The 72,089-nt window shown below is 44.7% G+C and overlaps 2 protein-coding genes across 2 annotated transcripts; one reads left to right on the top strand and one right to left on the bottom strand.

Moving 5' to 3' along the window:
- Positions 1-27,848: 27,848 nt before the first annotated feature.
- Positions 27,849-56,718, bottom strand: LOC142791749 (solute carrier family 41 member 1-like). Its single transcript, XM_075885543.1, has 7 exons — positions 56,695-56,718; positions 51,454-51,525; positions 37,394-37,538; positions 35,558-35,704; positions 33,345-33,480; positions 32,419-32,492; positions 27,849-28,214 (listed from the first exon to the last, which is right to left on the bottom strand). Exons 1-7 carry the CDS (start codon positions 56,716-56,718, stop codon positions 27,853-27,855), a joined length of 960 nt encoding a protein of 319 aa, XP_075741658.1. The 3' UTR covers positions 27,849-27,852.
- On the top strand, positions 53,284-60,392 carry LOC142791750 (zinc finger MYM-type protein 1-like). Its single transcript, XM_075885544.1, has one exon. It carries the CDS (start codon positions 57,571-57,573, stop codon positions 60,304-60,306), a length of 2,736 nt encoding a protein of 911 aa, XP_075741659.1. The 5' UTR covers positions 53,284-57,570; the 3' UTR covers positions 60,307-60,392.
- Positions 60,393-72,089: the final 11,697 nt, after the last annotated feature.

Here is a 72,089-nt window from a genome sequence, read left to right as displayed (position 1 = left end):
TACTAGAAAAGGCATACATAGGTCATTATAAAGACCGTAACGCTTACCAAGCTGCGCTGACGATGCAACGTTTGCATCGGCTTTGCTAAGACCACACGGTGTGGCACCTACTCGTCGCCTTGCTTTCTACACCTTATCGCCTGCGAGACAGCCGTGCGCTTCGTTTTCAAAGGTAACTGCCAGATAGCGCTCATGTCTCACGTGTGACGTGACTTGACGCAGTCGTTCGCCTCCTCTGCACGCTCGAGGCACTCTAACGCAGCGCCTCCGGAATACCATTCGCCAATTTTATAGCGCAGAACATCGAGTAAACATTTTGTTCTCACTCTCCAAACGCAAGTCTATTGTCTGTCGATGACGTTTGCAGTGTAACATGTATATACGGGACCATTTCTTTTTTTAGAGTTCACACGCAGCTTAAGCAGTCAGTCGTGTATTGGACAATTTAATTATACCTCGGGAACAGCCCTACAGTGGGCATAGCAAACACAAACACGAGATGAAGCACGGCACACAAATTAAGTTTTGTTTTGCTGCAATAGATTGTATATTCGCTGAAAAAGGATGACAAGCAGTGGTCTCTTAGCATGATATCAGTAGCGCTACTGAAGAAAGAACATGATTATATGGAGTGTTGAATGAAGTCTTCACGTATCTGCTAGCCATCATATTTTCTTCTTTCTTCCATGAATCCATATTTTGTTGTGGTGAAATAAGACTCGTTGTTGTCTGTCAGCCCTTGCTCTTGTTTTTTCTTTCGATGCCCCTTGGTAGTTTTCTTTATCCGATGTCTCGCTTATGTTAACAAGTTTACGTTAACACTCCATGTTGAATTTAGCACCTTTATTCATGGAACGTCTGCTCCTATTGATAGAGAGATATGCTGACGAAACTAAAATAGGTATGCTGTATGCATGCGGATATTAGAAGAAAAAAAGAAAAGCTGTAACGGTTGCAAAGAGAATTTAAATATAAAAATACACTTGGTAGAATGCATCTACAGCGAGAAAGGTACAGGAAAGACACAGACGTTAATCAGAGTGTAGGTGCTAGTTCGACTTGCTGGAAATATGTTGTACACTGGTACGAAGAGGCGCACGAAAAGACTACGTTTTCACCTTTCTCCTTGCTTCAGCTAGTTGGTTGGGCTACAGTAAGTACCCCAACGTACTAGCTACACAAATTTAACTACACGCTTTCGTTTTCAACATAACGCAGGACTAAACACCGCCTTACTTAACGATGTAATGTTCAAAGCTCACAAGCGCAGTGAGTTGGGCCCATACTTGTATATTAGGGGGGCTAAAAGAGCGATAACAAAGCAGGCATAAATTATGGACGTAAAGCACACACGAAAATAACGTGTACGTCATGTGCCCACGTTCATGTGTGTGTGTGTGCGTGCGTGTGTGTGTGTGTGCGTGCGTGTGTGTGTGTGTGCGTGTGTGTGTGCGTGTGTGCGCGCGTGCGTGTGTGCGTGTGCGTGCGTGTGTGCGTGCGTGCGTGTGTGTGTGTGTGTGTGGGTGGGTGGGTGGGCACGTGTGCACGCGTGTGTGTGTGTGTGTATGTGTGCGTGTGTGCATACGCGCACACTGTATTCCACAGTTTGTGTATGTGTCTTCTTAACTCTTCTCTAGATAGTCTTGCCTCATCTGCTGGTGTAAAATAGGTCGTGTCCGAATAGCATCTTTTTCAACGCGATCCATTCATACCTAGAACACTCTTTTTAACAAATTATGAAGATATATTAAACACATTGTGCTATGCCTCAATTTGCATTCCTTATAGTCCACGAAAGCGCAATGAATAATGCTTGTATCCACGAGAGATTGAAGAAATGGTTAGACTTGTTAATAATGCAGTGGCACTTTCTCTGTCCTGCCACCGTCTAATATAAACCAACTGGAGCGAAAACTTTATGCAATGAGACTTTATGCACGGTGAATAAATTTGTTAACAAAGGAAGTATATGAACATTATTTGCAAAATTATAAACTTCACTGCACAAACCGAATACAGACAAAGTGGAGAATGAATTCTGCTCCAATATACCATAAAAAGTGCGTATAGGGGAACCTTGGGACTTTTGTGTGTTTCGCCTTAGGGCCCAATCTTCGAGCGCACCATGTTTATACCTCGGTACGACTGTGCAGTGCACCTAATTAAAAAAAGAAACCATACTTGCGTAAAGAGAAGGAAGTAAAAGGGGATATGCGGGTCGTTTTACGAAATCTCGAAATATGAGACGGAAAGATTTCTTGTGACAAGGGACACAATTTAGCCGTGGCCTAAAACCTTTCATCATGCATCCCGTTCAAACTTCTTCAAGCACATATTTGATAGAATGCTGGCATTGCGCATGTTGCTTGTTGCAGCCGCAGCCCGTACGATGAAATGCGTGTGACGAAGATTCAGTTCCTACAACGCTTCTGATTGTTACTCGTGCATATACCTTCTTATTTTCATCGGTGTCGTTCTGTTCGTCTCATGAGCCCTTTCACATTTCGCCCTATGGGCCTTCAATTCCTCCAAACGAGCTGCCAGACCAGTTTCGAAATAACGTACTTGCGGTACCGTTCGTGCTTTTTGTATTGTCTTTGAGTTTATATCAGGTTGACGTAAGAAAAAAAGTTTGAAACCTTCAAACGGATTTGTCTCCTGAGTTTATTTTTGTGATTCATGAACAGCTGTCATCTCAGGTTTTTTGCAAGGAACGGTTATGTGCCCGTTAGAACCTGCAGTCTTTATTTTATTATCTTCTGCAACGAAGCATATTTTTCTGGTTCTATTAGCTAAAAAACATGGCCTGAAAAATTTATTTCAAGCCTTCTTTCATCTATGCTTTTTTGAAAAACGACAACCTCTTCGCTTAAGCTATTATCGCTTTTTTTCGATTTTCAGGCCTAACGTCAGAGTCTCTACTCACTAACATACATATTTTTACTCTGTTCACTTAAAGTTATCTCATAGCGTCTTCAATGTTTCAGACGTAGCATTGTCGTATTTCGTCGCTTTTCAAACGAAATTACTCCACGCTGGCGACAAACGCCGAACTGATGTGTTGCTTGTTGCATTCGGGAATGCGTATGCACACGAGTACTAGTCATTCCTCAGGTGGTAGCTTATATCTACCCAAGGATGACAGGAGCTAAGATTGATAATTTAATCATGCAATGTCCGCTGTATAATATTTGGTACAGGGAATATATTACCTGGACAAAGCTACTATTGGTGGGGGGAGAGAAACACTTCTATGGTAGGAACGCTTTGTACGCTTTTGCGAGTGTGAGAAACAACTCTCTCTGTGTTTGTCATGTCGCACGGATGCGACCTGGTAAACTCTTAGTTTTAACCAACCCGGAGGTCATCCACGTGGAGACCACGTCAAGAACCACCTTTGCAGGCTAGGTTTGCTTTCAAAACTGGGCTTTCGCCCCGAAGGGCTTAGCGGGGTTTGCGAGGCTTCCCCAGAGCGCAACACCCTGAACAAAGCCGGGTGCCTGGCCGGGCGTACGCTTGTACCCAATTTTACCGGTGGGTATCCGGCGGTGGGTTTCGAACGTGCCACCTCCCGCAGCCAAGTCGGACGCCCTAACCGTTAGACCACAGCTGCGTTAGACCACAGCTATTGCTGACTTAACATGGTATAAAAAGTTGGTGACTTGCATAATATGCAATCGAAAATAGTTATTTACAATTATTACTAATTAGGTTATGTGCCCAACAATATTTGATTCATATTTTGCATAAAATGAACTGTACAAGAAGAGTAAAAGCAAAGTTTTTTTCGCAGGTTTTCTCAAGGAATAACTGTTTGTGCGCTTGTTAGAGTTAAATGCAAGATTGTGGGCAATTTAAATTTGAGATTGTTAGGATGAACTGACATTGGCAGTGTGGGCCCAACAAACACAATCGGAAACTATTTGGGTGTCAGTATGAATCGAACACAGCTATCCTGTATGAAAATTAGATATTCTACTGCGCACTAACGACAGGTCTCGGAAATGCTACAGCAATGAGCGTAAGAAGGCGTAATGTTGCTGAAAGGTCAATTGGTGTTGCAGTGTTGCATGCCTAACTCTATGGACATTTTATATGTTCTCGTATAAAACAGTCGTTACGTTTGGTTAGCGTCTGTGCCATTTTTATTGTGTTGAAACGGAGATGAACGAGCCTACGGGGCGCGGAAGGAGAAGAAGAGTAGTGGAGTGGCGCCTGGACTGTGTGGTTGGGTGGAAGTGTTCTAGGCCTGTCTCAGAAGTACGCTGCTATTTCACAACACCATTTCACCTCATCTTCAAATAAACACAGTCACTCGTAACAGTTTGGTGGATGTGCGGGGTACATCGATCTGGACGACCCAGCTCTACCAATTTTGCGACGGAGCAGACGCTTGGCAGGCTTGCCACCGCAGCTACCAGACATGGAGGACGCGGGAGCAGGCCATAACAACCTTGTTGCTGATGAGCAACACGCTCACCCGCCAGGACAAGATCGCTTCGGAATGCCGGAACGTCAGCCGAGGACCTTTTCGGGGCAGCCGGACGACGATGTTGACGACTGGCTCAAGCACTACCAAAGAGTGAGTCGCAGCAACCGCTGGAGCACTGCTAAGCAGCTAGAGAACGTGGTGTTTTTTCTCGTCGGCACCACGTCTCTTTCGTTCGACAACCATGAGAGTGCATTGACCACATGGAACATTTTCGTGGACGAGCTGAAGAGGTGTTTTGGTGACTCAACAGCTAAGGTCAAGCAGGCGGAGCAAACGCTTTCACGCAGGGCTCAGTTACCTGGCGAAACATGCACCACCTACATCGAGGCCATCTTGAAGCTTTGCGGAATCGTGAGTGCGACCATGAGTGACGAAGATAAGGTAGGTCATTTGCTCAGGGGAATCGCGGAAGATGTGTACAATTTCCTTATCACTAAGGAAGACTTACACACACCTTCCGACCTAAGGAGACACTGCCGAGCGTTTGAAGCGCTAAAGAGGAGGAGAGTCCTACCGAAATTTGGACGTCTTGAGAATGTGCCCACGATTGCAAGTGTCAACCTTCCATCGCAGGACGACATCTATTCTCTTATAAGACGAGTGGTTAAGGAAGAACTTGCTCAACTGCAAGCTGTGGACACAGCTGGTGTCTGCCATCAGTGTGCATTCGACCAACGGCCCCGTGAACCACTGGTACCTCGGATGCGACAGAGCTACTTTGAGCCTCGCCAGAATTACACCGATTGGTTTGAACGGAGGAGTGAACGACCACTCGAAAACCAGGAACGCAGGCAAGCTGCGTCAAAGCAATTTACTCCTCGACCACCATCGCCCGGCTTTCATCAACCGACGAGGCTTACTTCGCCGGGGACGACTAGGTGCGACACCCGTACTTGCTACAACTGCGGGCTACCTGGACACATCGCTAGGTACTGCTACCGTCGCCAGAAGCGAGCTCCACGATTCAACGTGTACACGCCCTATGTACCTGCTGGCGAGTCTTGACCAATTCAGGGCTCTTTCCAAAAGCAACACGCAGCACGTGCTGACTCGCCTTGCTCCGACCGCAGCGTTACCCCACCACCCGCACGCCAACAGCAATCCCCGTCTCAGCGTCGCCGCTCGGGGATGCCACCACCACTGGGAAACTAACTGGTGCGACCAATGGTGGCGAGGCCGCAAATCATCTTCCGCAAGACCCCCTTGTGTTGTAATGGTTGAGAACAAAGTGAATGTTTTTGTAGACAATGTGAGTACTGTTGCACTAGTTGATACCGGTACTGCCGTTTCCATAATGAGCATGTCTTTTAAAAATAGCCTTGGGACGAAAGTAATGTTTGCTTGGAATCGGAGTGCTACGTTCCGCGGCGTAGGGGGAGAAACGTTGAGCCCGGTTGGAGTTTATTCTGTTTTACTTTCTGTAGGAAATCGAACGTTTCGAGCTGAACTAACGGTGCTTACACGAGTGACCCATGACGGCATTCTAGATATAGATTTTTTGCGGGAATGCGGTGCAACTCTAGATTGTGGTAGTGGTGGGATTATTTTTTGTCCCGTGTTGCCGTCGCCATTGACGAAAGATACCGTTGATGACAGCTTGGAAGTATTTTCCGTGTCTGAAGACGTCTGCTTGGCCCCACATACCACAATGTTTGTGCGTGTAAACTCTTCGCGTTCTTGTGCGGGTTCTTACTACGGTTTAGCCGAGCCGAACTTCCGTAACGCATTTAAGAAAAACGTTATTGTGCCTCGTTGCCTCGTGCTCACCGTCGATGGGTGTGCCGATTTGCGGACTGTGAACGTTTCCGCGCAGCCCATATATCTGCCTGCAGGACTTAAATTGGCAAGCTTTCAAGAGCAAAGTACTCTTACCATACGGTCACTCCAACTGTCGGTGGATGTAAAGAAACCCCACGCCAACTCGTACCCCGGCTATTCTGCCAGCATTGACCGTATGATTAACAAGTATCTTCCATCAACTGAACGGTCGCTGCTGCAGGAGGTGATCGCACGCTACGCCTCCGTCTTTGACTTTGCCCAAGACGAGACGTCTACCGTTACGCCACCGTATTCACGTACGCAACACCGCATCTATACAGGCCAAGCACCACCAATACGCCAGAAGCCCTATCGTGTATTTCCTTCCGAAAGTAAAGTCATCGCTGAGCAAGTTGAAGACATGCTAAAGAAGGGCGTCATACAAGAATCGTGTAGTCCATGGGCAGCTGCTGTCATTCTAGTGAGGAGAAAGGATAATTCGTGGAGATTCCGCGTTGACTATCGTCGCCTAAATGCCATCACAAAAAAAGACGTCTACCCTTTGCCACGTATAGATGACGCCGTGGACTGCCTGCATTCTGCCTCCTATTTTTCTTCTGTTGACTTGCGTTCTGGGTATTGGAAAATTCCTATGCATCCCTCAGATAAAGAGAAGACGGCCTTCGTAACACCAGACGGTCTCTTTGAGTTCAACGTTATGCACTTTGGTTTGTGCAATGCTCCAGCGACATTCGAGAGATTTACGGATGCAGTACTCCGTGGACTAAAATGGGAAATTTGCATGTGCTATTTAGATGACGTGATTATCTACGGCAAGACTTTTCAAGAGCACAACCACCACTTGTCGCTTGTGTTTGAATGCTTACGCAAAGCTGGCCTTGTTTTAAACTCGAAGAAGTGTCATTTTGGAGAGCGTCAAGCCCTCGTATTAGGCTTTCTCGTGGATAAAGAAGGCGTGCGACCAGACCCACAGAAGACCGCAGTGGTTCGCAACTTTGAACCACCACAAACAGTGAAGGACCTGCGAAGTTTTCTGGGTCTGTGCTCATAATTCTGCCGATTTATTAAGAACTTCGCACAACTTGGCTCACCACTGACGTCCCTTCTTCACAAAGACACACCGTACATGTGGGATGATAAATGTGAGGCTGCATTTCAACAGCTGAAGTTTTTATTGACTTCAGGGCCCATCCTAAAGCATTTTGATTCTGATGCTTTGACTGAACTTCATACTGATGCTAGTGGACTAGGTGTTGGTGCTGTGCTGGTCCAACTCTGCAACAGTTGCCAGCACGTCGTAGCATATGCCAATCGGACACTGACCCGAGCAAAGACAAACTACACCGTCACCGAGCTCGAGTGCTTAGCAGTCGTCTTCGCCATTCAGAAGTTCCGACCGTATCTATATGGCCGCGAGTTCACAATAGTGACCGATCACCACTCACTATGCTGGCTTGTAGGACTTCGTGACCCGTCTGGCCGGCTGGCTCGTTGGGCGTTGCGCCTCCAAGAGTACAACTTTTCTGTTACCTATAAGAGCGGACGATGTCACACAGATGCCAACTGCTTATCACGCTTTCCTTCAGTACACACCAATGCTGACGACAATGACATTGATGACTATTTAGTTTCTGTCTCGTCCGACTTCCCAGATACCAGCAGCTTCAAACGTGAGCAGCAGCGCGACCCTGCTCTGAAAACCTTGCTCGAAGCTGCACATAACTCCGTCGACAAGCACTTTAAAATTTCAAATGGCTTGCTGTATAAAAAAAACTATTCAGCCGATGGCCTCCCATTGCTTCTAGTGGTGCTGGAAAGCCTGCGCAAGGTCGTCCTTCGTTCTGCGCACGATGACATTAAATCCCGTCATCTCGGTTTCACACATACGCTACATCGACTACGTGAGAGGTTCTACTGGCCGAAAATGTGGAAGACCACAAAACAGTACGTCACCAGCTGCACTATATGTCAGCGCCACAAGCAATCCACCTCTGCCCCGGCAGGTTATTTGCAGCCCATCCCTCCACCGATATCCCCTTTTGAAAAAGTCGGCATCGACTTGCTCGGTCCCCTTCCTAAGACCCCATCGGGCAACCGATATGCTATAGTGTGCGTCGAATATTTAACGCGTTATACGGAAACGGACGCACTGACATCGGCCACAGCAGCCGCTGTTTCTTCTTTTCTGTCACAACGGGTCATACTGCGTCACGGTGCTCCACGGGTTGTCATCAGTGACCGTGGACGACAATTTATGGCCGATATGGGTGAAGAAATTTTGCGCCTCTGTGGCTCCTCTTATCGCCACTCCACCCCTTACCATCCGCAAACTAACGGTCTCACTGAGAGAACAAATCGAACTCTCACGAATATGCTATCGATGTACGTTGATGCTGACCACAGGAACTGGGACGCCGTCTTACCGTTTGTTACTTACGCGTATAACACCGCCAAGCATGAAGTGACTGGACATTCGCCCTTCTTTCTGCTTTACGCACGAAATCCACAGAGTTTTCTGGACACTCTATTACCTTTCTCGCATCAGGAAGATCTGTCCATCGCTCAGACGTTGTGTCGCGCTGAAGAAGCACGTCAACTAGTGCGCCTTCGAACATTTTCTTCGCAAGAACACAGCAAGAGTCGCTACGATGCCAAGCATATCCTCGTAGAGTTTTCTCCTGGTGACTACGTGTGGCTGTGAACTCGTGTTCGTAGAAAAGGATTGTACCGGAAGTTTCTAGCAAACTATTCCGGCCCATTCGTGATAGTCACTCGTCTCAGTGACGGGAATTACGTTGTCGCCCGAGTCACAGTCAATAACCGGCGTTCGCGCACTACGCAAATTGTTCACGTAGCCCACCTCAAACCGTACCATCATAGGCCTATTTAACTCTCTCGGCGAGCTTTGTCTGCCGCCGGGGGAAATGAAACGAAGATGCACGAGCCTACGGAGCGCGGAAGGAGAAGAAGAGTAGTGGAGCGGCGCCTGGACTGTGTGGTTGGGTAGAAGCTTTCTAGGCCTGTCTCAGAAGTACGCTGCTATTTCACAACGCCATTTCACCTCATCTGTAAATAAACACAGTCACTCGTAACAGTATACTGAAGGAACGACAACGTTTTCACTTCGTTCCCTGGTCTTGAACTTAGATTTGTTGACTTCGAGCTCAACGGCCATTCACATTTACACTCGCATTTGATGCAGCAGATAATAAATGTGTATTTGTGTTGCGAGTTTTGTTTTGTTTACTGACCTCCAGTGCATCGTATGCTCTGTCCCTCCCTCCCCTAAAAAAACCCTTGAATCGCAACGTAAAATATATTGGACGACATAGTGCGACCAGTTACAGTGTACAATACATTGGACAACGCTTTGCGGCGAGGTGACATCACATGGAGAAAGACAACGTGGCACAGGTGGAGAACGCGACAGTTACCCAGATGGCATCGCTTTTTTTCAGTTTCGTTCTGTTCAAGATTTTAGGTTTAGGCATTCGTCGTGATTTTAGCTGTGAACAAGCGAAGCTTTTACTCATACCAAAATTTCTCCGGCCTGAACTTTTTAACGCTATCACGTTCGAATCTTCACCGATAGCGTAGAGCGAGTTTTTCCATAATGAAAAAGATTGAGCAGTCATGCGGTCTTGGGCTCATTGATAAATACATAACGTTAGATCACGAGTAGCGTCGTCAAAGTTGTTGTATAGTAATATGAAATGATTGAGTTTTACAAAAAATTTATTACGCTTGCTCTTTAGTTATATAGGTAACTGTATCGTACTGTGCGTACTCATTCCCGTAATATTAGCTATCAAAGATATTTTAGAAACTCGTAGAACCAATAAATATGCTTCATTTGGATATGAAGTAAATGTTACCTTGAGCATACTTTTTCTCATGTGAAACTGGCGCTTTTGGTGTCCTTGATATTTTCCTCAATAACTTCAGCTAATTCTGGGGCTGTGCTTTATGACGCTGTAACACTTGTTTGTTTTGCCTTACGCACCACCTATTGATAAAATTGTTACCACATATGCAATTTAGGTATGTGCATCTGTGTAGTGGAGAACAGGGTGGTGCGAGACGATGAGGACGTTCGCCGAACCAATGTTTCCTGCTGAGGCTCAGCTCGCTGAGGCTCGAGCTTTCGAACAGCGACTGACGTTTGCCTGCTCTGAGGGTTTGGCCAAGAATTCAATAGTTGTGATTGATTTTAGTTATTCTTTTTTTTCGTAAGCGTTTCTATAGTGTCCTTATTGATTAGCGAGTGTATTTTCAGATAGTACGACCAGGCAGATGCCGTTTTCCTCACCTGGACCAGGGGCTTTCCTCTGGTCTGCTTCTCTTCCTTCGCAGGAATTACCAGTGGACTTGTTTTTACGCAATGGCATCTCATCCGTTCCTGTGGCATTGGTCCCAAGCAACGATGGTATCATACGGATGAAGAATCCAAAAATGATTCACACAGAGTTGAGAGCCGCTACAACTCACTACCAAAGCATCACAGAGGTCAGGCAGTTCGGCAAGGGTGGCATTCTTTGCTTCTCGTCTGACCAGCTCTGTGTTCGAGACCTACTAAAATGCTCGGTATTTGCTACCAACCCGGTGAGCGCATTCATTCCACCTCACCTAGCTTGCGTCAAAGGCCTCGTTTGGGGTGTCGATGTCAACTTGACCCCAACTGAGATATTAGATATGTTTTCAGAAGCAGGTGTGATAGCTATCTATAGATGTAGTCGAGTTGTGGACAAGAACAAGGTCCCAACGGAGTCCGTGATTGCCACATTTGCCGGGTTGAATCGCCCAACCGAAATCAAAGCGTGGCCTTTAATATACAGAGTGGAGCCACTATCACCTCGTCCCCTACAGTGTATTAAGTGTTGGCGTTATGGGCACACAGTGAAAGGGTGCAGGTCAGTACCTAGATGCAGAATTTGTGGTGAGGCGCACAATTCAAACGACTGTAAAAGTAATGAAGAAAAGTGCTGTCTTTGCCATGAAGCACACTGCGCTGATAATCCAAACTGCTCAGCCAAGGCACGTGAAATACAAATACTTGAAATCGTAGACAGAAGGCGATGCTCCCGAAAGGATGCCATTGCTGAAATCCAAGCCCGAACTCAAGGGTATGCAGGAGCAGCTGCCCGCCATAACATAGCAATGGAAGCATCCTTTTCCCTATCAATTGCGGATATGATCGAGAAGGCTGTGGATAAGGCTATGCAACGCCTTGCTACCACCTTATGTGAGTCGCTGTCGCACATTGTGAATAACCAAATCGCACAAGTCTATGGAGCGCATATAGATATAAGTACGGCTGTAAAAAATGCTGAGTCTGCACACGCGGCAAGTGAGGCAGAATCTGAGATAACTCCACCAGATGCACAGTCTACAGAGCCCTCTGGAGAAGGCGTTCAGAGGCAAAGCGAGGGTGCACAGGAAACTTCTCAGGACACACAAGATATGGACATAGATCTCAAATGCCTAAAGCGTTCTAGATCCCCTGCATCGAAAAAACCTAGCTCGCCGAAACATGTAAAAAGCAAGAAATACCAGAAAGACAACCTTTCAAAAACCGATTTTCTAAAAGAAAGTATTTTAGAAAAGGTGATTGCCGAAACCATTTTAACGAAATCATAGGGTCTCTTAAAATTATACATTGGAATTGCCGATCTCTTCACTCAGCCATAACAGATCTGTTATACCTGTCTTCCAAATTCGATCCGGCTATTATTGCATTACAAAAAACTTGGCTATCCACACATCATGTATTTCACCTACCCAACTTCCAAACCTTTCGTCTAGACCGTCCATCCAAAGGTGGAGGTTTAGCTTTCTTTATAAACAATAAAATTAGTTTAAAAGTAAAAAACTCATACAAATGTATGTCTTCTGAATGCGAAATTTTTGCGTTAGATATTACCTTGCCAGGATACTTGCCTTTCTCGCTAATAAACGTCTACTTTCCTGTAGGCGTTCAAGACACGAGACTGTTAGATATGGCTGCTAATTCAGGCTGTAAAGAAAAAATTATAGTTGGTGACTTCAACTCTCACCATACCTGCTGGGGTTTTAGAACTGATCAGTGTGGACAACGGTTGTGGGACTGGTCGGTAGACAACAACTTATTGTGCCTTAACGCTAGAACTCCCACATTTATTCGAGGTCATTCACGCTCCGCCTTAAATTTAAGCTTTGTAAGCTCGGCCATTGCTAGTACATCGTGGACGGCCCTTGATTGCGCCTCCAACAGTGACCACTATCCAATAATGTTCGAGATCGCTTGCCCCGTCAAATCATCATGCTTCCATGCCCGAACCTATATAAATTATGCAAAATTTCAACACGACCTAAAAACTGCTTTAGACGCTCCTTCTCAGGATGGAGATGACACTAAAGCTATGAAAATAAGCGCAGTAATTAAAAGGGCATACAAAAACGCTGAATTTACTGTTAAATCGGCGAAGAGAATACCGTATAGCCCCTGGTGGAATTCCAACTGTTCACGAGATCACAGACGAAGACAGGCAGCTTGGAAGAAGCTAATGCATAATCAGTCCCCTAAGAACTGGGCAGATTATAAATTTCTTGCCGCTGTATTTAAACACACGGTGGCCGAAGCTAAAGAAGATTATGATAAAAGACATTTCGATTTTCTCTCGAAATCCAAAAATAAGAAAGCTTTATTTCAATATATGCGATCTCGCAAAATCATGCCGTCTACATTAAATACTAATTATGAAAAACTATCATTGGAAGAAACAAAGAACTCTTTAGAGTCAATTGGCAGAGGTCCAGAAATTATATTTTCTTCGATTATGGCTTTCAACTGGCAAAAGTCTAGCATAAGCACTGACTTCGAAAACGTAACGCTGTCTGAAGCATCAAAAGTGATTCGAGATCTACCATCGTCAGCTCCTGGTCGAGATGGAATCACAGTTCCTATGATTAAAATTTTATTCAAGCTATCCCCCGGCGACGTCATTAATCTCATAAACTACTCTTTAAAGAATGCCTGGATACCGTATGACTGGAAAATATCTAAGGTAATTCCATTAATAAAAAAGCAAGAAGTAGGTTTTACCATAGAAAATATCAGACCCATCTCGCTAACTTCGAACATGGTGAAACTCATAGAGAGGGTTCTAAAGGGCCGAATAAACTCCTGGATGACGAATAAGGTCATATTAAAGCCAAATCAAATTGGTTTTTGTTGTGAATGCTCAATTTGGTGCGCCCATGCGGATTTAGAGAGTCGAATACAGCTGGCTCGTAAAAAGAAACAGTACGCCGCATTAGTAACTCTCGACAAAGCTAAAGCGTAAGACAGTGTCGAGCACTCTATTCTACTGACCACCTTGCAGAGTCTAAAGTTTCCTCAGTGTATTACTGAGTGGATAGCGGAATTCCTAAAATCAAGGGAATTGTATTGCGTGAAGGATGGCTGTTGTTCGCATAAATTCAAACAGAAACGTGGTGTTCCACAAGGGTCCGTCCTATCTCCAGCATTATTCAATATACTGATGAGCTGTATTCCAATTGTTCAGGATGTCACTGTCTACATTTATGCAGATGATATCGCGTTCTTCGCTGCAGAGAGCGACATTTACTCACTACATCAAAAACTGCAAAGATATATTAATACACTAGAAATTTGGTTGCAATCCATTTCATTGTCATTGAACATCAGTAAAAGTGCGCTCTTGGTGTTTCCTATAGCAGATACAGTTTCAATTTCTGTATTGTATAATCGGGAACCTATTCCACAAGTAGATTCAGTCAAGTACTTAGGAATGATTTATAATGAAAAACTAAATTGGAGCCCACACATTGAATATATAACAGCAAAGGCACAACGGGCGTTAGGTTTATTACGCAGGTTAAGCAACAGAAAATACGGGCTGCGCAGACACACGATGTTAATGATATATAAAATGTATGTGCGACCAGTATTGGAATTTGGGTGTGTATTATTCTCGGGGGCCGCTGATTATAAAATTAAACCGCTAGTATTGTTAGAGCGAGAAGCCCTGCGAATATGCCTGGGACTTCCCAGGTTCGTGGCGAATAGTGTATTGTATCAAGAAGCGCGATTGCCAACACTCCTCTGTCGATTCCGCATTTTAACGGTTCAAACCTTCTTGAAGTTCTACAGTTTACTGGCGCGAAGATCAGAGTACGCATTTATCAGCGACCCTGACTCTTTCTTTCTTGCACATTGCCTCGATTTCATACCCCTCAGATAATTTTCGCTAAAAAGAAACTGGATTGCATAAATGTAGACATTAGCACAGTAATTGAAACTAATTTTTCTACCATCAACAATAGAATAGAGTACGATGAAATCTTCCCCCCACAAGCCAAGTTGCAATCTCTGAGATTTTTGACCAATACATTAAACGATTACTTGGTACATGCAGAAACAAAAAATGTAATAGCTACAGATGCTTCTGTCAACAATGAAAAGGCAGGTGTAGGAATTGCGTCTGATTCCCTCGGCTGGTATTTTTCAGTAAGGCTTCCAGATTTTACTCCTATATTTGAAGCTGAGCTAGTCGCTATTATTTTAGCCCTTCGTAAAATTCCTACGACAGAGACCAGTGCAATCATCCTAACAGACTCACTTTCGGTGTGTGCAGCTCTGACAAACTCTGAACAATCTCGTGCCCTAGCAGCGTTCCACACATTAGCACCGCCGCATTTAAAACTCCTCAAAATAGTGTGGGTCCCAGGTCACTGCGGATTACAATTAAATGAATTGGCAGATGCTTTGGCACGAGCATCACTCGATGGACCAGTAATTTCAGTACTTCCCGAGTTAGAATACTTATCAGGGGTTAGATATAGGAAATTCGCTATTTTACAGATAGTTTAGAAAATATCACACAATGGACAGATTACCAGCATCTCAAATTTCCATGGAAAGCCCAGTGGAGTCCGTCAAAAAAACTTGAAATTATAATTTCTAGATTCCGGTGCCGTGTCCCCCCATTAAACTTTTATTTACACAGAGCTGGTCTGACACTTTCCCCCCTTTGTTCGTTCTGCAAAGAATCAGAAACTATTGAACATTACTTTGGCTCATGTCGTAACTATGCATTAATTAGGAAACGACTTTTAGATATTCCATTTGCGAAGCTAGGTTTAAATTTAACCGCAGAAAATGTTCTAAGTTTTGGTGCCTCTGTTTTGGGATATTTCCACAGAGATGCATTCGATGCGGTGTGTAATTTTATTCAATACTCTAAACGTTTTTCAACATAAAGCCCTCGTTAACAAATACTAAAAAACACGGGTCGAAAAGTAATTTTCTATTCTGGATAAATCCGTGACATACCAAATTAATCGGGTTGGGCAAAACCAGCTGTCTGGTCGGCTCCCAAAATCAAGTTGTAGCTATTAGTATCTACTTTGTTATTGATTTTTCTCTCACTATCTAAATCTTTAGTTTATTTCTTTTTTTTCCAACATACTGTCTTAACTATACAACTCCCCTCCTTTTTTTTTGTTGTAAGCAATAATGGAGTTATCGTTCATATGAGACTATTTGTTCTCTTGGCCAATCCCCCAGAGTGGGTACGAGCCATGGATTAAAGGTTACAAACAAACAAACAAGGAATGCCGAGACATTGATTTCTTTGCGACAAACAGTAATCTGCAATCACTTTATCAGACATTACAGAATTACCTAAACATGATAGAGGAATGGCTTCAAAAAATTGGAATGTCTCTGAACGTAAACAAAAGCATGCTTCTAGCGTTCTCGTTCAGGGATCCTGTCAACATCTCCTTGATGTATGGCACAGACCAGATTCCCCAGGTGGATTCACTCAAATACTTAGGCATCATATATAACAGCCCGTTAAATTGGAAAAGCCACATTGATCACATTGGGTCCAAAGCAACACGAGCCATGGGGTGGTTACGCAAGCTCAGCAACATAAAAAAGGGGTTGAAGAAATACATTGGTAATGGTCTATAAAATGTACATTCGTCCTATCATGGAATTCGCCTGTTTCCTATATTTGGTTAGTGCGGCATATAAAATAAGACCGCTAATACTATTAGAAAGGGAGGCTTTACGACTGTGCCTTGGACTGCCCAAGTTTGTTGCTAACAATGTGCTATACATGGAAGCGCGTCTACCGTCATTGTTCAATAGATTCAAAATGTTTATTATACAAACATTTTTAAATCTATACACTGTGCCCCAGAGAGCATTGTTTTATGCTTTTATTAAAGAACCAAGCTTATTTGTCGAAACTTGGTGGTCGCAATTACACTGCCCACAGATCATGTTCGTTCAAGCGCTGCTGGAACCCACTGAACGTCAAAATAAACATATTTTCTCAACAACAAACGTTAATTTGGATCTTCAAATAGAATTTGAGAATATTCATTCCTCTTACGCAAAGCAAATGCCATTTGAACATTTAAATGATCGGCTGCAGCAAAACTTGGCACACGTGAACATGAACAACATAATTGCGACTGATGCATTCGTGTCAAATGAAAAGGCTGGGCCAGGTATCGTCTCACGTTTCCTTGACTGGTCTTTTTTGGTTAGACTCCCAGATTACACACCAATCTTCATAGCAGAATTATTTGCTATTGTACTGGACCTACGGAAACTTCCTTTGGGCGAATCGGAAGCAGTCGTAATTACAGATTTTTTTTCAGTATGTGCTGCTCTATCTTCAGGAGCCAACTTAACACTTATGCACATGTTTCGAACACTCATACCGACAAACTTAAAAAAGCGGCAGCTCCTATGGGTACCAGGTCATCGCGGCATATATCTCAATGAGATGGCGGATACACTAGCCACAGTACGTCTTAGCGGTCCCCTTATCCCGTTATTTCCTGATACGGCTTACGCGACAGCAATAAGGTTGAGAAACCTCTGTTTGCATGAATACGACTGCTACTCAACGAATAAATATCGAGATTTCGCACATCTAAGATACCGCTGGAATACACAGTGGTGCGCAACACGGCGCTTGGAAGTCACTTTTACAAGACTGTGTTGCAGAATTCCGCAACTGAATTAATATTTGCATAAAATTGGTCTAAAGGCATCACCTTTATGTCAGACTTGTGAAGAAATGGAAACGATAGACTATTTCTTTTTGTTCTGTCGGCAATATTCTCATCAGCGGAAAAAATACCTGGTGCCTCCACTCGAAAAATTAGGATTAGAATTAAATGTGGCAGTAATTTTGTAATATCGCAGCATTAATTTCGGTTACAGCCACAAGGACGCCTGCTCTGCGGTATTTCACTACATAATTGAAACAAAGCGATTGCCATTTTAAACTGCCTATATATATATATATATATATATATATATATATATATATATATATATATATATATCATTCGTTTTAGACCTGCCTTTACCTCTGTCTCAAATCGCATCTGATAGCCTGCATCGCTCCCTGCTCAGATATACTCCTTTTTCAATTTTTAGCTTTTCTTTCTATATATTTCTTTTTAGTTCAAAGTTACGTTGTGTTTGAAAAACCATAAGCCTTTTATTTAAGATCCTGCCGCCCACTTCTTGGCCGATCCCCCTTTGTGGGTGTGCGCCGGAGTATCCGGGATCATCATCATCATCATCATCAGACCGCTCAGCTGTGAAGGGTCGGTGAAGAACTTGTTGAGCCGGGGAACTTGGTGTGGCGGGGCCGTGACGAAGGCCTGGGCCATATCGCTGGTCGGCCGCGAATGAGTCACGACGTGGCCACAGAGTTCTAGTTTCACTGATGTCTGTCACACATACCGATGGCTGCAAAAGAGCTAGTGGCGCCGCCATGTGGTAGGGTGGACTGGTAGGCGGATGAGGAATGGTTTCGTCAACCCAACCACCTTGTCGCTGCAGCTCTTCACTTACTATGGCCCGAATAGTAACGGCAAGGTCGGCAGACGGGCTCACATCGACGCTGGTGACCGTTGTCACAATTTGCCAGCCTACCAAAATTCGGGGCAATACGACGGGTCTTCAGCTTCTCGAAAGTACGGCAGTGACGGTTGACGGCGGGGACAGAAGTGAGGTCTTCCCTGCCTGTCAAAAAATTGTAGACATCCTCTGCTATACTCTTCAGAAGGTGTCCGACCATCTTCTCTTCAGACATATACGGGTATATGATCTAGCAGAGCATCAGAACCTCCTCTGTGTAGGTAATACACGTTTCTCCAGGAGTCCAAGCTCTTTGACCCAACGTGCGCTCTACGCTTTTCTTTTTCGAATCAGAGTCGCCGAAGCATTTCTCGAGTTTTTCAGCGAAACGATCCAACGCGAATCTTCATGGTTTTCGTACCACAACAGGGTGGTTTCCGTGAGAAACAGCGTGAAATTTCCCAGTTGGTCGGTGGGATCCTAGCAGTTGTACTGGCTCACCTTTTGGTAATGTGTCAACCACGCATTCACATCTTCTTCTGCCCTTCCAGTGAACGGGCGGGGTTCTATGTAGTGATACCGAGGTGCAGCCGGCACTGACCTTTGCATGGTTGAGAAGCTGTTATCTTCGCTCTCAGCCATGACGGTTGTTGTCGGTGCAAACCGGCAACACGGCAGCTCCGGCGAAGTTCAAAGAGCTGGGGCTCCGTGGTTCGTTGACGTGCTGTTAACCACCACCTCCACCACTCTGTTACATCTACGAGAGGGGTTTATTCAGAGCCAACGTAACGGTCGACTTGAAGGTATACAATGAACGTGCACCAGAGATGTACATGTAGATGTAGATACTAAACTCGTGGCTCACACACACTTTGGCGGATCGGCAAAAATTGGGTAGCTTACCAAAAAAACTAATTTCCTCTTGCCACCAACCGAAAGTCTTCTTCGTCTCGCACCACCCAGTTCTCCGCTACACAGATGCACATACGTAAATTTCATATGTTGTAACAATATTGTCGGCATTGCCTTCGGCAGTTCAAGTTATTCATCACTGGTATGTATCCCAAAACGTCTTCTAAATGTTCATGTTCATTACTATACAGTGCTCGCAAAATGTACCATCACAAGTAAAAATGAGACAAAGAAGACATAGGGTGGAGTTTTTTTATCCAAAATATTGCACGGAAAACCCATATAACTTGCGCAACACTCACACTTACGTCTTCACGTAGCTGATATCATAATATCAGTACGTTGTCGAAGCATACTTGAGTTTTGCAACGTATGCATGCATACACGCACAAAGTAAAAAGAACCAAAGGGTCGGCAAATTTTCATTTTCGCAAATATATTTGACGTAATAAAAAATAAAAGCATAATAATCTTATAAACAACGAAAAATAAAACAAGAAAGTGGTCTTGTCATCACATATCAAAGCGCACAATGTGCAATGAGCACTGAAACTGCGCCTGGTCCACTCAGCTGGAGCAAAGTACGTTGCATCGCTAGGACAAGGTAGAATTGCCGTAACTTGGCGTAGAAGACGACGCATGTGCAGTGAGATGAGTGGTCACGGGCACGTAAGAGCGCAGCTCTTCTTCTTGAACGGCCGATTCGTCGCCCATGTAGTAGAGCAACGCGTAGGCCATGGTGAGAAACCCCGTGCCCAGGAAGTCGCCGCAGCCCGTTAGACAGGGGATGGCCGCGTTGTCCGGGTCGACGCCCCAGTTCCAGAGGTGGTACACAATGAGGCGCGCCAGGTACAGCAATACCAGCACCTTCACAATTCGAGTAAGTGTTGGTTGTTGCGGCATAATATTACTAGTTGCAGTCGCACGTGTCAAAGCCACGACATATTTATTAGGCATGTCGTAGCAGAGAGCTTCAGAAATTCTGACACCGCCACTCGCTAAGGTGTACTAGTCGCTAGGGCACTCGGCTGCTGACTCGCAGGTCAAGGGAATGTATCTCGATTTTGGTGCCTGCATTTTCGATGGAGACGAAAGTTCTCTAGGCCCGTGTGCTCAGGTTTGGGTGCACGCTAAAGAACCTAAGGTGGTATAAATATCCGGAGCCATATACTACGGTGCCTTTCATATACATATGGTGGTTTGGGGCAATAAACCCCACATATTATCATCATGCGATCAAATCACAGCCCCAGCGTTCGTATGTTCGACGGATGCCCATGTGCTTGAGGCCCATGTTTGAGGCCCATGTGCTTTGATTTAGGTGAACTTTCAAGAACCTCAGGTGGTACAAACTTCCGGAGCCGTGCTCTACAGTCTCTCGCATATACATACAGTGGTTTTGGAACGTTAAACACCAAAAAAATATATTGTGGCTAATTTTTGTAACGAGTACCAGCACCTGTTTTGTCACACCACCATCACTTTAGCTTACCCTGTCGCAGACATTGCTGAACGTTTCACATCTACATCAGCCGACGACAAGCTTCGACTGACACCAAGTGATGTGACTTCTTTACTTGCAGAGCTGATGTCAATTCGACCCTCTCGGAACAGCAACAGACTGAGCTACGTGAACTGCTATATAGAGTTAAAGAGTGCTTAGCATCCAACTCACAGGTTGGTCAGACACTGATTCCCAAATACCGAATAATTGCATATACCGACACCTCACCCATAAAACAACACCCTTACTGCGATTTGGCAAAGTTACGTGACGTGATAAATCCTCACGTAAAAAAGATGCTGCAAGATGACGTTATCCAACCTTCCAAGACTGCTGTAGTCATCTCTGGTTGTTCTCGTAAAGGAAAAAGATAGATCATTGCGCTTCTGCGTAGACTACAGAAAACAACAGCGTAGCTGAAAAAGACGCCTATCCGCAGCCCCGCATGAATGATTCCCTCGACAGACTGCGGTAGGCTAAGTATATCTTATCGATGTTCTTGAATAGTGGCTACTGCCAGATCGAAGTTGATGAACAACAACACGAAAAAACCGCCTTCGTTATACCAGAGGGCCTATATGAATTCAAAGTACCTCCCTTCGGCTTCTGTTCTGTACCTGTGATATTTCAGAGCACTAAGGACACTGTTCTTACCGGTCCAACATGGCACATGTGTCTAGTTTATCTAAATGATGGTGCCATGTTTTCTGCGACCTTTTAGGAGCACATAAAGCGTCTGCAGGCAGTGCTGGAAGCACTCCGCTCTGTTAACCTTACGCTGACGCCAGAAAAATGCCACTTCTGTTATAAAAAATTTAAGTTTCTCGGCCATATTTTCAGTGTGGATGGTGTTCGACCAGACCCTGACGAAAGCACCACCGCGACCACGTTTCCCGTTACACGTGAGAGGAAGGTAGTAAGTGGCTTTATAGGGCTCTGTGCGTACTATCGCCGTTTTATAGCCAATTTTGCTAGATTGCTGAACCGCTCAATCAATTCACTCGTGAAGACGTGTAATTCGTCTGGGAGGAAGAACTGGACGCAGCTTTCTCTGAACTACGGGAGCATTTGCAGACACCACGAGTCCTCGCTCACTTTTAACCAAGATGCTGATACTGAGATTCATATTGACGCCAGTAACGTGAGTCTTGGAGTTGACCTCGTCCAACTACAAGAGGGCATGGTGCAAGTGATAACGCTCTTTCCCATGCCGACCTAAACTACTCCACGTCAGAAAAATCGTGCTTCACTGTTGTATGCGACACGATGAAATTTAGGCCTTACCATCATGGACGCCACTTCAAGGTAGTGAACGACCATCATTCGTTGTGCGCGTTAGCCAACCTACAGGACCCGTGCGGGTGACTGGCACGATGGAGTCTTCGTGTGCAGAAATTTGATTTCACGATCACTTTCAAATCCAGCCGCAAGCACGAAGATGCCGATTCGTTGTCCCACGCCCCTGTCGAAGTTTGTGGCCATGACAACGAAGATGACGGTAGTACTACACTACCCTTACTACAACCGATCTGATTACACGACAGCACGCGGACGACGAAATACGTGCAGTTATCAAAAACTTGAAAGACGTAACTCTTCCATACCTCATTGTACTTCTCGAAGTCTTTCGTCATTATGCCTGTGAGATGGGGTCCTGTATAAGAAAAACTCCAAAAGCATTGAGAGAACTTATCTTCTAGGCAAGCCAACTGACTTGCGTGACGACATGCTTCTCGCCTGCCACGATGAGCTCACATCTGGTCACATAGGTTCTCTTCGAACTCTCAATCGAGTTCGGCAAGCGCACTACTGGCCTAAGCTTTATGCATCTGTTAAGCGATACGAGAAAATCCGCCGGGATCGTCAACGCCACAAATTCCTGGCACTGAAGCCCGCGGGACTTCTTCAACCACTCAAACCACCTAGGGTGACATTCGATCAAATAATAATAGATTTACTGGGGCTCTTTTCGCTGACATCTGCCGGCAACAAGTGGATCATAGCAGCCACGGACTATTTGACGAAGTACGCCGAAACAAAGGCACTACAGCGTGGTACAGCATAAGCGTAGGAAAAAAGGGCGTGTGTGGGCTTCGTAGCCTTGGCTGTGCTGCCACAGGAAGTTGTCACCGAGTATAGTGAACACTCTTTCGGCCCGTTTATCTGCAATAGAGAGGACACCAGAAAGTGAAGCTAGCTGCTTCGCCCGCTGGAAGATGCGCCGAAGTGATTTGGCCTAACCTGGGCGTTGTTCGGCGTTGCGAGGGTTAGCAGAGCCAATCGCGTTCACGCATAGCGACGTCGCAACGGCAACATCGACAAGACGGGGGCCAGGGAAGCCGAATTCAAGCGCCGGAAGTGAAAGATCAACGACACCGACGAGGTGCGAGGGCGGGAATGGAAAAGGCGCGCTGGTAACACCGACGAGACGCAAGCCAAGGAAGCGAAGCGCAAGCGTCTTCAACGTGTCGGCAACACCGACGAGACGCGGGTGAAGGAAGCCAAGTACAAGCACCGACAGCGGAATGCCAACGCTGACGAATCCTCGACGTCATCGTCGTTTGGCAACGTCTCGGAAGCGCAACACGCCTCCACTGAAGCACCCGTACGCAAGCGCTTGGCTCCGCCAGGCGAACAAGAGGCGACGTGTAAGAACGATAAGGGCTTTTTTGAAGACACAACTGGTTCGAGTGAGTTGCCTTGCGCATCGGTGACGTGTCGATCTTCGTGCTCTACGTCACTTCCAACCTGCCGAAGGAGCAGCTTCAGCGCTGTCTGAAGGAGGCACTGACTGTTGAAGTGAGTGAGACCTGTCGATGTGTCTCTTATAGTCGCGGGAGATTTCAACGTTTTCGTCAGCGTAGGAAGACAAGAATGGCTCGTCGATTACATGCTAAACGTGCACTCGCTGAAGTGCGTGTTGGCGGAACGGAAATCACCCACAACAATAAAAGGAATGCGCATCGATCTGGCCTTAGCCAACTGCGACGCAGAAGGTCTGCAGGAACCTCTCAGCGTGCATTTCACCGATCACAAGGCGGCGATCATCAAGGCGAAACACGCGCCCGCTCCGGACCAGCGCCCGTGTCCCCTCTGAAGAAACTAGACATACGCCAGCCATCGATTCAAACGAATCTTCCAGCGCTCCCCGCAAGACCCGCGTTAGCGCCTTTTCAAACCATCCCGCCACACATGCTGAACGCTGATGTTTTGCACTCTTTCAGGGTGACGTTCGAGGAGAGGGTTCAAATTTTTTATTATCGTAAATTCCAATCTCTTGTGCTTCTTCAACGTCCACCTAGATTTAGGTACATGGGCCTATAGATTTCTCACTTCCATCGAAAATTGGGCCGATGCAGAGAGGATAAGATCCAGAGACATGCTGCTGACACTCGAACACCATAATTAATAGACCACCGTGGCGGAACTCGGATAGGACAGGTGCTATTACGAAAAGTGGCTAAACAATCTTCAAGACACTTTGTTGCCCGATTAATGTAGTTAGTTAGGTGTAATAACGTTGACCTATAATTTATACTTCCACTTAAAACTTTCCCCTCTCTTCTTCACAGCATTTCCTGTCGCCCTTTTTATTACAACAAGCTTCCAGAGTAACCGTGGCTCTCGCGTCATTTTAGGTATCACTACTTCAATAAAAAGAACATGATTCTGTTATACATTGCATTGAGTGGCGTTTGTCTAAAAACGGCCTCTTGCTCATGCTTGTCATAGCCTACCTCTGTACCTTCTTGTTGGAATTTTTACGTATACATTGTTTTCGATTCGCACTACTACACCCTAGTTTTGAACTCTTACTTTACATACCTTCGTGAATGGCCTTTGGAGGGTTGGTTTTGGGACGTTAAGCCGCACATATCAACCTTTGGAGGGTGAAGGCCGAACATAATAAGGATAGCCTCGGGGAAATTTAGAACGGCTAGTAAACAACGTGCCTAGATGAAGCAATTCTGGGTTACCTTATAGAGTATATGATCCGGATACTTGGAATTTGAAAAGGGTGAATGTGACTATTAGGTATTTTTTTTGTCTCGCCTTTCTTTTTATTCCGCTGGTGAAGTGTTGCATGCAATATGTCTGTTGAAGCGTCTGTCTAGGAGGCATCCGCGTCGCCTTTTGCACTCATATCGGAGCGCCAAAGCACCCCTAGAACAACAAAAAATTAATGATATATTGATAAATAATATTATCATTACTGATAAAATTCTTAGGCAAGAACAATAATATTATTAGTAATGAACTGACTGGTGATAAACTAACGGCTAAAGTGAATCACTACATCCTCCATCCCTCGTGCGTAGGCCTCAGGCTTGGCGCAAAATGCCATGATGACCGATGGGCAGTTACAGCACCTCATCGTGACTTCTTGTTCAAGCAAAAAAAAAAAAACACCAGGCTTGCGCGAGACGCGCTGCACTGTCACCGCGAAAGGTGCAAGAGTGGCATTGCTAAAGACATCTTTTTATTCATACATTGTGTAAGTGCTACGAGCAGAGTTGCAGGGAAGCGATTATGCCATAAATAACAATTATTTGTGGTAGTAAGGCATCCACTATGGCATTCTTGGTCATAACGCCATTGGCATTGTGTGATGTCTGGTGGTTTCTTCGCTGTTCTGGAACAATGTATTACTTATAATAACGCGATTTTTTTCTCGACATGAAAGCTGCCTAGTGTTAATCTGAAGCGAAGATTCACGCATTAGGTTTCAAGCACCGGTGTAGCTTAATGTTAATTGACTGGCCTGGCAGGCAGGGGACCTGGTTTTGAATCCCAGTCGTGCCTCGGAGTTTTTATTTACTTCGCTTGTTTCTTTTTTTCCACAGCGCGCGATAGCGGATTCAAACACCGTGGACGGACATTTACGGCACAAAGGCCCTTGTGCTCTCATAATATCTTTCTCTGTAATGCATTAGTCACTGTCTGAAAACATGAAAATTGCTACCAAAGTTTATGTAGCCATTACCCCCCCCCCCCGGGAAAAACTGAACTGAAATATACGAACACAAAAGATACCAATATAGTCATGCAAAAAAGAAAACCCCTCCAGCTGACATGGGCAGTTTATATATGAAACTGAATCAGCGAACATGGGAAAACGGACAGAACCATTCACCTTTGGTGCCCTAAAGTGCGTTTACGAGTCTCTCAAATAGATGGCGCCAACGACTCGTGGAGGGTCAAAGTGAGTAAAGGCGTAGTTTAATTCTCTAAAAAAGCACGTATTACTTACTGTTGGTGCTTAGGCTGCGCATTTTTTCACCGGGCTTAAGTTTACCAGCACCAGACGCGATAAAGAATGATTTGGTACAAGTCAAGTATGCTTCTGTTTCATTGCAATTGCCAGTTCTACTTGGTGATAGTTATCTCTGTTTTTTTAATTGAAACATAAGCTTGCCAGTTCATTATTTATTTTTTATTTTTTACTTATTTATTTAGGTATGTATTTGTATTATTATTTACTTATACGCTTATTGATTGATACTGTGATCATGTACACGATCTTGGCAGCTTGGTACATTATAGAGGTGCATAAAAATAAAAAAAGACACAGGAAACAACAGATTTGTTCGCACGTGTGCTTTGATTAACAAAACTAAAGGGCAATAAGCGCTAGTCTAGCATTCTTTGGGTCCAACAGACGAGTTAGCACGAGGTGAAAGAGAAAAAATAAACATACGAAAATTATTCTAGCCAGAGAAGATAATTGCTTCCTACCGAAAGTGAGATTCAAATTGCGAGAGTTAATCTTGCATCACCTTTTTACCGGGCTATTTGTTCCAATCCTCTACAGTTAATTCTAAGAAAGAAAGCATTTTGAACGTGTCACGATTACAGCTACAGCTAGTGAGTTCCTGTGTCTGGTATCGTAACCTGACAAATATAGAAGGTGCGACATGTCGATCTTGTATTGAGCTTTCGTTAGTTGAAAGAAAGAATTTTAAATGGCATACATCGAGAAGAAAGGAGGACGTAATTGAGCCAGCTTTGGCAAGCCGACCTATTTTGAAGCCCCCAGTGTCGGCCCAACATGTGACATGTCACTCCAAGATCAAGTACGCAACGGTCCTTGCCAATACTGCGGCGCGCTGCGGAGTGTGGCACGCGGCAGGTTTCATTCTAAATCCGATAGTTTATTTATTTATTTATTATTTATTTATAGAATACTGCAGACAAAAAGTCCAAGCAGGGTGGGCATACATGAAACACTAAATAACAGAATGAAACAAGGTTGCAAAGCGTTTTTAACACAATTTCTTTGCTATAAGACAGAGGGGTTATGGCTTTAAAAAAAGTAACAGTTGAACAATAAGGTGATAATTCCATTCAAGGAAGTCATGGAGGAAGAGTATTTGCACAAATGGTCAAGGGCGTTGAGGAAATGCTTCGGTTAGTTTATTCCAATCATCTATTGTGTGTGGGAAGAAGGAGTACCGAAAAGTATCAGTCCTTGCGAAGATTGGCGTTAGGGAATGAGGATAGTGGTGTCGAGTGGGTCTGCTTAACAAGGGGGATACGTATACTGCGGTGTCTAAGGGTAGCCTGTGGTTCACTATGTCTGAAAGAAACTGTAGCCGACATTTTGTTCTTCGAATTTGTAATAGTTCTATACCATTTGCTGTTAGTAATGCAGTGGGAGAGTCGGTTGACATAAATTTACTATATATGAATCGTACTGCTTTTCTTTGAATTCTTTCTAGGTTTTGGACGTTGATTTTTGTGTGGGGATCCCAAACTATGGAGGCGTACTCAAGTTTAGGCCTAATTAAGGAAAAGTAGGAGAGGAGTTTAACACTAGGCGGAGCAGTCTTGAGCTTGTGGCGGAGAAGGCATATTTACGGAAAGCGGCAGAGCAGATGTTATTTATGTGCGAATTCCAGGATAGGGTACTTGTTAACGTTAAGCCTAAGTATTTATAGGAGGCAGATCAGCCGGCTCACACAGGAGGTTCAAAAATGAAACGCCACCGAAGTCACTAAATCCCACCGCATGCTCTGACATTTTAATCATGTGTTGGGCCGACATGGTGGGCTTCACTCGTGTGATGATGCTCGCTTCTTTTTTCTTCCTTTTTCCAGGCCCCGCCGAGACCGCAGCTGCAGGAATCGAATAAGGCGTCCAATGCTCAACGATTTGAACAGAAGCGGCTGTTGTCCTCCTGTCTACTTTAGCGAGTGTATTTGTGCGTCGACACCTGGGAGTGTTTGTCAGCGCTGCTCGTAGTAGCCCTGATGGTCGCGTGCGGAATTCTCATGTTTTTCCTCCTGTGTCTAAACAAAAAGTGAATTCTTCGTGTTTCGTGATTACGCAACGTGGTCGGTGGGGACACACCTGCCCTAGCGATGCACCACAGTAGGCTGCGAAGAAGGTGATGGTCATGGAGACCTTGCCGAAGCGCAGAATCCTAGAGAGCACGGCGAACAGCGTCTGGCCGGGCACCACGACGCCGACGAGCACGTACGCCACGTTGGCCATCTCCCCACCCTGGTAGTACATCTGTAGGGGCCCCACGCAGACGTGTTCCCCGAATGGTATGTCTCCCAGTGCCGTCAGCCGGTTCAGGTAACTGGACAAGCTGCAGCTAAAGACGGCCGCCAGGTTGCCGCCTAGCGCTGCAATCAGTAACCATCAGACACGCGAAGCAGAGTATTTCATGGTTGGCTCGATTGTGATTCGAAACGAACTTTCTCACACGAAAATGTTTCACGCCGGGGTACACCACCACTCCACTCACGTCTTTGCCTCGAGGTTAATACGTTGTAAAGCATACAGATGACCAAGAAAAATTTGAAGAAAAGAAAACATTGTTCAGTCGTCATGGGTCACACTATGACACCTATATATAGCTCCGCTGCGTGTGGAGTGAAGCGACTCCACCACGGAACGCACATTAATCAGTGCACTAACGGTGAGCTATTTATGTACGTTATTTTCTGTTGACGGTGATCATAGCTCGGCGGCACTTCAGCGAGTTCACTTTATATAACTAGTGAGATAGCGAGAAGGGTGCGGTTGAGATTTAACATTAGAGGTCATCGCTCTTCCTCTGAATGTGTTCCCACGGTCCACACGAGTGAGCACGCTTCTGCAAGACGTTGCCGCTCGTGTGGGCGTGCCCTTGATGCGGGTGGTTTACTCGTTTCAGAGCTAGTTTGTGTTGAAGTTACGGAGAGCACAAATGCTAATTCGCTCACTGCAGTGGCCGCCTTTGCAAAAGGAATGCACTGCTGAAATATTAAGAAGTAACAATTGTGAGAGCTGCTGATTCGCACTGGTCCTGTGTATACTTGAGCGTTCGTTTCGTGCGCGTTCCTTTGTATCTGCGCAGCCAGCTGTTTGTGAGAAGCTAGTACACAGCTCTTAGTTTGGCGCTCGTCCTGTTGTATGTCCGTTTCGTGCGTCTGTCCTGCTTGAGCAGCGCACGGCAAGGTTCGAGCTACATGCCGTTCTTCACGCTAATTTAAATTTGTTGCTGCCGCCTTCATTCTTTCCCCGTTGTGGAAATGCGCAGTAAATGTTCAGATACCTCTGTCAAGATACGTTTACCTTTCAGGTAAAAGCCTATTCTATGAAGGAAGGAATAGTCAACGCCTCCTTCATTTCTTTCAGAGCCAGTGCAAATGCGCGCTCCTCCATGGAAGCCATCGGTCCGCCTTAGTTCAGGGAATGGTCGTGATGCGTCGCCACATGTGGAGCTGCTTGCGCCACACGTGCGTTCAAGCACTTTCCCTCGTAGGTATAGTGGACACCTTTATGTCTCGAATATTATATTTCCGTCAGATTTGTTCTTGCTCCTTGGTTTGTGGCTCAAAGCCTTGCTGATGCCATTTCACGGTGCTCTTGAAGTCAGTGCATGAAGTAGTATCGTAATCATGCTTCCCCATTGTTTGCTTACATAGCGCCATGAAAGCCGACTTGCTACCTCGGAACACCGTAGCATTTACAGAAGCAGCGTGAGCGCCAACATTGTGAACACAAGGATAGTAAAACACCGCCCCAGAGATCTGTACACAACCGAACAAAACATTAGAGAGTTTTAGTGCTGGGTACGCATTCTCTTGGGGCGTTGCCGGCTTGAGAGCACGCGGCATTGAGTACCCAACCCATACCCAACCGGAATGCCTTTTAGTTGGCGCCACGGTTGCGCGCACGCAAACGCGAGCCGCACAAAGGTCACACGCGCTCGTAGCAACATAGCGTCCAGTCACGTAAGTATATTTTCATTATTTTTTACAATTTAAAGTGTTAAATTTGACGTGCATAGGTAAACGAAGTGAATGACTTTCAATAAATATTTTTTAATTATTCTGGCAGCTTTCAGCAGTAAAAAACTTTTTTTTCTTATGTGCCGTAGTTGCAACTGAAGCCGGCATTGTCGAAGCCAAGCGATTCGGACGGCCGGTCGTTGTCTGACAAACGCGACAACAGAACAGTGGTGTAACTCTTAACTCTGTGTATATTTTACCTTGTACGTATACTTCTTTACTTTAGCGTGTTACCAGGTACCGTTTGCATTTACCGTCTTACCGAAACGCGTGTCTTCTAACGTTTTCAGTTCCTCATACGTAGATGTTTACGTACGTACATAAACATGTATGCCTTTACGTTTTCGCGAACCATAAATGGTGATGCTAACTGCATTTAACTTACATATTTTTGAATCGCCGATGCGGCAGAATCACGATACTTTTTTATCGCGCACAGTATCCTAGTATATGCAAAAGGTTAAAAAATACAAGGTTACTGTAACGATGGTGTCGACATCTTGTGACACTTCCTCCAACCACAGTCTCAAACACGTTGGCTTACGGGTAATTTTTTTCGAGCTGAAAATGATTGAAAAGGTAACTCGATTGTAATCATGCTGCTGGCGTTTTTGCACGAGACGTACAATGCACAATGTTTCTGCAGTAACAGTTTTGTGACTGCCTACATTATTATGGCCTCGCTAGATGGCGCCGCCTATTCAGCTGGTTGGGGGCTCGCACGTTTTTTACTTCTATGTACTAGGCCATTCTAGCTTTGGTAATCTGGCTGAAACAATTTATTCACTATTTATCTACCGTCAGTACCTTACGCAACAGAAAAATGTCCACCTGGGGCGTGAAGTAAAACCATGTGCTGCTTCACCGTAGGCGGAATCTTAGAAGGCGGCCGATCCATGCTGACCAAGATTTAGCGCCTTTGTGCTATAATAATTGTGTCAAGCTAGTGGCTCTGGTCAGTCTCGGCTTGGCTCGCCCTAAAGGTGAGTTACATCACGGGTAACATGATGCGCCAGGGCAGGTTATCTCCGCTGGGAGGCCATTGGTGGCAGCGTTGTTTATGGCAGCGCGGACGCATCGCCCCAGCGATCTTGCGACGCATCTGTTTGGGTGTTCGCGCATGCGCGATACCGCCGCCCCAACGTCCTGGCTACGCAAGCCGCTTGGGTACGCAGCACCAAAACCATCCTAGGGAGTTTTAGTGCTGAGTAGCCAAGCGGCTTGCGTACCCAGGACGTTGGGCTGGCGGTATTGCGCATGCGTGAAACCCCAAACAGATGCGTCGCAAGACCGCTGGGGCGATGGGGCCATGCGTCCGCGCGGCCATAAACAACGCTGCCACCACTGGCCTCCTAGCAGAAATAAGCTGCCCCGGCGCACATGATGGTGCATCATGTTACCTTCACGGCGAGCAAAGCCGAGGCTGGCTAGAGCCACCACTTTGACTTCTAAGTTTTAAGCACAAATATTATAGTGGCCAGCCGCTATACAAATAGCATGACACAAAGGCGCGAAATGTCGGACGGCATGAATCGGCCGCCTTAACAAGAACTCACCGTATCCGCACTGCTGATACTATAGCCGTCGAGTTAAATTAAGCCAAAGTGCGAGCACTTATAGCGATTACACGGTTTCAGCCAGCTTACCAAAGTTACAGTGGCCTGGAACATAAAAACTAAAAATATGCCAGACCCCGACCAGCTGAATAGGTGACGCCATCTCTCAGGGCCATAGTGAAACAGAAAATCACAACATTGTTATTGCATAAACATTGTGCATTGTACATCTGGCGCGAAAACTGCGCAGCGACAATACTACAAATGAGTAACCTTTTTATTCTTTTCCACCTCAAAAATATTACGCGTAAGCTAACATGTTCATGACTGTGGTTGCACAAGTGTCACAAGATGTCGGCACTGTCATTACAGTAACCTTGCATTTTTAACTTTTTTGCATCCACCAGGATACTGTGCACGATACAAAAAGTGTCCTGTCCACTAAGTATTTTTCATTTAACATTTTAGATCATAAAAATAATTAAAAATTACTTACGCGACACAACGCTATGGCGCTGCGAGCGCGTGTGACCATCGTGCTGCTTGCGTTTGCGTGCACGCCTCTATAAGACATTCCAGTTGGGTATGGGTTGGGTACGCAACGCTGCGCGCCCCCAAGACCGCAACGCCCCAAGAGCTTGCGTACCCAGCACTAAACTCCCTATTTCGTATGATTTGCGTCGTGCGGCACTACATGATGGGCTATCTCCTTCATAACCTCATAGAACAGGCCGAAGCTTGGCGATGGGCAAGAGCTGGAGATGGCAACGAAGGGCTACACCTGACACATCTGGCTGGCATATTGTAAATATACAAGAGGCCCTACATATTCTCTATTTTTTATTTAATTACTTTGCTCTCAAGTTATCACTGAGAGAGAGTTTCAATTCAAGCCCTGAACCTATGGGGCAGCCTAGTACACAGCTGCGAAAGTAGTTGTTTAAAGACATCACGTAAAATGTGGCGGATTCCAGTGATTGAATAGCCTGACTCACCATTTACTGCAGACAGGTGCAGGGCGATTGGCGGATAAGCGAAGACTGCGTAATCCAGGATGTAACCACCGAAGCTGCGAAAACGCATTGGCAATCAAAGTTGCTAGCAACTTGTATTTAGGAGCTTTCGTACGAAGAGCTTTAAAATTGTCGGGTAATTAAACTTGGAGCCTCTTAGATTATTTCACATTGCCATTACGAAATTCAATTCAATTATCCTTGTTTACAAGACAGTATTTTAGGTGACAAGGCAAATGTTGAATATCTGAAATGAGGACTGCTTTTAATTGTATTTACTTTCGTTTATTGTGGTTTTATTGTTTATCCGTTTTGTTTATATAATTGAGGGTTTATTTATTTATTAACAATTCTTTTTATTGAATTCCACATCATTGCAAGTAGAAGACACATTAAATCGCTACATACAATACCTAAAAAGAAATGGAGAACAAAAAAAATAGAATGATCCCATAAAATGAATTCGTACAGAATAACCTAGAGACTGCTGCAAATGCTTGAATGATATGTGGTATCCAGAGCCCCGAAACCACCATATGATTATTAGAGACTCTGCAGGGGAGGACTCAAAAAATATGGTCCACCTGGGGTTCTTTTACGTGCATAGAAATATCAGCACGTGGGCCTTCAGCATTTTCGCCTCCACCGACAATGCAGCCACCGCAGCCGGCAATCGATCCCACGACCTGCCAGTCAGCAGCAGATTTCCTCAGCAACTAGAACCCCGCAGTAGGGCCTGCTTCCAACGCTATACAATGGCGTTAGTAGACAGAACAGCAAGAGTAACAGCAAGGAAAGCCGATTTAGACCTAGATTACGGGGAGAAATTTCACCTGAATTAACGCAAAAGCTTCGAGTGTAACACTCGCTTTCCTAAAGAGCAATGGGTGCATTCTCTGCTCACTTACCTAGAGACCGTGAGTGCGATAATAATTGGCAGCCACCCGACGCGCAGCACCTCCCGGGAGACGGTGTTGCGTCGGGCCAGAACTATCCACATTGGCAGCAGAAGCAGGCACAACGCGATCACCAGCGGCGCCAGATCTGCATATGGTCGTCAAGCGCATATTGTATGCAGAAGCGTGGGAAATGGGACAGTCAATGCTGCCATGTGATGCGACCATGCATGAACAGACGGGAGTGCGAAAAAGCTGTATTATACGTAGATGAATCGGTAATATTTATACAGCAAGTCTTTTGAAGTTATACGCAACTGATGTAAACAGCTTTTAGTGAATAATTGCTGGCCTTTGTTTGCAACACTTATTTATCCACTAACTCTGGCACTTTTACACATATACTATCAATGTCAAGTGGCCCATTCCACCTACAGCTCGTGTTCTGAACGCACGAAACGCTTGGCATAGAGGGGTCGCAATTGCGACTGAAGCCTGCGCGTATAATACCACACCTTGCACCATCAGACACAATGGTGTCAGTATAGTACACACATTAATCAATTGATATCAACTATTCTAATAGCGAATGGGTCCGAAACTTAACCGAAAACCTGAAGCACGGCGGAAATTACGTAAGCGTGTGCGCAGTGGACAGGCGTAGTGTAACTTGCACAAGAACGCATATCAACAGGCTTTACATTACTTTTGCAAGACCTGGTCGTTACAATGCTGATAAAAGTTGGCCAATCCCACGTACAGAGGGCATTGATAAAATGCGAAGCATGAATGAGAAAAGTGATTATGTCACTTTAAAATCAGCACAACGTGACGAGTTGAAGGCAAATGATGCCTTCTGTGACTTCCGTGTCATGACTATCATGTTTGGATGTGTCGTTTACCTTCGTCATATATTGGCGTCACAGGATACCAAATTTATTATATGTGGAGCTAGCGAAACGGTGGCGAGCACGCTATGAGCGTGGTATGTAGTCATTCTCCTACATGACACGCGGGTAAGGATTATTATGTTTAGACCAGTGATATATTTTGTCATTCATTGACGTCACGTACCACCAAATTTGGTATATGTAGAGCTAGCAAAATGACCATGAGCGCATCATGAAGGGCTTATTATACTCCAATGTAGCATTGACGCAAACCCGATGGGTACAGCGACGCTAGGTTAGAAAAACGCGAGCACTCTATATTCTGACGCCAGGCGCAACCGGCGCGACAAGCGTCCGTCAGTGCGGCCCCACGGCAACCGGTGTAAAATGCGGCATGCTGCATTTCATGCCGATGCGTTATCCAGACAACACAGCGTCTCCCTCTTTTCTTGACGGAGGGATGCCGAAAACGCTGAAACGCACATGCGTCAAAGCGATGCAACACGGCGCGTGCCTGCGAGGCAGCACCAGTGCCTGGCGTAGCGACGCCAGCTTGACGCGACGAAATGAACGCCAGAGAGCACGCACACCGCTTCACGTCGAAATGTATTGGCGCCTTCACTCTGGCATGTAGTCATGTCTTTACATGACGCGCATCTCATGATTATCATGTTTGCACCAGTCACATACCTTCGTCATCCATTCACGTACCGTAATAGCAAATTTGGTGTATGGAACGCTTGCGAAAATGCCGCGAGGGCATCTTGAGCGTGGTATATAGTCATGTTGTTACATGACAGACATATCTTTTCATGTTAGGGCCTGTCCCTTGTGTTTGCCATGCAATCATGTTATGCCATACCAGTTTTGCAATAAGCCATGTGAACGAAACCACCGCAAGAGCTGCAGGACCATGAAATGTAAATCATGATATTCATGACACACTTGATATGATTTTCTTGGTATGGCTATTCAGATATGTTCTTCATATAGACATGTTATGCAATACCAAGTTTGGTATCGATACTCGAAACGGCCAGGAGAGCTAAATGTCGTAGGTGGCTGGCTAGATAGATAGATAGATAGATAGATAGATAGATAGATAGATAGATAGATAGATAGATAGATAGATAGATAGATAGATAGAAAGATAGATAAAGATAGATAGATAGATAGATAGATAGATAGATAGATAGATAGATAGATAGATAGATAGATAGATAGATAGATAGATAGATAGATAGATAGATAGATAGATAGATAGATACGCTCAAAATCACTGAATTTCGCTAAGAAATGCTTCGTATTTAAGTAGGTCGTGGCAAAGAGGCGCACACGGATGGTACAGCATTAAAGACGAGTAGCCGGAGAGCAGGAACAGCGTGGTCAGGTCGCCGAACGAAGCCGCGATGGCCGGCGCGATGTTGTCCGGGTTTTTCTCGCACTTGGTAGACAGCACCACGACCGTGGACATCACGAAGCCTGCGTGAACAATAAATACAGGAATCGAAAAAGCGATCTTTCAGAGTACAGAACGTCAGCTCGCTATATTTTGTAGGGCAGCATGTAGATGAATGCTCGTAAATGTTTATTTGCAAACACTGTAGTTAAAAAGAGCCTTTGTTGACATTTAATTGTTTAGGTTAACTACTGGGCTCAGATGAGTGTACTGAAAATCAGTGAAGGGGATCTTTATGTCGCGCATTTGACTTCGCCTTAGAGCCTTGCGAAGCGATATGTCTAAAAAAAATTTCCCTACAGGTCTTCAACGTTTTTTCTTTCATTTGTTTAGTGATATGAAGCTGAGCTCCCACTTTCAAATGCACGTTTTAAGTTTATTAGTCAAGTTGTACTCCTAAAATTTCGTTAAAAGGCGCTATTTGCTCGCTGTCCTCGCATTTGGCTTTTCTGTAGCGGCAGGCATCCTAAGAGGGTTGAAGATACTATTTGAAACTGTAATTAGGCCATAAAATCATTTGCTTTTCAACTACTCTAGTTAGACAGTTAGGTCAAAAGGCAGAACTTAAGCGCTTTATGCAAGAAGCCGATGTCCGCATTGAGATTTTACAAAAAACGATCTGTAATATATAACTGCAAATACATGAAAGTATCCCCAATTCTGCGGTGAAACCAAAACCGAAATGCAAAAGAGTGAAACCAAAATGAGGGGGGGGGGGGGGTAAACAACAAGAGGGAAGGCAGGGAGGTTAACCAGCACAAAATGAGGGGGTGGTATATCAACCATCTACCGACTCCTTTGTGTGGGTGTGTAACCTGCATACTTATTACAAGAGACCCTTTTTCCAAAATCTCAAAGCAGCAATGTGTTCTTCACATCAAGGACTTCAATTCATCCAGTTCACCCAACTACTTGACTTCGCTAATTGAAAAGGGGAATAATGTAAGTTCACTAAGTAGTAGTCAAAATTATGTAGTCAATCCTTCTAAAATGCCTTCGGCTACAGAGAAGACTGTGTAGACATTGAGCAAATAGCGCATTTTGCTGATCTCTCAACAATATTAGACACAATTTTCAAACACCCTGCATATATACGTGAAGTAATGCGATATGAATGGAATCCACTAATTATGTGCACATGGATATTTCAAAATAGTCACGCACAAATGACAGAACATGGATGATTGACACTTTACCCTATCCGCTTGTAGAAGCGTGACCGTTCGTACAGCGAGAAAGCTCCCGATATATTAAGCCAGCCAATTCGTATGCCTCTGTATACAATGTTCAAAATATCACCCTAGTGTATTAAAAGACGATTGTTGAAATAAGTTCTAATACGAAATTTCCGTCTTTATAATTAAGCTCCTATCGTGCCTTCTAGTTTTATTGGTTTTAAACGCCTGCGGTATACAATTCTGTGGGCACCGAAATAGAGCACCACAATATGTATGTGCATTTTCACAAGTTTGTCATCACAACAATATATTCCTGATTTCTTGATGAATAAGAATTCGCTCGCTTTTCAAATTTGTTTATGTTAAGTAACACACCGTGCCTATTTCTAGTTTTGTGAACTCAATACTTATGTGTACATTTCTAAACTTCTCAAAAATATTTTTAAATGCTTCACAATCTCATAACTTGTTTTTGTACCCTGCTCCCATATGCAGTTCTCCGGTGATTGAGGCTATGTTAAACAAATACGCAACTGAGAAAGAGACTGGCGGTGTTGACAGCGGCCAGCGCTCCAGCGTAGAGGACGGCGATGTGGGAAGGGTCCCAGAGACCGTCAATCGCCAGACCTTTCAGGACGGCGAGTGAACATGTCAGGAAGGTCGCCACTGTCGACTGGCACTGCACGTAAACATAGATCGACAAAACAAGGTGTAGCTCATTCAGACTCATTAAAAATAGCAGATCCCACGTACAGTGGGAACCGATGACATGCGAAGCACTAACAAGGAAGGTCAATATCTCACTTTAAAACCAAACCAACGTTACCACACGGACGTAAACTACGCAGTACCCGAATTCCATCCATCATTGCTATATTTAGACGTGTCACTTACCTTTGCTGTCTATTCACACCACTTGATACCAAATTTGTTTTATGTAGATCTAGCTTAACGGCCCTGAGTGCGCTATGAGCATGGCTTGTATTCATGTTTTTCATGACACGCATTTCATGATTACGATGTCTGGGCGCGTCATTTACCTTCGTAGTCTGCTCACGTGGCGTGATACTGAATTTGGTATATGTGAAGTAAGCGAAACAAGTGCGAGTGCAACACGAGCGTGGAGTTTAGTCATGACTTCCATGATATGCATGTCACGATTTCCAGGTTAGGATCTTCGACATGCAGTGATATGATACCCTACCAGTTTTGCAATGTGTCATGTGAACGAAACCACCGCAAGAGCAGCAAAAGCATGTACTCTAAATCATGACATTCATGACATAGCTCTCAAGGTTTTCATATTATGATTAGTTATAAATACTCGTCATATAGTCATGATATCGTATACCAGTTTTGGTATTGATACCATCATTTGAACGGCTTCTAGAGCTAAAAGTCGGAGATTGTATAATAGATAGATAGATAGATAGATAGATAGATAGATAGATAGATAGATAGATAGATAGATAGATAGATAGATAGATAGATAGATAGATAGATAGATAGATAGATAGATAGATAGATAGATAGATAGATAGATAGATAGATAGATAGATAGATAGATAGATAGATAGATAGATAGATAGATAGATAGATAGATAGATAGATAGATAGATAGATAGATAGATAAATAGATATGCTCAATGTCACTGAACTTTGATAAGAAACGCTTCACAACAAAAAAGCTTTCTCATTCAGGGCTCACTAAAACCTGGCTCACAATTTTTTTCTCAACAGGATTACCTTGGGCTCAAGCTTATGGCCAGAACAGACTATTGTGAGTCTGACTGAGTTGAATAATGAATGAGTGATTCAACCTCTGCACGTACACAGGTGATTAGTAATGACCTCTCTTTCCAGGCCAAACAGCACTGAACGAACAAAATACTAGTTACTGTAGTTACGCTTTAAATATTTTCACGCACTGTGTTTGATATGGCGTGAATCTCAGGGTGATAAAGTTATGAACGGCGGGAACTCGAAGAATAGGTTACATAGTAGAATAGTTATCGCGAGTGAAAACTTGACAACATTGTCTGAGACCACTGTTTATTCGATTTCTTTATGTGGTTGAGACCTCGTGATAAGCGCGCAAGCAACACTACGCTGATGTCAAGCGTGCTTGCGGAAATAAATACGAAAACGCTGGGTTTATGTGACCTTAATCTTTTACTTCAGTTCCCAGTTGCTGCTTCTCATGTGTCTAGATTCGCTATAGAAAATGTTCATTGTGTGATCTTGCCGGACTAATGTCGACATACTCAACTATTACATTGATACGCATGCATACTCCACTAGTACACTTATTTCCAAATTTCTACTCTGTCCACTCATCGATTACAAGCTGTACTGGATTAGAACTTCAGCAGCAGCAATCTTTGACAATAAGAGGTTGTCGCCACGCTTTTCCTTTCACGTTAGCGTTTACATTGAGGGTTGTTTTTTAACACAAAAGAATTTTATGCCGGGGTTGACTAAGATTTCAGTGACGTATTTACGTCACGGAATTGACGTCGAAAAAAATATTCACAATAAGAAAACGAAAAAAGTATTCTTTTAATGACAATTGAAAATATCACACTTAGGTTTAGGACAACATATTCTGGACACACTATCCCCTGTGTCATAGTTACATGTTTTGTACGCTTTTAAATATACGTCACTTATATCTACCACTGTCCTTTCGTGTTCTTGGTATAGAGCAGCAAGGCAATATGGCCATCGCATCTGCCATTAGTTTCTTCAACGCGTCGTTTCTAAGCATTCATACCATTCATTGTGTTCCGTTGAAATGCGATTTTGTCAGGGCCTTAACACACCACCAGGTGGCGCCCTTACCCTCACCCTATTCAGTTTGGACTGGCAGGGTGAATGGACGTGTTTTTGGGCGCTCCCGATTAACTGCGCCGATAAGTGATTTTGCATGTTTCGAGCTTGCTTTTACAACTATAACACAGCAGTTCAAACCTTTGTAACACTTATTACATTGCACGGCGTTTTTGGTGTCAGTCTTCAGGTATTTACTTGTTTGTGTGTGTGTTTGTGTTTTTCCTCTTGCCACCTCGTGTGAGAGGTGCAGGTACACCGAACACGCAAATTTGTGTAGTAGAGCTTAGACTTCCTTTTTTTCGTAGGGCATGGTTTGTCGTATGCCATGTTTTGTGATTATCGATTGGGACAACTTATAAGGACAATCAGTGTCAAAAAGGCATGGTTAAAAGGGCTGTAAAATGTTCACAATGTGGATGGGTTTAAAAATAGACCCAAATGCAGACGCGAATGAAGTGGAGGCTGCCGCCAAGTGTAAGCATTGTGAGATCGAGGAAAAAAAATGGCGAAAATGATGGTTGTTCAGAGTAAACTGCTAATAAGAATCACCGAGCTAGAGGTCACGTTGGCAACAGAGCAAGAGAAAACGAAGGCTGAGAGAAAGGCTCAAATCTACCGAGGAGGCACTAGCAAAAGTGAGCAGAGGAGCGGCCGACGGAGAGAATGGTAGGGCACAGGACACGAGAATGGCGGAGAAAAAAGAGCAAGCAAGTTTGGAAAAAAGCAGCTTCTGTCGGTTCAAGGTCACAAAAGCTAGCTTCAGCGAAGTAGTGGTGGGGCTGTGAGGAGACACAGCAGCTGGCGTCACAGGTGCAAGAGACCCCCCTCCCCCCCAGGTGCAGGATGCTCCAGCTGAAAAGTCAGAGCACGTGATAATATCCGGGCACTAGAATTGAAATCGATGCGCAGAAGCAATCAAAGAGAGGGCAAGAGGTGACAAAAAGGTCGCAGTAGGAACGTTCCCAGGACGCAAACTGGAAGCAGTCATGAAGCAAGCGAGCGCAAAACTAAAAACTACAGCTGATAGACAAAACCTCGTGATAAAGTCGGGTGGTTTAAGTGATGTCTTAACTGAAGATACGGCAGGACTAGCGACAACAGTGGCAAAAGGAGTCGATGATATGTGCACCATTTCTCCTCAAGTACAAGTAGTGATATGCACGATACCGGAGGTACCGGTGCGTGACGGCAACCTGCAAAGCGTGGTTGTCAACGCAAACCAAGAGATATGACGGATGAGTCGAAAGAAAGGCTATGAGGTTGTGGAAATAACCAGAGAGGTGCATAGATGAGGTGCTTTTTAACAAGACAGAATTCACTTCGATAGGAGGCTAGGCCATGAGGTGGCTTAGTGTCTTGCAGGACGTGTAGTAGCTTTTTTTTGGGGGGGGGGGCACGCAGGCTCTTAGGGGTGTAGGATAGCTAGTATCGAGGAAAACAACCAGGGGAGTTCTTTGACAGGTTGTATAGACACAAAAGATTCCAAATAGGCATCAATATTTAAGACACGTAGAGTTCGGGGCAGAAGTCGACGTGGCCACGAGGGCCGAGCCAATTTACACGTAGGGTCTACTAACATGCAGGGTGGTAGGAATAGGCTGGAGTGGAACAAGGTAGAACAGCTAAGGAATGAGAGGACGATGGTATATTGTTTTGCAGAAACACATCTTAGCGGCATTGAACAACCTCCTAACCATCCGGACTACACGCGGGAATATCCTAATAGAACAGATGGACGCCGAAAGGGGGGTGGTATTGGAACATTCATTCATAAAAGTACAGACTGGCAAAGGGTCAAGCAGGCATGCAAGGAACATTTATGACTAAAAGGAAAAGTGGCAGGGCAAGTGACGCTCCTCGGTTTTGTATACTTGTGGACAGGGGCAAAAGGCAGAGAGGAAAGTCAATAAATGGTGCAGTGCAGAGGAAATGACTGACGAACTAAGAGAAGAGTTTTAGGTATTTATGTGATGAGATATGAATGCGCACATACAAGATATGGATGGATATACTGATCCAACAGGCAGAATGCTAATAGTTGTGTGTGGAAGGCATGCTTTATTCACTTGCAACAGCACCGATAAATGCGAAGGGCAGATAAAATGGGAGGTGGGAAGGCTGCAGTCGACGATAGATTACGCAATAATGTCACATAGAATGCATGATCGGCTAAGGGTGATGAACATGGACGAATTTGGGTCCAGAAGCTTAGGCAGTGATCACAAACATATCAAGCTGAGTTTTGGGAAAAAAGAAATTGGAAAGGCGGCATTAGAGGCAACCACACGGTGATATTTATTCAGAAATGCAAATAGAACTAGCAGCTAAAGAGATTGAGAAAATCATCACCGAGGATAATATAGCAAAGTGGACGTACACAAATATAACTGGATAGTTTGAGTGAGAGCTTGCTAAGGTACGAGTCAAATCAGCCGGGAAAAGCAGACACAAGCTCAAGAGCTGGCGGAATGATAAAGGTAAGAGATCCATAGTAAGACGTCAGGAAGCTTCCAGGGAACACAGGTATGCTAACCAGAGGTTGAAACCGGAAGATGATGTGAAAATAAAGTGGGATAACTTTTTCAGCTCCAGAAGGAAGCACCCAATTTGATCAGTGAAAAGATAAGATGAGGGCCCAATGAATGGCGGAAGTAAACAGGAAGGTTAGAAAGGCAGCTGCAAACTTTTAGAACCCTCTCAATTCTCTGAGTAAAAAGACAAGCATAAAACAGAAGTGTATAACTACAGATAAAGGGGTCAGACTAGAAGGGGATGAGGCAATGGAATTCATAATAACAATGATGACAGAAAGATTTAAACACTAAGGCAGCGCTGCATGCACCGTACCAGATTAGGATGGGCCAATTAGCTGAATGGCTTCCCTGGGACAACGAGAGTGGTAAAGGGCAGAAAAAAATTCCTAATAGCACATCAACTGGCCCTGACGGCATTCGAATCATGAATATTAAAGAAACTAGGACCAAACACTAAGCAAACATTAAGAGAGGCAGCGAGCAAAGCAATAATGGATGGTGCAGCCCCCGATGGGTGGAAGCTAAGCAGGATGAGCATGATCTATAAAGTCATCATCATCATCATCATCATCATCATCATTATCATCAGCCTGACTACGTCCACTGCAGGACAAAGGCCTCTCCCATGTTCCGCCAGTTAACCCAGTCCTGTGCTTGCTCCTGCCAATTTATACCCGCAAAATTCTTAATCTCGTCTGCCCACCTAACCTTCTGTCTCCCCCTAACCCGCTTCCCTTCTCTGGGAATCCAGTTAGTTACCCTTAATGACCAGCGGTTATCCTGTCTACACGTTACATGCCCGGCCCATGTCCATTTCCTCTTCTTTAATTCAACTATGATATCATAACCCCTGTTTGTCCCCTAATCCACTCTGCTCTCTTCTTGTCTCTTACGGTTACAACTACCATTTTTCTTTCCATTGCTCGCTGCGTCGTCCTCAATGTAAGCTGAACCCTCTTTGTAAGTCTCCAGGTTTTAGATGTGGAGCATCTAATACTCGAGGCTTGTAGTGCGGCGCCGTCCGCAAGCTTCCTCCTCCTCCTTCCACCATCTGTGCATCCCTTCCTCCTCTACACACCGCGCGCGCTTCACTCCTCCACCATCTGTGCACCCTTCCTCCTCTACACACCGCGTGCGCTTCTCCTCTTCACGAACATTCGCTAGCTGTATAATGTAGCGCGCATGCGCCGTCACGCTTCGAGAACATCGGCAGCTGACGCGCGCGCATGCGCCGTCGCGCTCCGAGAACATCGGCAGCTGACGCGCGCGCATGCGCCGTTGCGCTTCTCCCCCTTCTCGAACATTCGACAGCTGACGCGCGCATGCACCGTCACCCACCATCTGTGCCGCGCGCGCTTCTCCCCTTCGAGAACATTCTACAATTCTCCTGATTCTCCAATGGACGCGCATGCCCCGTCGCGCTTCGAGAACTTTCAACAGCTGACAGTGCATGCGCCGTCACGCTGTATATATACTCAAGGTCGGCGCTCGCTCGCTCAGTTGCCGCTCGTCGGTTGGTTTGTACGGTGCGTCGACGTCCAAGGTCGCGGTGAAATGAATGTCAACGAATCCACAAACACAATGATCGACGTCCCTTCGACCAGCGCCGCCCTTTCGCATACGTGTGTACGTGTTCACTCATTTAACACCCCCTCCTACAACCACGTTAATCAATTTAGCCATCGACCCAAGTAAGTCGCAATTTAACACCCCATTTGACAACCACGTTAACCAATTTAGCCATTGACCCAAGTAAGTCGCACTTTAACAACCCGTTAACCAATTATATGCTCCGCATCCTCCTCAGTGTTCCCCCGAGGGAAGCTGCGGGCAATCTTTTTTTTGCTCCGTAGCTAAGTACCGGCAAGATACAGCTGTTATATACCTTCCTCTTGAGGGATAGTGGCAATCTACCTGTCATAATTTGAGAGTGCTTGCCGAATGTACTCCACCCCATTCTTATTTTTTCAGTTACTTCAATCTCGTGGTTAGGCTCTGCGGTTATTACCTGCCCTAAGTAGACATAGTCTTTTACAACTTCAAGTACACTATTACCTATCTCGAAGCGCTGCTCCTTTCCGAAGTTGTTGTACATTACTTTCGTTTTCTGCAGATTAATTTTTAGACCCACCTTTCTACTCTCCTCGTCTAACTCTGTAATCATGAGTTGCAATTCGTCACCTGAGTTACTCAGGAATGCAATGCCATCGGCGATGCGCAGGTTACTAAGGTATTCTCTAATGACTCCTATCCCTAACTGTTCCCATTCTAGGCTTCTGAAAAACTCCTGTAAGCACGCGGTAAATAGCATTGGGGAGATTGTGTCCCCCTGCCTTACACCCTTCTTGATTGGTATTCTGTTGCTTTTTTATGAAGCACTATGGTAGCAGTTGATCCCCTGTAGATTTCTTCCAGATTGTTTATATATACCTAATCTACGGCCTGATTCCGCAGTAACTGCATGACAGCTGATATTTCTACTGAAACAAATGCCTTCTCGTAATCTATGAAGGCTATGTATAGTGGTTAGTTATACTCTGAGCATTTCTCTATTACCTGATTGATAGTATGAATGTGGTCAATTGTTGAGTATCCTGTTCGAAATCCTGCCTGTTCCTTTGGTTGATTGCATTCTAATGTTTCCTTTACTCTGTTAGCAATTACCTTTGTAAATAGCTTGTATACTACAAGAGCAAGCTGAACGGCATGTCATTCTTCAAGTCCTTCTCATCTCCTTTCTTATGTATTAAGATGATGTTAGCGTTCTTCCAAGACTCTGGTACCCTTCCCGTCAGGAGACACCTCGTAAACAGGGTGGCTAGTTTTTCTAACACAATCTGTTCTCCATCTTTCAGCAGATCTGGTGTTACCTGATCCTCACCAGCAGCTTTGCCTCTTTGCATGCTCTCCAAAGCTTTTCTGACTTCTTCTATCATTACTGGTGGGGTGTCATCTGGGTTACTGCTAGTTCTTATAGTATTAGGGTCGTGGTTGTCTCGGCTACTGTACAGATCTCTGTGAAACTCCTGCGCTATTTTAACTATCCTATTCATATTGGTAGTTATTTTGCCTTCTTTGTCCCTTAGTGCATACATCCGACTTTTGCCTATCCCAAGTTTCCTCGTCACTGCTTTGACGCTTCCTCCGTTTTTCAGAGCGTGTTCAATTCTCTCCATGTTATACCTTCTTAAATCGCATACTTTACGCCTATTATACAACTTTGAAAGCTCTGCCAGTTCTATTTTGTCTGCTGTACTTGACACTTCCAAGCTTTGACGCTTCTTAATTAGGTTCTTCGTTTCCTGGGAAAGCTTGCCACTGTCCTGTCTAACTACCCTGCCTCTAACTTCCACTGCACACTCCGTAATGATACTCGTTACATTATCATTCATTGTATCTACGCTAAGGTTGGTTTCCTCACTAAGAGCCGAGTACCTGTTCGGCAGCGACACTCTGAATGCCTGTACTTTCTCTCTCAGTGATAGCTCATTGATTGGCTTCTTGCGTATCAGTTTCTCTCGTTCCTTCTTCAAGTCTAGGCGAATTCGAGACCGTACCATTCTATGGTCACTGCATCGTACCTTGCCAACCACTTCCACATCCTGCACGATTTCTGTGTGTGCAGTCATTATGAAGTCTATTTCATTTTTAATTTCGCCATTAGGGCTCCTCCATGTCCATTTGCGGTTTTCTCGTTTTCGGTAGAAAGTATTCAAAATCCGCAAGTTATTGCGTTCTGTGAATTCTACTAGTAGCTCTCCTCTGGCGTTTCTAGTGCTGATGCCATAATCTTCTACTGCCTGGTCTCCAGCTTGCTTCTTCCCTATCTTTGCATTAAAGTCGCCCATCACTATAGTGTACTGTGTTTTTACCTTACTCATTGCCGATTCCACGTCTTCATGGAAGCTTTCAACTGAAGCGTCATCATGGCTGGATGTAGGCGCGTAACCCTGTACTACCTACATCTTGTATCTTTTATTCAGTTTAATTACAATACCTACCACTCTTTCATTAATGCTATAGTATTCCTCTATGTTGCCAGCTATGTTTCTGTGAATTAGGAACCCCACTTCCAGTTCTCTTCTGTCAGCCAAGCCCCGATAGCAAAAGACGTGCCCAGTGTGTAGCACCGTATAGGCCTCATCTGTCCTCCTAACCTCACTGAGCCCTATTATATCCCATTTAAGGTAAAGGGGGGATCTATAAAGTAAAAGGGGCTAAAGCCTATATATACTACTACCATCTCATAACAGTGAAAACAGTAGTTTACTGGCTGGTGATGCTGATAGTAAAGAAAAGTTTACAGCCATGGGTGAACAACGACGGGGTGCTGAAGAACAACAAAATGGGTTTTGTAAACGAAGAAGGTTGAAGGACAAACTGTTTTCATTGATGCATTGTAATAAAATAGCGGAAAAAGAACATATGTCCCTGTGGCTAACTTTTCTAGATATCAAGAGAGCTTACGATAGTGTGAATCAAGAAGACTTGTGGAGAATACTAGGCACACTAGATGTGGAAGATGGAATACCTAATCTTCTAAAGGACAATTTTAAAAGTATCAAAGTAGTTATCAAATGGGAAGAACAGGTATCTGAACCTATTCAGATACGACGCGGGCTTGGACCGGGATATACCTTGTCACCTTTGTTATTTATGCTGTATCTCCAGAGACTAGAAGCCAAGTTAGAGGAGAGTCGACTCGGATACAGCCTCTTTTTGCCAAGCAAGCGAAACACATTGAACAGTCATTACCAGCATTCATGTATGCAAATGATATAGTAATAATAACCGACAACAAGGAATATCTGCAGAGATTGATAGACATCTCTGATAATGAGGGAGATATGTTAAATTGGAAGTTCTGCAGGAAAAATTTTGCAATCATTTTTATTGATAAGAAAGGCAGTGATCATAAGATACAAGAAGTCACGCAAGATATAGTGGATAATTACGAATACTTGGGCGTATAAATAAATAATGGGGCTAGGTACCTAAGAGAGCACGAAAGATACGTAATAGCTAAGAACACCAGGAATGGAACTGTAATGAAAATATGGCACTGTGGAACTACAAATGTATGACGTTGCGATAGAAATTTAGAAAGGTGTCATAGTCTCGGGTTCGACGTTCGGCAATGCGGTCTTGTGCATGAAACCAGAAGTTCAAGCAAGATTGGAATATAAACAAAGTGGCATTGGTAGACTTGCTTTGGAAGCATACGGAAATACCCCAAATCAGCGGGTACATGGGGACATGGGATGGACATCGTTTGAATGCAGGGAAGCTAGCAGCAAAGGTACAATTTGAGGAGCGATTGAGAAAAATGGGAGAGGAGCGTTGGAATAGGAAAGATTCCAGATACTTGTACATGAACAAAGTCGATACTAAATGAAGGAAACGAACTCAAAATTGTCAAGCAAGTAATTAGACAACAGCAGAATGCAACGGTTAAAAAGCAGGGGAAGGAAACAGAGAAGGGACATGTGAAAGATGGGATTGCTTACGAAATCATCACTTGAGACCTACCGAACTTTTAAGAAGGAAATTGCAAGGGAAAAGATGTACGATGATTCTCGGGGTATTTCTCTGCTCGGCGAGGCTAGAACGGGACAATTGCGGACTAAGACGTATTAATTATATATGAAGTATGTATTGCGTGTGGAGAGTAGGAGGAAACGGCTGAACATTTGATGTTTTGTAAAGGACTTCGCCGTATAGCCGAAGATACTGGCGCCGATTTTTTAAAAGCATTGGGGTTTAGCGACAGTGAATGCAAAATAGTCTTTAAACAGGTAGACATAACCAGAAGGAGGCTAAGTGATTGGTGGCTACAATCGAGGCGCGAGTGAAACTCAATCCTTACACACACAGTGGTAGTACTTAACTTTATGGCTAGGTGGCTTGAGACACCGCCTAATCTAATGGGTACAGCCGGATACAACCATTCATCCAGCTGCTTGTCGGCGTCATTCATAGCATCCAGCTATTTCAAAGAGATCTGACACGCCCACCGACTTCATCTGGCTTCAACTCCGCGTTCCCCACGAACGCTCACCCCGCGAACAATCGCCGCATACAGAAAGTAACAGGCGACGCACGTTGCGTTTCTCTGTCGCCTGACCAGGCAATCGTCTCTAAGTGGTGTTTATAGGTGACCTTAGCGCGAAATTCTCGTCCAATCAGTCACATTTTTACCGGCTGTCACATTTTATTCTCCAGTTGTGCTCTCCCCCTTAACTACTTGAACTACCACTAACATCTGTGGCCACAAGGGTTTCTTTATTCCTTAATTATGGGTGCCAGTCGTGGGCATAGAGATGTATGACTAAGCGACAACGTGGATGCATCCATGCTAACCAGTAGACATTGTGCAAGCCCTCTTACCTCAATGTAGTACTATTAACTTTAAACTAGCTCCCTAAGGATGCATATTACTTTCGTGTTACTCATATTACTCCACGACTCCTATCGTGGAGGGATCAGCGAGGTTGTAGTGGTGAAGCTTCTTATTCCGTGGGTCGCGCGTCCGTGATGTATGTAATAGTAATAGGTAGCCACCTCTCGTTTAGTCTTCGGAATGTCCGCTGGATGGTGGTGCTTTGATATGACGAATATATGATGAAAAGACTCGAGATGGTGGTACTTGAAGCGTTCACTTGATGGATGAACCGACGAACGGACGGAGAGATACAGATTCACAGGCGGACACACGGATGCACAGATTGACACACGCACGGACACTCATATGGGCGGATGGACGAAAGGAAGAACGCATGGACAGACGCACGGACAGGCAGACGGACAGACGCAGAAACGGACACGCGGACGGAGGCATGAATGGACGGACGTACGCATGGATGGTTGCAAGGTTAGACGCGTGGACGGTCGCACGAACGGACGGAAGCAAGAACAAACGGATGGATGGGAGCGCGAATGAACTGACGAACGTTTCGCCCCACTCATCATCATTCATTCTGTGGATTTGCTCTGATTTTTTTTAAGAACCACGGCAAGACAATTGTTACGCGTTGTAGTATGGTGGTACACCTACAAGTAGTTTTCCTATCTCATTATCAGGGCAATAAAGTTACTTTCATACCAACAAAGTGTAGCCTTATTATAAAGGGCTCAGTTGGCCTATTATACAGAAAAAAGCGGAGACACTTCCTGAACGTATACAGGAAATCCACGCGGTAACTTATGGTGAGTGGGGTGAAGCGTCTGTCTGTCTGTCTGTCTGTCTGTCTGTCTGTCTGTCTGTCTGTCTGTCTGTCTGTCTGTCTGTCTGTCTGTCTGTCTGTCGGTCGGTTCGGTTCGGTTCGGTACGGTCCGGTCCGGTCCGGTCGGGTCGGGTCGGGTCGGGTCGGGTGGGTCGGTCGGTCGGTCGGTTGGTCGGTCGGTCGGTCGGTCGGTCGGTCGGTCGGTCGGTCGGTCGGTCGGTCGGTCAATCGGTCGGTCGGTCGGTCGATCGGTGCATCCATCCATCCGTCCGTCTGTCTGTGTGTCTTTCTGTCCATCCGTTCACTGCTATCACACTAGGGCACGCATTAGATGGACAAACAGATGGGCGGGCACTTCGCCCCACTCATCATTACGTATTCCGTACATGTAGTGTGAATTTCTTATTGTGAATGCACAATCTTTCCTCTTTATTCATAAACTATACAAAAACTGCTAATGCCACCTTGTGAGATTTCTGAAGACACATATATACAACGCCATCTAGTGAGCAATTTTTAAAACTGACTAAAAGAAGCTACTACAACAGACTATTAGAGAGGAGGGATAGACCTACAACCCCAAAAGCTTCGCAACTAAGATATATAACTCTACTGTTTCCAGCAATGCAAACTTTGCGCTAATGGTACTAGAAAGTACCACAAAACAGGAAAAACTTCATCATTACATTTGGAAAATTGCTATTTGTAGAGTTGTGGCCGATTGTGAATCTATAATAAACATGTAAAATTTTCTGCTGATGTTACGCTTCATGTTTAAATTTAAGTAACGTGAACTTTGTTATAGAATTTATTTAATAGAGCTACAGCGAACATTTATCATAGATGATAGTTTAGCCTTTTTTGTCTCTACGGCACACTGAAGCCTTTATGAATTGCCAAACCACAATAAACCTATGAACATATACCCTTCAACTTACGTTTTACAAGTTCTAGCGACTTTGAAAAATAACTTTTTTTGCATATATCTCCCAAAGTGATGATTCTACTCGAGTGTGGCCTGTGTGAATACTTGTGAATTCTATCGTGCTCCCGAATCAAACTCTTTGTTGATCTTTTTGTAGAAAAATATTGCTGCAAAGTTTTACTGAGACCCGCGTAGTAAATATAAAGGAATGCGACTTGAACCTATATACTGAATATTTATAATACTGTTATATTTACTTTTATTACTTATAAAGTATCCAGATAGAACAACGCGACAAGACAAACTGTAGTATAAATGATGTTTCTGCATATAGTTGAAACAAGTGCGTCCGCAGATTGTGACCAATTAAGTGAGCAAATCAGTGTTAGCGTGCTTAGAGTTGCATTTTTGATGATCGCAATGGAGAAGTTTGCCCATACAACCTGTGCCACCATCACACTTGTTTTCTGTTTCCACAAAATGATGAGAGCTCTGCATCTACAGGAGCAGCTTCCACATTCATCACCCTCAAGTACTTCCAACGAAACTACCCCATCCATGTTCCCTGTGTATTCATACTTGAAATACTTAACAATAAATACTTTTTTGATTCTATAGTTGAAAGCAAGTTTTTAGCGTTTATTGCTTTGATACACGTGAACTACATTAGTGTCATGCTGGCATACCAGACCACAGATAATTACTCATTTGTTTCGTACACCAGACAAGTTATCACAAGAAGTTATCATCATGCAGGCCTTTTTCAAGATATCGCACAGGCAGGAATTTTATAACCACAGACTGGAATGATAGAGAGAAATGCTACACGGAATACTCACTTACACGAAAGTAAATCTAGCAGAAGTAGTGGTTTTCAGTGAACACAATGAACATTGCATTGCAGAACGAAATGGTAAAACTATTTATTGGGTTGGTTTGTTCATATATTTATTCAGCCTATATAGTAATCTCAATTATGACCACTTAATTATTCATGTAAAATATATTCCCCTTACAGTTCACTATCAAAAGCTTTCGAAGATTGTAGCAGTAATTAAACGAGAAAAATAGGTACGTTACCTGCAAGAGGGCGATGTTTGCAAATATCATGGGTAGTTGTTCGCGAAACCGGTTCAGGTTGCCCAAGTTTGCCTGCGAGATAAATATAATATACCTAGTAGCATATTGCAATCAGAAACAAGGTTGAACTATTTTAAGTATAGGATATACTCTACTATAAAAGAGCCTCAAAGGGGGCCTGTGACACTATTTGAACACGTATTTATCATTAGTTATTCTGGTTCTGTGGAACCCACCACTATCAATGCACACATGACAACGTCAAAATCGACGCAGTTGTAATTTATTTCACGGGATAAACTACCCTTTTTCAGGCTACCGCGACACACAGCGGCTATTTGTATTGTAAGAAGTGACGTCATGTCATGTGGCGTGACGACAAACACCGTACTATTTTGATTAGCTTCATGCGAGATATAGCAGGCCATATTCATATGGTGGTAGCTAGGCCTACGAGTGAATGCTAAAACAGCAAAAATCTTTTTTTTATACTTTCTCAGAATGAAATCATTCCTCTTTCGAAATGATGTGTTTTCAGAACAACGAACACAACACTTGACCTGCGAACGATGCCATGGTACACCGGCAACTAAAAGTGGAAACTTGTACCGAGTTTTTAGCGAGCCAAAAAATGCAACAGGCGGTGAACGCCCGCGTTGCCGAATAGAACGCACCTTGCATGCAAACTGAGAACTGACGTTGCCCAAAGCGCATGTGTGTATCTTACATAGTGTGAACATGGGAGCATCTGCTACTCGACGCATGTGGTTTGTAGTAAGCACGCCATCACGCCCTCAAAAAAGCAATCAAGACGTATTGTGTGAAAGCCACCAAGAGATGTCATTTTTAGGATGTCCTTATGAGACGCGCGCTGTGATTGGAAGTGGTCTTTGACGTCATCAGGCGAGTAACATGTGAAAGAAAACGTTTCTCGTTGTCGTCTGATAAAGTATTGAACTTTGAGGACTCATAATTTCACTTTCTGTGCACCAATTTTCATCCTTCTTGTTGCATTTGTTTCAGTAATCACGGCTACACGCGTTTCAGTGCTAGATAAGGCTGTAGTAAATGTGTCGTGGGGCCCTTTGACTCGCAGTGGCGTAACTAGGGGGGGGCAAGGGGGTACAAGTGCCCCGGGCGCCACTAGGGAGGGGGCGCCAAGCCGAGTCCTCGGGTTGGCGCCCCCTGGAAAGGTTGTCAATGTTTTTTTCCGTAAAACCGCCTGGAAGGGGGGAGGGGCGAGGTTGTAATGTACGACTGGAAGTGGGGATGGTGGTGAAGGAAAGGGTTGCCGCAATGGCTTTTGCATCGGGAAAAGGATCCTCTATTTTCATTTTGCTGCGCTACCTCCGTGCCTTCCCATGACCCTCGGCTAAGCTTTGTTTTGTGCTCCGCAGCACTGGGTTAGATGAGTTTCAGCGAACCCCACCAGCCTCCCAAACCACTTACTGAAAGCTTCCCTGAAACCAACCACGTACGTAAACAAAATAAAATAAAAAAGTTCGAATGCACCTTTTTTGAGTAAGAACAGAAAACTCCAACGAAATAGCCGATCGTCCAACGACTAATCGTCCACGCAGCGGCGGAAGGAAGGGCGAATATAATCCGTGACCTCGGCACCAAAGGCTAAACAAAGGCGTTTATTCGCAGAGTTCTCTGGAGGAAAGACGGAGAAAGCGTGACACGACGGCGACGTTTGTTGATTCCCTGCATCGCGGGCGCCAGCAAAGCAATAGAAGGGCGGGGGTCAACGTTTCCCACATGCCATCCACCGCCATGGGCAGGTTCATCCTTTGGCCCAAAGAACACGCACCTGCGAAAAAAGCGCAGAGCGTAGTGTACCCGACAGCATGTGCCGACTGCCCCGCTTCGTACGTTGGAGAAACCAAGAACTTCCCTGAAAGAATGCGGCCGCACAAGGATGACCTCCATCAATGGAACAGCGAACGGAGCGAAACGGCAGAACACTCCGACCAGTTTAACCCCCATACCAGACCCGAGGGCGCGGTGTCTAGCTGGTTGCTTTGTTTTGTACTCACCCTGCATTCCTTGGGATGCACAAATAGCGCGAAAGCTTAGGTACGAGAAACTTGGGCCTGGGAAGCGCCCGTGCCGTCAAGATTTTTGCAGTGTGGACTGGAAGAGAACAATGACGGGTAAGGGACTTCCGGAAGTTTGAATAAAAAAAGAAAAATACTATACAAAAACGCGGGCGTAGCTCATCGAAATCAGAACTGGTGGCCCTTGGCCTCCGAAATGGCCCGCCGCGCGCCAGTAGGCAATCGCGGAAGCCTACATTAGCGCTTTTAATGGGGGGGGGGGGGGATTTTGCACGTTTGTAACACCAGATGTTCCTTGGTCCACACCTGTCGTCCCGTGTTGGCCACCAAAAATCATGGCGCGTGCCTCACCGACGCCAGCGTGCATGGGCAGACTATCTACGCGGAAAAGGCCCATTCTAACAGCGTGCTTCTTCTAGCAAAGTAGATGCGCAAATTGTGTAGTAGTAGTAAATTAATCAGCCTTGCTCGCTCAGGAGCGTGAAGGCCGCCCACAACGCTACATATAAAATTTTTGAAAATATTTTTTTTTTACTTTTTGACCTTCGCACAAATAGTTTTCACCACCATGAGGAACTCAATAACCAGAAACGCAGCTGCCGTTGCATAGAGAAAGAAGCAAAATTTGTTTTCAAGACAGAGTTGATGGGTCTTATCAACTTTGTAGCAACTGTTATGTAGCAACTATCATAAAATGTCGCATAGTGAGACATTTTGCGAAAGTACTTTGCTTCATTTTACAAGTTTCATAGAATGTTACTTTATTGTTATTCAGTAAATTTCTACATACACGAAATTCATGCTCGAAATTTCTTCTTTGTAACGGTAATATTTGTCTGTTACATCTTCATGAACTTTCGAGAACGACGAGTTGTGAAACTAGTCCCTCCGTGTTGAATATGTTCTATATTTTTTGCCTCCTAAAGTTATATAGGCGCTTAAAAAGAAAACAAGGTTCCTTTTCGGGCTGCTTGGTGAGATGGGCATAAAATATAAAATATTCAATCAAATCGAAAATACTAATTTTCAGATCCGTGTCGATCTCTCATGGAATCACCCGTCTACGATAACAATGGTTAGGAGACAAACTGCGGACATGTCTGCCGTGTAGCTAGCATACCTGTAACCGTGGTTAGCCGTAGTGCTCGTGTGACAGAGGTATTAGTGGGCTTTAGTTGAAACTGGGGTATGCCAATCAAAGTACCAAGTAAAAAAACTTTTTTGCGCTACAAGAAAAATTCGAAGTTTTGCATCTCGCATTCTCTTTAAGGCCCTTCTTCCTGCCATGTACTCGCACCTAATGTTGGATCGCGAGTCTGCGAAATTCCGCTGAGGCAGACTGTCGATCGGCAGCGCACCTGTAGGCCGGTTGAAGTTACCGGCTGTCTCCTCGATGGGCCAGGATTCCACAAAAAGCTGCTTATAGTAATCGACCTCTAAGTAGACCACGCGGGAATTGTCAAATTCGATGCGGTTGTCGTTCACCACGCTGTGCTCAGGCAGCTCAGCGAGTGTATTCCTTTTTCACTGAAACTTGCACATGTCGTTTTTATGTTGCCTCAGACTCTCGGGGAAGTTCCCCAGCTGCATCGCCCGCGAAGGGAGCGTAACTATGAGCACGTGCATACCTGCGAAGTTCAAGTATTCTGAAAAAGGTGGGGGGGAGGGATTGCGCCGATTTATCTCCCCCCCCTCTTTTTGCGCCCAAAAGAAAACTGCGGGATCAATTAAATGCAATCTTGCTTTCGTGGCGAGATGTCGCTTTAAGGTATAAAGTCTGCAACCCCCTCCATCGCGGCAATAGCTAAAGCCGCGGCGAAGCAGCGGCCATTTGCACGTGTGGTGAAGTATATGATGCCGCTTTCTAACTCGCCGAGAGCAATCACATGAATGTGTGATTAGAAAGAAAAGGAAAAGGCACGTAATTTCTGCAGCCCTATAGGGAGCACGGCGCAGTGCCCTTCGTGACGACACCGCTTCAACACCGACAGAGTAAGGGCGCGAGAAATTGACCATTTGCAGAAATCTGCAAGGCGGCTTTCCTGCAAGGTTGTTTTCTAACCAAAAAGGAAAAAAAAAGAAAACTATCGTGCCCAGTCTGCTTTTCTCGCCCACTGTGCTTTTACCACTCCTATTCTAGTGAAGGCACGCGAGTGCGACAAAACGACTTTTTCCCCCAACAATTACTGTGTGGTTGTCCCACCTCTAACGAACCCTCACATCGCATGGAGGGCGAGGCACCTGTCGTTCGTAAAGAAGGGAGTGGGGGAAGGCAAAAGCACAATGAGTGAGAAAAGCAGTTTGCGAACGAGACCTTTTGGTTGGAAAACAACTTTGCAGGAAAGCCAGCTTGCTGATTTCCGCAAATGGTCAATTGTGTCTGCTTTTGTTTTGATGAATACCGGAGAGTTCATAAGTGAGAGTGGATCACGTGATTGTGAACAAACATTTGGTTATCGTTGATGCAGCCAATCAGTTGCCCTGTGTGTGTTACTTAGTAGGCCCTCTCACAGGGTGCCGCCATAGTCCTCTTTTCGCTTCCGTGCAACAGCCCAGGAAGGAGGGATTCCTATTGGTACATGCCCTTGGAGGCGTGGTCTTGGTGTTATAAAACTACAATGTTAGGGGTTATGGGTCGATCCAGAGAAGCGAGAAACGAGGGTCAGTCAACCGAACGAGAGTGGTCAATGAGACGTACATTCGCGAGTTAAATTGTTTAGCTACCCCAGAAGCTCCACAGGCATTGAATATTGAGTCTCCGGACCGAACAAGATATCCTAGAGGCAGGCCACAACCAGTCGCTACATGACTCCATTCCTGCAAACCCCGAGTTGAAATCCCAGCTCACTTCTCCAGAGTTTGTCACCACGACGAGGGACGTCTTCGCAATAGAACTTCTGCCTAGGTGTGAGTATTTTTTACCTATGTTATTCTTTTGCACATGGATTATTACCACTACGTTGACACAAACTGCTGAGAGTATAAAGGTGTTATTCTCGGGAAAATATACAGGTTGTCCCAACTATCATAAAACCCGATTAAAAAAATGAGTAACTCCGTTACGCGAAGCAAACCTAGTGTACATTGTTCCTAGTAATTTGGAGCAACCACTTATAATTCATTCATGCATGAGAATAAATTAATGAGTAATCAAAGTATTTATAATTCCGCAAGTACTCACCTGATTATATTCATTGGAGGGCATGTTTAGTTCAATTACTGTACAGCTTGAAGCTTAGAATATACTTACACATTTAGTTTCTCATATATGTATGCATAAAGTGTTATATATGTAGCCATTGATGAGGCTATTCATGTACGATAGTTTGTATGTATGTTCCCCTATGGAACGCCGGTGTCTCCACTACTATTGCTCTTTTTTATTGTAAATGTGCTTGCAATGATTCGTATGCTATAAACACATTTTCAAATTAATTTTTTAATTTTTTTTTGTAGAAGCCATCGCCTAGTTCTTCGTAATGTTATGTTCTTGCATTTCTTATTCCAATGCAGTTGCGTTGTGTGACGAATGTACTGTGTGGTGCTAGAGGCCTAGTAAGGTGACTTATAACGTCGCCTTTAGTATCCTGCGCCACGACAATCATCTACTGTCAAACAAACGAATAAATAAATAAAGTAATTGAATGTTGAAATTACATCTAACTGCGCTATTTTCAACAACGTATTGCATCCACATTTTTTTTTTCCTGTTGATAAAGAAAGCCCACCAAATATGAAAAGTGACGCGTAACCAGACTGCTGCGTACATCAGGAAGCAGTACCCTCAAACAGGCTCAATGGGAGGTAGCCAGCGTCAAGAAATAGATGCAGAAAGAAAAAAAAAAATGTGCATGGCCCTTTGTGCCAATCCCCGGTCAAAGAAACACGCCGCTTTGAACTTACAGAGTCAGGCCGTAATCAGAACAGTGCTCCGGTCGCGTTATCAGTGGAACGGTTGACCGCTAGATATGAATAATTATAGTGACATACAGTTGAGCGAAAGGAATTCCTGCAAACTTGCAACGCATGTTGGCGCGCCCTGAACACCCTTGTCAAAATGCGGAACGCTGCTGTTTTCAGCGGACAAGAGGCAAAGCGGTTGCTTGCTGCTCTTTTTTTTCTTCCTCAGGGGGGAAGAAAAAATTTTTTTCAGCCAAGCAAAGCCATGGACCGGGTGACAAAAACAAAAAGAAAAGAGAGCGGAGCTGAAGGACGCAAGAGGAGAAGGCTACAGGCGCAGGAAGCTGAGAAGTCAAAAAAGTTTTTCGCGCCATTTTTTGAAAAACCTGGGGCAAGTACTTCATCATGTCCTTTGGAAGTAGCTCCATCTCCTGCCACTTCATTAATGTCCGTACAACTTGACGAAGGAGTCGTTCACGAAACTTCTAAACACAGTATGCTATGCGCAGACAATCCCGGGGATATTGCAGTAGAGGAGGAGGACAACGGAACCGACATTGGACTTCGGCTGGTTGAGCCTGTTGCTCTGAAGCTAAGCAAACTGGATTCCACGAAGCACCCTCAACCTATCATCTCAGAACTCGTTCAGAAGCATGACCTAGGTCTCTTAAAATTTGACACTGGTACTGGAAAAGCCGTTGTGTCTGACGCTGTACGAACGGAAATTGTTAAACTCGGGGCCATGTATTTCCAAAATCGGGAAGGACCTTTCTTGCCAACAAACAACCGATCAATGACTAAGAGTTGGTTTAAGAAGAAATTAGGTGATGGTCGTGGTGAAGAAGTCACCCGTTCGTGGCTGGCCTACTCTCCTGCCAAAAAGGCAGCATTTTGCATTTGTTGCCTCCTTTTTTCCCGCTCAGATCACCTATCATCTTTGGAACAAGAGGGGGGATTCACCAAATGGAAGGCACCCGAGAAGATCACCCTTCACGAGAATGCAAAGAATCACCGAATGTGTTTCTCACAGTGGAAAGAAATGGAAAGAAATTTGATGCATACTACGGGAATAATTGACGCTGACCTTCAGTCACAGATGGAGAAAGAAAAGCACAAGTGGCGTGAAATTTTGACGAGAGTCCTCCACTGCATAAAATTTCTTGCTACACAGAACTTGGCATTACGAGGGCATCGAGAGAGTTTTCAAACCAGCCGCGAGAACAATGTCGGAAATTTTCTTGGTCTTTTGAAGTTAATTGCCGTTTTTGACCCCGTTATGAAGCAACACCTCACATACGTTGAAAGTCATCCAGGGTCCACTTCGTACCTATCGCCTTCTGTACAGAATGAATTCATTCACATGATGGCTGTCACAGTTCGCGAGTCCTTGCTGCGAAAAATCCGTAAAGCCAAATATTATGGCATTATGTTTGACACCACTCCCGACCAGGCACACCGTGAGCAAATGTCAGAAGTTGTGCGATATGTGGAAGTTGACTTTGATAAAAAATCTGTTTATGTTCAGGAGTCCTTCCTCGGCTTTATCCATGTAAAGAACAAAGACGCCGAGAGCTTCGTTGACGTGATACTTGGCAAGCTGGAAGAGGACAGAATGAACTTACAGGACTGTCGGTCACAATGCTACGACAACGCTGCCGTGATGGCTGGACAAAAAAGTGGTGTCAGTCAAAGAATCGCGGAAAAAAACAAACTGGCAATCTTTGTAAACTGCGACAACCACTCACTGAACTTGGTTGGTGTACATGCTGCTAAGGAAGAAGCCATGATGATGACTTTTTTTGGGACCATCGAAGCACTTTACGTGTTTTTTTCTCGCTCAACGTACCGTTGGGAGAAATTAAAAAATGCAGTGCCTGTTGTTGTGAAATCAGAGTCTGAGACCAGATGGAGTGCAAGGGTCGAAGCAGTGAAGCCGGTCGGTAGATACCTTGAGAAGATACTTGAAGTTGTTCAGGAAATGTCAAATAATGACCAAGAAACGAGCGAGACGAAAAGTGATGCTGCACTACTGCAGAAGCGGATATTAAGTTATGATTTTTTGATTTTGCTGGGCTTTTGGAACAAGGTACTTGTTCGCATAGACCGTGTTCAAAAAAGACTGCAAGATCCTAAAATGAACTTTCACGATGCTGCCTTAGACATGAAAGCTCTCAGAGATCACTTTCATGAAGAAAGGGAAACTCTGGTAAGTGAGTCACTTGGTGAAGGGCTTCGTCTCTGTGAGACGTATGATGTCGACGTTGAAAGGCGTGCACGACGAAAAAAACAGATGCCTGGTGAAAAGTCGAAAGGAGAGGCGTTGACGGCTAAACAGGAAACAGAAAGGGTTATGAAATGCACACTCGATCGTCTTCATTCGGAAATCGACCAGAGGTTTACTCGCCTGCAGGACACCGACCTCAAGTTTGGCTTTCTGCTCGACATCAACAAGCTGTGCTACAGCGAAGACAAAAACGAACTAAAAACAAATTGCAACACATTTGGCAATTTCTACAGTTCCGACGTTAACGCGCAAGACCTCTATGAAGAGATTTTAGATTGTAGGCTGCTGCTTTCACGGCGTATTGACCAGACAGTATCAAGACCGGAGGAACTTCTTAAATTTATTGTGGAGTATGGTGATGATGGCGTATTCCCCAACCTTCGCGTCGCCCTTCAGATGATGTTAACCATTGGAGTTTCCATCGCTGGCTGTGAGAGGTCCTTCAGCAAGCTGAAGCTAATACTCTCCTATTTGCGTGCCACAATGGGCCAAGACAGACTTACTGACCTTGCGCTACTGAGTGTGGAAAGAGAAGAAACTGAAAAAACGAACTTTGACGTCATTATAGAACAGTTTGCTTCATCGAAAGCAAGGAAAGTGCAGCTCTAGTTTTTACGGAGTGTTCCAGTGTATAGTGCATTTTATATTTGTCTTAATATCCAAATGATGTAAATAAAGTGTTTTAAATAAAAAAACGGGTTTTTCTTGACAACAATTATTCACGATCAGCGTTACAGCACTGACGTCATAAAAGGCAACAATATGCGATAACAGGGAGACAACAGGGTTTGCCGGAACGAGTTTTTTAACGCATCATTAGCACTGATGAAAAAATGCAGGCATCATATGCAGATTTGGCGTACGCAATAATTAATTTTGAATGATACATTTCACGGTAATGTAGCGAGAAATGGTATGGACTATTTACATATGCCTAGTTCGTGATTCTATTTTCTGTGCTTATATGGATTTCATGAATTTCGCATATTTTAAGTAAAGCGAGATGACAAGAAGTGACCACCAAGGTCCATTTTTTGTTAAACTTTTTTTGCTACCATTGTGGACTTCTGGTGTGTTGTGTGATGCATGGACGTACAAGGCGGCTATAGTACACTGTAGTACAACAGCAAGAATAATAATAATAATAATAATAATAATAATAATAATAATAATAATAATAACAAACATTATCACGGGCATAATGAGGGGCGCGGAAATATATTTGCCCTGGGCGCCGTCCTATCTAGTTACGCCACTGCCTTTGAGCCATCCCAGTACATCTTCAGTCCTACGCCCGTATTTATACACGCTCTTTTTCTTGAGCTTGACTTACCGCCACTTTCAATGCCACACAAATGCATTTACGACAGAATACTACCATGGGTGGCCCTGAAGGCAGCGCCAAGGCACCACCAACGCACGACAACTGGTGCAGTCTCGTGAGCCTCATATAAGCAAAAAAAGACTACCTTTCCCCCAATACCGCACCCCTAAAAAAGCTATAGTTTAGTCTCTGAGGCAATGCACAACAGGCCATCTGTGCTCCCACGAAGTCCCAATGTGGAATACAAAATACACTCACATTTTATTATACCTCAAAGCAAACCTATGCACTCTAAGTGCATCTCGCGCTTTGGAAGAAGTATTTTGTTCTTGCTGAAAGACAAGAAATTCGTTTTTAAAGTATATAGATGGGAAAACTCTGAAATTAATTTCGGTAAAGCAGCACTGACTATGTGCGTTTGACGGGTTCTCGTTTTAATAAAGGTAGGAAAGTTTTATCAGTTCTAAGATTCGTTATACTTTTATAAACTTTAACGACTTATAAAACAAAAAAGAGCAGAACCGAGTGATTATACCATTTAAAATTAGATTGCTGGGACGTTCGGCATTCTAAATTTTAGTGAACAAGTTCAGAATATTATATTCAGTATTTTCTATTCCCGAAAATTGAAGTGTACTTCAAAAGTACGTTCGGTTATAATGGGTTCAAAGTGTAATGCGAGAGCAATGTTTTGTCCTTATAGTGCGTATTGCAAAAACCTCGATGAAAATGTTCTATGTGTCATGTAACCCGAAAAGTTCAAATCGTGGATTACTTCAAAGTAAGCAATAAAGCTGAAAGTAGCTTGTGTCAATGAAGTGTTTGCATGTAACTGTACTCTCTGTAGAGGGTAGCACACTTTCAACCAGAAACATTTATGCGAGCTAAGTATCTGTTTTTAGCTTTCTATGCACCCACTACGTGGTAGCAAGAGGATACTTGCCTTAACGTCCGTGGTTTTCGTCATCTGTGGCCGGCTTCAAACCACGACGTCATTATGATTATCGGGTGTTATTACACTCAGTGTCAATGTACTCCTGAACCACGCTATTTTTACAGCGCTATGTCACGTTATAATATGAAGCCTGTATACAACGCTCTTGTGTTTGTAAAGCATGAAAGTTCTTTTGACTGCATCTTCAAGTACGGGAAGTAATTTTAGCTGCATTTCCGAGCATGGACGTGGCTGTGTGGCTGAATACTTGCTTGAAAATGAAATGGCTGGCATTCAATCCTCACTCGGTCCCGGACATGTTTATTGATAATTTGTTGTGTTCTGGGGTTTCGGTTTCGAATTGACATGTGAGGATGCCAGGGGGCGCCGCTCTGGCATCCGGGATTTCAAGGCGACTGTAAAATAAAACGGTGTGTTAGGTAGCCATGGAGTGCGGTTGTGTGCTTTTCTTTCGGCGCTACGCGCCAACCCGCGTGTTCGGGTTGGTTGGTGTCCCGGCCGGCCGCGTACGTCTCCGTCGGCCGTCTTCTTCTTCTGCTTCGTCGGGACCGGCCAGCCCCCAACACAGCAATGGCGACGAGGACATGTAAGAACCCGTTTCGTTCTCCGTGTTCGTCTTTTTCTTGCTTCTAATGGACCTACCCGGCTAACCCTAGACGCTCTTTGTTCCCTGCAAGGTGGCTACTGCGTGCTGCGTCGCTTCATTTCTTCATTCAGCTACGCCGCCTCTGCCTTCGTCTTCAAACAGTGTACTGGCGTCATTTTCTTCTCGTCTGTACCTCTACATTCTTCTTGCTTGAAATGGCGTCTCCCATTCCACCTCCCCTACTTCTTCATTCGCCCGGAGACCCGCCACTTCCGTGGGCGGACTGGAAATTGGTGTTTCAGGCTTACGCAGACGCGGTCGGGGAGGACGCCAGCAAGCCCGAGCGTCGCAAGGCCCTGCTGCTCAATGCGTTGGGCCCTGCCGGGTCAAAGCTTTTCTATACTTTGGAAGCCACCAACGCGTCGCCGACGCCAGCGTCGGGCGATGCCTTCAAGACTGCAGTTGGTCTTTTCGATGAGCATTTTAAAGATGTCTCGTGCGATTATCTTGCACGCGTAAAATTCCAAGAAAGGCGACAATTGCCTGGTGAGCCAGTCGCCGAGTTCATTACTTCTCTTCGAACGCTCGCCGCGTCGTGCGGCTTCGGCGCGCTCGAGGATGATATGATCCGCCATCAGCTTTTCATCGGTGTAGCCTCGCAAAACGTCCGCTGCCGCATGCTTCAAAAGGGCTCCTCGATTTCATTATCCGAAGCCCTCTCGATTGCGCGAGAGGACGAGCTTATTCGCTCCCAGTTGGAGCAATTCGCTCCGCACTCAGTGCAGCAACTTTCTGCTTCCGGGGGCCAAGGCGGCGGCTCTTCGTTTCACGAGACGCGTCAACATGGCGGCCCTTCACCTTCGTCTCGGCGCGGCGGCCAACATGGACGCCCGCCTGCACAGTCCTTCCACGGCGACCTCTCTGCGTCGCGGAGGCGAGGAAGCCGACAATATGGCGACCCCATTCCGCCAAATTTGGGTTTTCAGGAACAGCACCGAGCTCCTAATTCGCGTTCGCAATTTTCTTCTCCAAGCGCAACCACGCATTGCTTTCGTTGTGGATCGGCTCGGCATTTAGCCAATTTTGCGCAGTGTCCCGCGAGAAACCGCACTTGTCTTGCGTTCGGAAAAATCAGACATTTTCAGTCCGTATGCAATTCCCGTCCAGCAAATCTTCCGGAACCAGTTACTTCGTCCGCTCCTTCGAGCACTGCACAAACCAATACGGTCACTGTTTTAAATGTGGATGGCCTCCACACTACGTCCGAGCCCAGCATCGTAGTTTCAGTGGGCCATGTGCCCTTGTCATTTCTTGTGGACACTGGTGCCTCAGTCTCTTTAATCAGTGCCGCTGACTTCCATAGTCATTTTTCCAACATTCGGATTTTGCCTTCACACGTCGTTCTACAAACATATTCCAAGGAAACGATTGATAATTTAGGTCAATTTACAGCTCAGGTCTCCTATTGCAGTCGCACTGCTTCCATTACTTTTTATGTAACAGCCAATGGCAGCTCACTTTTGGGACGTGATGCCATCAGGGCTTTGTCCATCAACATCGTCGGTGCGTCTATGACGTGTGCTCAAGTCGACGTCCAAGATGATCTTCCGGCCAACGCACCTTCTGAATTCCACCACCTGTTCACCCGTGAACTGGGTTGTGTGCGTGGTTTTGTGCATAAAGTGATGCGTCGACCAGGTGTGTGCCCTGTGCGTGCCAAGCTGCGCCGCATTCCTCTTCTTCTCCGTGAGCAAGGCTCTGCGGAACTGTCTCGCCTTCAAGCCAGCGGAATCATTGAGCCTGTCTCTGCTTCCGACTGGGTTTCTCCACTGGTCGTCGTCAAGAAAAAAGATGGATCCCTTCGACTATGCGTCGACTTACGAGAACCAAACATTGCGATCGTCGTAGACGGGTTTCCACTTCCTCACATTGAAGAACTGCTTCATCAGCTCTCTGGAGCGGTGTGTTTCTCCAAGCTGGACCTCGCGTCCGCTTATCACCAAGTTGAACTTTCTGAGTGCAGTAGAGACTTAACCACATTTGTATCGCACGAAGGGTTGTTTCGGTTTCGCCGCGTGTGTTTCGGGCTTGCATCTGCCCCTGCAGTGTTTCAGAAAATGATGTCAATTATTCTTAAGGGTTGTAATGGTGCCCTTTGTTACTTGGATGATAGTTTGGTGTGGGGACGTACTCGCGAAGAGCACGATGCTAACTTGCATACTGTTCTCAACCGCATCAGTGAATGTGGTATGAAACTTAATAACAAGTGCATTTTTTCTGTGGATGAGTTACAATTTCTAGGACATAATGTCAGTTCCCGCGGCTTGACACCTGTTGAATCTAAAGTTCAGGCCATTGTCAATGCCCCACGGCCTACTGATGTTAAAACCTTGCTATCTTTTTTGGGTCTTGTTGGTTATTATGCCAAGTTTGTTCCCCACTATGCTGATGTTGTTGAACCACTGCGTACTCTACTTCGTCAAGCACAGCCTTTTAACTGGTCAGCTGAAGCTGAGCAGAGCTTCATTCAAGTTAAGTCAATACTGGCCTCAAAGCCAGCTGTTAATATTTTCAATGAGAAGCTTTCCATCGTCATCACGACGGATACGTCCGATGTTGGACTGGGAGCAGTGTTTCAACAACTCGAAGATGATCAGCTGATCACTATTGCTTTTGCATCTCGTACATTGACCCCTGCTGAACGCAGATATTCAGTAGGAGAGCGTGAAGCTCTCGCTTGTCTTTTTGCCTGTGAGAAATGGCATGTTTACTTGTAGGGCCGGCACTTCACATTACGTACAGATCACCAAGCACTAGTTGCTCTTCTTTCTGCAGGATCCGAAGGCCGCCGCCCCATTCGCATTTCCCGTTGGTGTGCCAAACTCATGTATTATAATTTCAGTGTTCAGTATTGTAAGGGTTCTAATAACGTGGTTGCTGATGCACTGTCGCGCCTTCCTCTTCAGATACCGGTTACTGAAGAGCAGGATGAGGAAGTTGTTTCATTAGTTACTTCCTGCATTACTAAAGCTGAGCTTCAGGCAGCTACAGCTGCAGATTCCACTTTGTCTCAAGTTCTCAAATATTTACGTGAAGGATGGCCTTCCGAAGGTGCTCTTGCTTCTGAATTCTTGCCTTACTTCGCAGTCCGACAGGAACTGTCTTGTGTCGAGGACTTGCTTTTCCGCGATGAACGCGTGATTCCCCCTGCTTCTTTCTGTAACAAGCTAATACAGCTTGCCCATGAGGCCCATCCTGGCATTGTCCGCACCAAACAGAATCTCCGAGACAGGTACTGGTGGCCATCCTTAGACAAGCAGGTCGAGCATGCAGTTTACAACTGCCATATAAGTCAGGCAGCTGACAAGTCTGCCAAACCTGCATTTTCTCCGTTGCAGCCCGTCCAGTGGCCTGATCGGCCTTGGCAGAAACTCGGCATGGACATCATCGGTCTTTTGCATAATGTTTCGCAAAATGCCCGGTTCCTTGTTTCTCTCATCGACTACCATTCCAAATGGCCAGAAATTTGTTTCACACATACGGTTACTTCTGAGGTCATTATTGAGTTACTGTCTTCAATCTTCAGCCGGTAAGGTTTTCCTGATGCCATAGTTACGGACAATGGTCCACAGTTTCAGTCCCAACATTTTGAAACTTTTCTTTCACAACGAGGAATTAAGCACTTGAGGTCATCGGTTTTCTATCCCCAATCAAATGGGCAAATCGAGCGCTTTAATCGCGTTCTGAAGGAACATATCCAGATCGCCCAATTAGAGCACCGTCCCCTCAAGCAAGTCTTGACGGAATGTTTAGCTTTGTACAGGTTCACACCACAAGGCACCACTGGAGTGTCTCCTGCTCAACTTCTCCACGGTAGGCAACCGCGAGTTGCTCTCGACATAGTCTCCTTGCCTCGTAACATACCAGTGTCTTCTTTTGATCAAATCCGCACCAGGATTTTTTCTCGTCAACAAGCAATGAAAAAGTATGTCGACACCCGTCGAGGTGCAAAGCAGTCCAAAGTTCGCACTGGCGATCTAGTCAAGGTTCGTGTGCCAGGCAAGCGCCCCAAGTATCGGGGTCCTTACAAAGTCTTGGGCCAGGTTAGCCCCACTTCTTTTCGCTTAAGTGATGGTAACATCTGGAACGCTTCGCGCCTTGTTATTTTTCATACGGATTCGCCTTCAACACCTAAAAGTCTTCCTCATCATGTTCCGTCCACGCCTTTCAACTACGCATCAGATTATTACCTGTGGCCTCCATATACAGGCATTTCTTCAAGGGGGGAGGAGTTACCAGTCAGTGTCGCTGGTTCAAGTACACTAAGTCATACGGTTCACTTCGAACCTTCAAATTCGGCTGAGACCGTTGAACCGGACTCCGGTCCGCAAAATTCTGCCAAGGCTCATGCTGCAAGCTCTGATGAGACCGCGAATTTTAATGCTCGTTCAGAGCCTTCACAATGTTCTGCTTTTGCACCTGATTTTACACCCAAAAGGCCCCGCCCTAAGCGGAAGCGGCAGAAGCCGCGTCGGTTCGAAGACTACGTCACGTAGAACTACAAATCTATATTGCACTGAGTTGTATAGAATTTTTAGTGAATTTTCAGTACTTCCAATGTACATATTTTCAGTGCATTTTCAGGACTCGTAGTGTGTGAGTTCAGTGTGCCGTGTTCTGAATTTTCATATGTTCTAATGTACATACCTTGTAAAATATGTTGGTATCGAGCATGTATAAATATAAACAGTGTATAGGTGTGCTTTTTTTCGAGGAGGGGATGGTTGCTGTGTTCTGGGGTTTCGGTTTCGAATTGACATGTGAGGATGCCAGGGGGCGCCGCTCTGGCATCCGGGATTTCAAGGCGACTGTAAAATAAAACCGGTGTGTTAGGTAGCCGTATAGTGCGGTTGTGTGCTTTTCTTTCGGCGCTACGCGCCAACCCGCGTGTTCGGGCTGGTTGGTGTCCCGGCCGGCCGCGTACGTCTCCGTCGGCCGTCTTCTTCTTCTGCTTCGTCGGGACCAGCCAGCCCCCAACACAGCATAATTCATTTCATTTGACTCTCGTGTCAATCATGGACAAGATCATAATTTTTTGCTGCCGACGAATGATGCCGGCCCCGATGCAGACGCCAGCATATCTGCGAAACAAGCTTTCTAACGTTATCACATGAAAAAGTGTGGCTCATTCACGGGAACATTGTAAGGGGCAGCGTTATCAAGATGTGCTCGGACTGGAATTCGCTGACGTGTAGCAAGACCGCGCTGCCAGGACGACTTACTTTTGTATCCGGTTGACTCTTTCTGCAGTAAAGCTACACATTTATTCCTCATATGCCTGGGCGCAAGCTCTAGCTCTTTGTTAAAGTGAACCTTATAAGAGTACGTCATGTTTCACCCTGTCGCCTCCTCATTTCCTCTGTCATCGTCACAAGACTCCTCCTCGCCCTAACTTCCCTTCCCACCTTCTTGCTATGCTATGTAATATTATGCATAGTTAAGGAAAATTCCTTCATTCAGTATGCGCTAGAGCCGTCATTGCGACATCTTGTCTTCAATTCTGCACTACTTTCTTCCGTGCTTGTATATGCGTGCTTCATACCCTCTCCTTCAAAACAAGCAAAAAGCAATAGAGGGCAACTTTGAAAGCGGGCATGGTGGCGATAAGAAGGCCGCCATTTCGAATTGGGTTCTTCAAAGGGAAATAGGCATTCCCTCAAAACGAAAAAAAAATTGCGAGGGCGTGGAGTTGGAGGGGGAGAAGGGTAGATGCATCACTGAATTATGAAATATATTATGATTATGCTTAATTCAATCTCAATCTGACGGAGGCCACACGTGTAAATTGTACGTCAGAAGTTGATATAAGGGCTCCACTGTCAACCGTTTTTGTTGGGTATGTACTATGTCATATTGCATGGATTTAATAACTCCCTTGAAAAAGTTCATAACTAAGTTATGACTGCGTATTTTCTTTCCTAGCGATAGGAAGTTGGCTTTGGCACAACGCTTTAACTTAGCGGATCATGACTTTGATGACATACTTTTAAAGAGATACTAAAAGCAATTATTAGGTCGACGTTGACTGTATAAATATTGGTCCATAAGCCTCAAGTGTTACTTTTTTTTGTGTTAAAAAAAGACATATTTTGAAATAAAATCACGTTTTAGTGCTCCGCAACAAGTTAGCGCACTTCAAATTACTCGCCTCAAAAAGTAGATAGTTCGGACCAACTCACGTCACTGTTGATATGCACGACGTTGCCCGGCTTTCTAGCAGCAGATCGAAAGCAGTGGGAGCCACAGCAGAAAATACGGCCATAGATCAACTTCCCGCCATTGGCTTTAAGATTGTACACGTTTTTAGGTTCAACTGTGCCCCGCTATATGGCACCATCTGTACAGTGTAACTACGCGAAAATAGCATTTTTGAACCACTCGCGCCATTCCCCACAGTTACGTCAGCCGGTTTTTTTAATTACTCAAACAGAAACAAAAAGCAGCATTTTGTTGCGTATTTTGATGCACGGAAGGTTCTTTATTTAATGCAGTCAAACAAATTACTAGACAATAACTGTACGTGGTTCCTCTGATGTAATCGGGATCATTTTAAGAATGTCTGACTGCGGCACTTGTGTTCTTGTGGATTTACCCAATTTCACGGTAAGTAGCGCACTGTCGTTGATAAAATTGTCGTTTTAGATGCAGTTATGCATTGAGCTTTCTTTCTGGCGGAAATAGTTATTATACTTTAGTGTCCCTTTAACTTTACAAACATAAGTTCCAGTATGCATGCCAAGTTGTGTACACGAATCTATGTCTATTGCATTGTTTATGCGATAAAAAGTGACTAAAGTTATGCTAAGTGGCAATAGTAGCATCAAACTTGAATGACTTTCAAAGCGTCACCTTTATTTTGTGCCTATTTACAGAGCGCTGAAAGGTTTTACATTTTTAGTACCTTAACAAGCACACCTGAATTAGTGAACTTTGCTTCTCTTTTAGGCCACACTGTTTCAAATAATTACTGCATTTTGTCTAGTAACTGTACTTAACTAGCTTCAGGATACCATCTTATAGACGATTCCTCTTCAAACCTTCTGAAAATTGTGCGAAATAAGAGTAATGGAGCGGGGAACACGCTTATGGACCAAACTGCGAGTATTACGGTGAGTGAGATACTTCAGTTAGGCGTCTTAAAAGTGTGCCTAAACAAGGAACAAGGGTTCGTTGTTTTATGAGATGCAAACATCAAAAGGAGCTTATCCTATGGAAGACGCCATCGAAAATCAATAACTTTTGTAATTTATGTGACGGTGTGAATAAAATTTAAACATGATACTCTACAGAGCAAATGAAAGCTACAGTCTTACAGGCACGCATGAAAACGTACATTCGAATAGTGCAAGTGGAATAGACAAGCGAGGACGTGGATTAGTTCTTTATTTTGTGGGTCGAACAGTGGTACACTAAATACGCACCTGGGTGCTAAGCCTCGCAACCAGGGTCTGCTCCAGGTTGCCGCTGAGTCCCAGCAAGGGTGGAATGACCACGAATATGTGGTGCACTATCACATACACCGGCCACTCCTGCATTGTTGAAATGAGAACATATAGAGCAGGCTCAAACAAGGTGTAGTCGCAAAACAGATTGCGGTGTCCCCCAACACCAATAAAAGTCCGAACATTCTTTTCTCTCAATTCTTTGCATCTTTTTACAGAGGAACTAAACTCAACAAGTGTCACTTAAGCTTTCCTGCGAGCAACCAAACGATATTGCTATGATTTAGTCCAGCTTGAAAATTTCTAGAAATTTTCGGTTGTGATCAGTAAGACCCATATCCACGTATCGTAATAGAACTTGAGCGACGACCTTATGCTGCAATGCGTGTATAAGCAAAATATATATATTTTTAATTTCAGTAAGGGTAAAATCTGTTTTACTAATCATTCGACCAGGACACGTAAGCATAGCATATGTGGCCACTTTTAACATTAAAAAACAGATTTCAGTTGTACCATACACTAAAACAAAGCTTTAATTAGAACTTTTAAAACAATGCGAATAGTTTTTATCCGTTCAATTTAACAGAACTCCATTTACAAGGACCTAATGATGGTTTATATTAGATAGCTACTCAACCCAACAAGTCCGCCTATTTATAGAAGGTGGTTGCTTTTGGTCAGCCACTTTGTATATATTAAATACGTGGCCGTCAAAAACAATAACCATAATCTGTTTGGTCACGCTTAAGGAGGCAAAAATTCGCTGCGATTTCCTTACTAAATTCATAAGTTGCAACTAGAACCATTCACTTTGAAATACGAGGTAGTACAAGTACTGCGAATGAAGGATACTGGAACTACGCAGTACAACAGTTTACATTCCGCACTATTACCGCAGGTCGTGCAGTGCTGTTTTAAAGGGCGCGATGGGAAACAATTTATCAATTTGAAGGTTTCGAAGCTTGACATTATGCGAATAATCAATTCAGGGTATGTGATTAGGACTGTGATGAGAAATATCTTACACGTTACTTTTCTTTGCCGAAATACTTGAAGGAATTGTTAAAAGCGACACGCACAGACCAGTGCATGCACATGAACTCAATGGAGTGTCTAGTGTCGTAAATACGGGTTGTTCTCTTTTTTATGGAATAAAGTTTTGGTACGCTCCATTGCGCTAATCCTGCAATGAAGGCACGTCAAGCATGTAATAAGGCCTTATTTTTTAGCAAGTTTCTTTCATGGAAAATGCTATGGCACTGGCAATGTGTGATATATAAGCAACTTATTGGGTTTAACCGCCAGCCATCTGAAAGTTGAGTAGTGCTCGGATGTTATGATGAAACTGCAACAAATTTGTGAACCAATCTAAAAATGATGTAGTGCCTCAAGTCAATAGTGGCATATATAGCATCATAGGAGTGCGTACAGAAGAGACACGGGGACGCGGCATTCTATTAATCACTTAAAAGGGTGTTTGTAGAGTCTGCCTCATACGTTTGTTCAATTATGAATACACAGGTATTTTAAACTATTGGCAGCTGAAGACACCTGACGTTGCATTTCAGGAACTTTCTACTTCCCGTCTTCAACTCAGGCTAGCCCTAGGGTGAAGGAAGTCTCCGCATAATTTCCAATTTCTTAACCCATTGTAAAGCACGTTGTCGTTTGGATTTTGCCAGCGAAGAGGGAGGAGGGTGAGTGCGATCAAAATTCACTCTCACACTAAATGGGCAACCCTACCCACGCCCACGATAGGATCTCTAGATTTACCAGTTTTACCAGAAATGTGTTATTGCCGAGGTGCATCACAACTCCACTGACCTATTCCCGCCACTGATATCGCGCAAAATATATCCTAACCGATAGCAAACTTCTTCACGGGTTTCGAACATACAACCTCCCTATGCACAGCGTGCGGCACAAAACCACTAGACCATGCAGTGTACGTTGCCCAGCTTTTCATATACAATATAGGCCGTTCACCGCGTTCACATCTGTAGCGAAATGGCCCAAAACACG

This window comes from Rhipicephalus microplus, unplaced genomic scaffold, assembly GCF_043290135.1.
Source record: "Rhipicephalus microplus isolate Deutch F79 unplaced genomic scaffold, USDA_Rmic scaffold_186, whole genome shotgun sequence".
Lineage (NCBI taxonomy): Eukaryota > Metazoa > Arthropoda > Arachnida > Ixodida > Ixodidae > Rhipicephalus > Rhipicephalus microplus.
Note: the sequence above shows the minus strand (reverse complement) of the source record. Positions and strands in the feature narration are given on the sequence as shown.

Bases quoted from the DNA above. Each gene is read 5' to 3' on its own strand.
- LOC142791750 (XM_075885544.1), top strand. From the start codon at position 57,571: ATGCGGAACGCTGCTGTTTTCAGCGGACAAGAGGCAAAGCGGTTGCTT.
- LOC142791749 (XM_075885543.1), bottom strand. From the start codon at position 56,718: ATGCCCTCCAATGAATATAATCAG. The intron at 37,539-51,453 runs GTAACGTACCTA...GTTTACGTGCAG, and splicing joins CAAACATCGCCCTCTTGCAG to TGCCAGTCGACAGTGGCGAC. The intron at 33,481-35,557 runs GTGCGCCTCTTT...GACCATATGCAG, and splicing joins TTTAATGCTGTACCATCCGT to ATCTGGCGCCGCTGGTGATC.